We start from the raw sequence: 72,089 nt of genomic DNA, 5'->3' as shown, positions 1-72,089 counted from the left end.
TGTGGAGTGTTAGTTTTATTTGTGTCCTGTACAGTGACTGTTGTAAGCCAGATACATGGAGGTGGCTCCTCATTTTGTTTGGGACCCTGGCCTAAGTGTCTCCTGTCTGATGTTGTGGCATGAGTGAGGTGTCTCTTGAGTGTCTGACTGTCTCTTGTGTCACTGGGAAGTTCTTATGACGTTGGGGAGGAGGTGTGTCGTGACTGTAAGTATGAGCGACTACCTCTGGCTGAGTGTGTGCTTGATTATGTAACTCAGACTGAATCTGAGGTGAGGTTTGTGCTATTTAGTTTTCAGTCTTTGGTCTGATTGCCCTGCTTGTCCTGCTGGCCAATCTGTGTGAGTCTTGGATTGTTTATGTGGAATGATGCATGTGGAATGATGCATGTACATCCCAGAGAATGGTGGGTGAATGTTGAATGAATGTTCCATAGTTATATCAGCTGGGTACTGAGCTGGTGTAAGTGTGGTGGCTGGTGGGTATCACCGCTGTTAAATGTGATTTGGAGCTTTCAGGAAAATCAAATGCTGACACTGAAGAATAAAGCCTAAGCTCATGTCAACCGGCTGCCTCATGGTCTGATCTCTTAGAACCCTGTAGACTTTCTAAGATCCTATGGAGCACATAATATTCCCAACAGATGACCCAGCCATCAACACCAAAAACACAGAATTCTACAGTGTGGCTAGTCTACTCACAATTGTAGGTGTAACTGATGGAACACATGTTGACTTCATAGCTCTCCAAGGCATGTGAATACATACATCAGAATCGTGGAGGTTTCCACAGCATCAACGTGTAGGCACTGTGTGATGCAAGCATGATGTTCCCACACATACATGCCAAGTTTCCTGGAACCACGCATGCCGCCCTGACAATGAAGAACAGTGGTGTCACATGATTGATGCAAAGTATAAGCAGCAAGTGAACATGGATGCTTGGTAACTGTTCAAACATATAGAGGATGGCAGTTGTGCATAGTCAAAGAGAATTTCACTCATTCTTTCCTGAATATCTTAGCACAGAGGAGGAAACAGATATGCTTCTGCGTTCATTCCGTTGTTCAGATACATTTGAACACAAAGTGGACAAGGGACACACTTTCATTAAATGGTTAGTAATTCAGTCCAACACTAGCTATATCTCCCAAGAAAAAGTGAATTGTCCCTATATGTGTTTCATTGTCCTAGTGAGTGCTGGTGTGCAACCTATCTAGGAAAGGGATAGTTAAGAAGAAGCTAAGAAGAAGAAGCAGAGTTGTGGTCATTTCAAGGGTGTCATACAGGGCAGAAGTCGAGGGTACATGCGGGTCGACCCAGTCCACCCACTTTTTCCAGAAGGTGGACTCAGTCCCTCCAGCTAAAATGAAAAACATTGAAAGTCTTCTTTGAATTTATGAATTAAAGCGACCCCAGGGATCGCAGTCGTCAGGTTTGCAGGTCGCACTCTTTGCCACTGCCCTATATAACCTGATGAAAAATCACAAACAACTAAAGGTGAAATGTCCCATTTCGGTACTGCAAGTCCCAGGGAAAACATTTGAATTGGTTCTTGGACTTTAGAACATGCACATATTTAAACGTTTTTTAAAAATACGATTAGAAGAAAATATCCTCTCTTGATTTTGTATGTGTGTTTACTTTGTGAAAGGAAAATGCCATTCGCCCTGTGCAAATTGGGTGGTTATGCAAGGCCAATTTAATTAAATGTGCATATTTCACCTTAATATACTATTTTCTGGCGACAACACATCCCATTGCGTTTGTTGATGAGTTCCCCCACTTTTATTTTTAGGACTTGACCCCTGGTGTGATACTGTACTCATACAGAGAGGAGAAGGGAATACATAGACAAGACAGACAGTCTTAGTCTAATACTTAAGAAGGAGCATTATGGAGAAAAACTATAGAGAACAGATTTAAAAAATGGAAGTAAACTCTAACTTTATTGACACCTCAATTCTGACCCTAGTGAAGGAATTATTCTTCAGTTTAAAAACAAGAAGACCACTAGTCTTCTGAAGGGATTTGGGTATCTAAACAAATAACAATATCCCTTATTAGGGTCAACCGGTTCAGTGATAACCAAAACAGTTTTTTAAAATCACATTCATCAGGACCAAAATTATAGTGTTGCATTTATTGTTAATCTATACTGGCTTGATTTGGTCATACAACTGAGGATGATCATTTCATTTTGCTCAAGAGGTTTTTCTTTTTCTTCAACTTGTTCTCAGGTTGATATATGTCTGTATGGGAGACACACAAAGTATTTAGCATTTGTTGTTTCTCTTTTGTCTTGTCTAAGTGTTATTTCTCTAGGTATGTTCCTAGCTCTCTAACACGCTTGACAAATAATTTGTGTGGGGTATCCGCGTGATCACAGGTGACTAGTATGGTTTTGTTCCTGTTTGCCAAATTCCTGTATATTTGAGCAATTTCTCCTGTATCTCAAAAACTAACCAAAAGGTATGTTGCCCCTCAAATTATTTGGACGGAAGCTCCTAAAAGGAGTAAACAGTACCTATCAGCAGACTTATAATGAATCGATGTAGACAAACCCTCTTCTTTGGGAGTTATCGTCAAACCAAGAAAGTTCATTTCCTTCTTGCTTTTAGTACACGTACAGTTTTTTGTCTGTTAATCCATGCACAGAATTCAATGCGCTTTTCATCACCCCCCTCAAAAATCATTAGCACATATATATATTTTTTTTTTAACTGAGCCACATACAGATTTCCTAAACTCAGGGAAATATTAGCACCTATGGCGGTTCCTGAAATTGTTTCATAAAAATAGTTTTCATACATAAAGAAATGTTTAGTAAGGGCTATCTATGCTAGTTTCAGGATCAACACCCATGGTATTTCCAATGGAGTAGCTTTTAATCCTAGAATGTTTTCAACCACAATTAGCACCCACGGTGGGGAGCCAACCAATCATATTGCTTTGATCCCCGGCTGAAACCCCTGATCTTAGTCCCGTTCCAAATAGGCTGAGGGTTACTTCTGACCCCACCCTCCCCGTCCTCCTGGTCATCGATTCTTACCCTCCCCACCAACTACCCCACTCACCTTATTGTTTTGGTGGTGGAAACTGCGGAGCCATTCCAGTCTCCATCCCGGCCCGTCGTCCACGGTGGAAATGGAAGAGGGGCTCTGCATGAAGCCTTCCTTCCATCTCCAAAGCAGCCATCTCAAATCAGTATTTTCTTTGAATGAACAGGTCTTCACAAGGCGGCCCGTTCATTCAAAGAAAATACATTGCTGTCAGCACCACAAGTTTATGGATTGAAAATCCAGGGTGCTAATGACAGTAATATTGGTTTTGGTGGGCTTCACCAGTCCGTAATGGCCCATAGGCCAGGTGTTAAAGCCCTCACTTTGCTTGGGCCTATAAACTGGAGCCCAGGCCGTTAGCAGCCAGTGAGGCCTACCAAACCCGTTATTATTTCCATAGTAGTGTCTCTTGTTGTGGCATTTGTCTATACAGTGACTCAATGTCAAGTGTTACTAATAATTGAGATCCTGTGTCGAATGGCATATGCTTGACTGCATTGAAATCTTTCACATATGATGGCATCTTCGGTACTGCCACTTTAAGAAAGCAGTCAACGAATTGAGAAAGTGGTTCCAAGATGGACCCCATTCCTGCTACTATTGGAGGGCCGGGCGGGGGCAAAATACCTTTATGTGCTTTTGGAAGGGCATAGAAGACCAGGATCCTGGGATATTTAGGCACCAAGAAGTCTTTCTCTTTCTGGCAGATATATCCCTAGCTTAGAGCTTCTTCAATTATTGGATCAATCAAACATTTTATGAAACTAGTGGGGCCACATTATTGATTTTGATAGCTAAACTGGTTGTTAAACTGGGCCATCAATTTGTAATCCCTGGAGTACAGGACTACAACTGCCCCTCCTTTGTCTGCTGGCTTGATAGTGATGTTGGTATTGTTTGTTAATGCATTCAAAGCTGCTTGATCATGTTTAGTAAAGTTCTTAAAGACCTTACACTGTGTGGCTTCCAGTTTGTCTAGTTTTTTTAATAGAGCTTTTTCAAACTCTATGGATTCAGCGCAAATGCCTTAAGGAGGTGGATAAAACTTCGAGTGATTATATAAACCCGTAGTGTTTTTCATGTCATCAAGATCAACGTTTCAAAATAAAGTTTCAATTCTCGTTGGAAATGGATCATATTTCACTGCAGTAGTGGCTGGTGACTTTGTAATGTGGTGGGGTGTAAACGGTTGACCCGAAGTTGCAAGTGATTGAGCACAAGGGACTACGAAAACCCATAGGCTAGGGTGAGTGGGACAATACACTGGGGATCTCCACCCGTGAAATGTTTCCAGTGTGTGCAATTTGCTGAATTATTTCACACAAAAAGTGCCTAAAAAGTGATCAATTGTAGGTACTACTTGAGCCTTATGACATTTCTTGCCCTTAACCCACACACTTGCTGCACCTGCAGCAGGAACACAAGCTTCCGCACACTGTGCCTTTGCCGGTCCTCACACCTCCTCACCTGCTCCACCCAAACAACAGGCACGATGCAGCTCTGTTTCTACACCCTGCGGCTTGCACCTCCTTGTGCTCAACTGCTGCACAGGGCACCGCTGAACGGGTCGAGTCCCTCAGACACCGTGTCTGCAAGGGATGAACTTTTCCTGCACTGTCCGGCCACATAACTCCTAAACGCTTTCTTGACAGTGGGAATGCTGCCTGTTCCAGGGACACTACAAAGACCCACTTAAGGCTGCCTGCTACACCCGGGCTACAGGCTCTTTGCCACTCTCCCCACTCTCCCCACTGTGAGTGACAATACCTCCTTGCACCACCTGGCCTTCAATGTACTGGTGGTATTGTGGATGGGACTCTTCGAGGGCAGTGTCTTCCACGCTCCTGCTCCCCTGCAGAAGCTCCTGGTCCTGGCAAAAGAATCCTCATTGCGAGTGAAATAACGGAGGTGGTGCCCTTGCTATCAAGTACAGCGCAAGACAGGTACGTTGTAGGTAAGATTTATTGTCCAGTTGTACACTTAGCCCAAGTGTAATGTAGGAAGTAACACAGGAAGAAACACTGGCCCATCCGCACAGCTCAGCTCACTCTTTCTCTCTAACCGTCCCATAGAATCCCTAACCACTCAAAGCACAACACTCCACAAGCTCATGGTTCCGCAGGCAACAGCACATTACTACTAACTACTACTCCCTGGCTGTTTTTAGTTGTTGTTTGTGTTAATCAATATTTGTTAAGCTTCCCATTCCTTAAGATGTATGTGCGTTGCTATGTCCATTCCCCCACCCCCACCCCAAAGCCTATCCTCTAGTGCAGTGTAGAGCACTTGCCAGCTACGTTTGCTGACTATGATGAATAACCTGGTATTATCCTATACGTTCATCCTCTTGTTTCAGGCACATTGTATGGGAAACTGTTCTTTTATTTCCCGATGTCCATGTGGATAAGCACTTTCAATTTCATCACATTTGAGAAAACAGCACCTCGTGATTTTACATAGAATTAGATCTGCAATCGATATCCCTGTTTCACAGAGCTGTATTTGGTACTTTTGTTTTTTGCCCTTGGAGATGAAAGGCTGAGCTGGTGTTCGAATTAGCAAAATACAGGTTGCACTCAAATCTCTAAAAAGAGTGTTTCATTTGGTAAGTGCTGTGCTCGACAGGCAGTTGAGCACTCTAAAAATACTCAGAAAAGGAAAAGATGTTTTGCAATATAGCCCATAATCTTGCTAAATAGACATACATGGTGACAGGGTATTTTAATGGAGTACGTTAAGTAAAAAGAAGCACGTTTTCTGCTCCCTGTTCGTCCATTTTTACATCATCAGAAAATAAGTGAAGGAAAATGTGCAATCGGCTATATAAATATGAGTATTTAAATAGCCGAGTTGAAAAGTACAGTAAACCCATTAAATACAATTTGATATCAAATATAGAATGATAATATATATAAGTGGTTCAACCATGCAAAGTGGTACATTTAATGTATTACGTGCTGTAGATGTAATACGCAGCACCCCGTCATCTAGCTCGCCACTTTTCACTAATGCCTCGTTACGTGTTGCACGCACCTTAAAACAGCGGACACTCAGCCAGCAGCAAATTACACCGAGGGGTGCAGGCCCCGAATGCAAACAGCTGGCTGGAAAAGGCTGGGAGAGTTTCCCTTAGTTTCTTTGAACTTCTCCGTCACATCTCAGCAAATGTGTCCTGCTTTTTGGCCCGCAATGTACGTAATTTGGACAGTTCTTCAAGCAATATATATATATCTACATATGTTCGCTTCTGTCACTTCACAGCTCTTTTGTTTTATTGGCGTTTTCAATGTATTTTCGCTTGATTTCCTTTCCCAGCCGTATCATTAGATCCTTTGTGCTTATTTACTCAACCATTTACCCCCAATCACCCACCCCTGTATTATGATATTGCAACATTCTTTTCATGGGTGAACTTACTTACCTCAACTTTGAGCCCTTAAATGAAGCTGTAGAGTTATGTTAACTTTTCAGATGAAGGCAGGGATAGAGCGAGGGGAAGGCTCGGCAGTAGACTGTGAGGGGCCTACGGAGTGACAGAGGGGCATGGATGGACAGTGTGGGCAGGACGAGAAAGAGAGGGCCAGCGAGCCGGGAGACAGCAAAGTGAGGGTTAAAAGGTGACTACAGTAGTCACACTGTGTTTAAAACTTGGTAACGTAAAGTGAACCTCACTCAACGGTGGACACACCGCACCAAGCTGCTCGGATCATGATCACAGGATGTCAGTGGCCCACCCAGCCCAAACAGGATACATTTCATTGGCTGTCAAAGATCCAATGGAATTTAAGGAGGACATGAAGAGACAGAGACTGACAGTAACAGTGTGAAACCAAAGGGCGCTGTTTGAGCTTGAAATCAGGCTGTCAGGTCTACACCCTGGCACCTTGTCAGCCTCCCAATCAGAACACTTAGCTACCTGCGGGGAGACCTACAGGCTCCAAGCAGATAATACAGAACAAATTTGAATAACATGGGATGCGTCCCAATGTCTCAACCAAGGCCGCCACCAAGCGCAAACAAGACCAGTCAAGAATTATATTTTTATTTTATAATAAAATATTTGCATGCAGCACATACTTCTGAATGATTACATTGTGTGCATACTGCGTAACTTGGCTTGGGGAGTGGGGGTGCCCCCTCACCCGAAGCTACCCGCCTCCACGGTTTCACTGTGGGTACAAAGGAAATCCCTTTTGTATTACCCCCAGTTCATGTGCATCAAGAATGGCATCAGAAAGATTCATCACTAGAGGTTCTGACCCCGGCTGCGGGTAATCCAGGGTGAGATCTCCTGCCAGCTGCCTTTCCCCCGGCCCGTTGCGGTAAAAAGGGGCACTGTGATTACTATTCTGGGATCCAGTAATTCTCTCTTGAAAATGTACTTCTCTGTCTCTATACTGTTATATGGGAGCATCGGTCGAGCAACCTGCTCTATTGTCCTCATCTGAGCAGGTGCTCAAAAAGCTCCAGTTGCGGGCTCTAGCTAGGTCTATTTTTGTTATATCTCCACCTATATTTTTTCGGGTTGGACCCGAGTTGGTAAACCTCTTTGTTATTCTGTTCCTCATAGTACTTAATGTAAGGAAACATCTATTCATGGGGGAATGATGCTATGTCCTTCTTAAGTTTGATAATCCTTTTATTCAGATTGAATTGTTTGAACTCCATCGCTAAATTGAGTTCCTCCAATCTCTTTTTAGAGTTCTCTAAAACAGACCTATGCATTAACCAGTCTTGTTTTTGTTGAATTTCTCTCATCATGTTTTCAGACACGTTCTTAACAGTATTAATAATCAGAATTAGTAAATCCCGGTAGTTTGTGATACAGCTCCAGTGTTTCTGAAATTGGATCTAATCAAGGAAATTAGTGCCTTGAGTTTAGGAAATCTATATGTGGCAGAATTCGAAAAACATATTATTTACTTGCCTGGTAATCGTTTCAAAACAATATCAAAATATGTGCACGAAACATTGATGATGTTCTAATGATTTTTGAGGGGGGGTGATGAAAAGCGGATTGAATTCTGTGCATGGATTAACAGACAAAATAGATTACTGAACTGTACGTCTACTAAAAGCAAGAAGGGAATTAACTTTCTTGGTTTGACAAGAAGTGGGTTTGTCTTCATTGGTTCATTATAAGCCTACTGATAGGAACTCTTTACTCCTCTTTAGCAACGTCCATTCAAAAGATGTGAGGGACAACCTACCTTTTGGTCAATATTTGAGGCACAGGGGAAATTGCTCCAATATACAGGAATTTGAGAAACAGTACCAAAACCTTACCAGTCACCTGTGATGCGGATACCCCAAGTCAAATCTGTAACAGGACTCTAAGATAGCTAGGAACATACCTAGAGAAATAACACTAAGACAAGACAAAAGAGAATCAACATTACCCAATCACATCACAGCTGTACTTAGTAACTCACCATTGGTAAATAAAACCAAAAGGGGGGAGATTAAGAAACTGGGGTCCATCTTAAATGTGAGACAAGTGCCCATCCATGCCCCAGATTTCGCATCAAACCTTGTAAGAATGTATGAGATACTCAGTGCATTAATTCCGAGCAGAAGACACGAGTTTGCAGCAACTACTGTACTATTCAAGCAGACATAGCCCTTGTGGTTTATATTCTGTATGTGCCTAGGCCGAACAAAGTAGGACTATCGATATATGTTGGCACACACCCTGGATGAGAAAACAATTTACAAACTGCAACTCAGCAAATGTCATATACCTAATCATGTGTCCCTGCCAGTTAAAATATATCGGCACGACATATGTACCTGTGAAGAAACACCTCATTGAACACAAATCCTGTATTTGTTTTAATATATCATACCATCCTGGAAAAAATAAACAAACCTGCACGAGGAGGAGACATGGGTGCCATCCTGCTGGAACGGGAACAATGGATTTTCAGGCTCAAAACAAGACAACAATGCACGGAGTGAAATGATTTATTGGCAGAATTTTGCCACACCATAAACTGATCAAGGAATATTCATTAATCAAAACTGTTATACTGATGTGAAATTAGAAACTGGTTGCTCCTCTAGGCAAGTGGGCTCATTCCAGAATACCGGCAAACAGATTTACTGATACTGCCACTCAGTCCGTTGGAAGGTCCACCAGATCACAAGTGATGGTATCTGGTGTGACTCCCCATTTCATGGAGTCCCATTGGGCTCCATGTGGAATTTTGTCGGATTTACAGGTGCCTGTAATACTGGCGATGTTTGCCGGTAAGACGGCAAAATGACCTCCAACTCTTAGCTAGAGGTCATTCCGCCACCTCACGGGAAACTCGTAGTTTGCAGGTTCAGTAATGTGCCAGTGTACTATAATACCACGTTATTACTGCCCCGGACAACTTGTAATGAGCCATGTGACATCTATGTTGCAAAAAATCTCTAATTATCTGCATAATTCAATGCATTTGAAAAATGTTATGCAGATTCCACAGACATCCTATGATGTGTTTTGTCATGTTGTATTACACTGTGGCTTTCTGGTACTAGTAGACCGTACCCTATTGGCCAATGGCTCAACACACATACACAAAGGTTGTTCCTTGAGAACGACGTGGTAAGTCACGTGATATGGGTGTAAGTGACGTTGTGATGTAATTGTACTACCTGTGTCAGACTGCATGGCAGAGATAGACAAATAACGAAGGCTGGGAAGCTGCAAGGTAAACGCCTGATTCACACAGACCCTGTTCACGTCCCCACATCTAATAAGGATAGTAGGTAAGAGAGCATCAAGGGGAGTTGATACTGGGAATCTTTTCCCTAAATATTGATGGAAATAACACTGTGGGGTGAAATAGCCCTCAACCCCATAACTGAAGTCCGGAGCCAGTGGGGGGCATGCCCCTAGTAAAAGGGCCTGGGCTGGAGTATTGTGCTAAATGAAGCCCTTGCCAAGTGAAAAGGAGCAAAATTATGTATCAAAACTTGGAGATGCCTAATAATGTTCATTGCCTCCTCGAAGGGGAAGACAAATGGCATAATTTGCTGAAGTATGAGAAAGCTGAAATAATATCCTACAGAACTATATTCCACAGGACAATAATTGGGGTGGCAGAATTGTGACCTACAGTTACTGTGAAGCAGAATGCATTTCGGCAGAAAGATTAAAGGAAATGTGTGAATCTGTTTTTCCCCCCTCGGGTAAAGACGAGTTCCTCAAAAATGTGTTCAAGTATTTCAACATAAGAGTTTGGTTCCTGTCATGTTGGGAGCCTGACCTGGGTTAGACTGCTGCAGTCAAATGAATGTCTTTTCCATGGCTGAGACTACAGAAGACATTTCGATTTTGCCTTGAAGTAACACTTTGTGAAACAAGATGTACATCAAAGCCTTTGAACGTGTAATTAGGTTGCCTTTCTTGTGATCATTGTTTGCAGGAAATTATTGTGCAAAGGTTTTACATGTTAAAGTGTGCATTTGCTATGGTTGGATTAAATATAAATTAATGTTCAGCAGTGGGGATAAATGGCAAGGCTTAAGTTTCAATTTCCCCCACAAATGAAAGTAGCTTTCCCAAGCCTGTTGTCAATGTGATGAGGTAACTTCAGGCATTATGGCCAGAAACCACTTAAGGCCCCATAAACTTGCCTTAGCTGGCAACTGGCCCTTTGAAGCTCATGGAATGTGGGCTAATCTCAACACAGCACCACTCTTGATGTCACAGCCACACATGGAAGAGGGTGGGGGCAGGTTTAAGGAGGGAGCGTATTTCCCTTTGTGTAGATCTGGAGACATATGTTTCACTGTGTAATATCCATACTATTCATCCCAAAATATACATGTGTGGATTTCTGAAAAGCTGTCCGCAAGCCCCATCTTGTGAGACAAAGACTATTTTTGTGACACCTACACAACCTAAGTTATTTAGAAAAATATTCTGGGGCATTCCGGCTGTGAATGAGAAATATGAAAAATTGAGGAAACAAAAAAGGTAATCAATATTCTGCGCCCCAGTTTATTTATGAATATAGTTGTGGAGGAAATGAGGAAAAAAAATAACTTTGCCATATAATAACCTACACACTTCTAGGTAGGATCATTTGATTCACATATGCTGTCATATGTGGCATAATATGATGAGAAAGGGCAGTTGTCATAATGTGAGATTCCAATGTGCAACATCCAGAGCCACCGCCCTGTCCAAGTCATATGATGGATGTGACAACCTCCCCTGGCATCTCAAAACACTCCTCCATTCTCTGGACCTATTGTCCATAGGATGGGAGGGAACCTTTGAAAATTGTCCAATCCATTCTGTGAGCAAGATGACACATCAGTGATGTCATTTGGCTTGTAAATAGGTCACTCTGCCTCAAATGAGGGACTCTCCCTGAAAATCTTGAGCTGTGCAGCTGCCAAAATTTGGAACCATCTTTGCAGAATTGGGCCTAGTCTTGGAGTAAAAGCCAGGGGCTGGAGTAGGACCTTTTTGGAGGACAGAGAGAGGTCTTGACTGACCCCCTTGATGGTCCCTGCAGTGAAGCCCTGGCACCGCTTGAAGTCCATCAGGCCCTTTTCCATGTAAGTATAGACCTCCCCAGCAATAGACACATCAAAAACATATTTGTCATATATATCAACATTGTCATAGAGATTCCCCCATGGTAAACCTCCTATCTTTGTTTGAGTAATGCAGTCATTTTTCCCATTGAAATATTTCATTTGTTTGTGTATTTTAGTGGTTGTTCCAATTGAAAATCCTTTGTTTGCCCATGAAATTATGTCATTTCCCATTGAAGAGCCGTCCGTCATTTGAATAAATCCCTAGTATAGTTTGTTCAGTAAATCAATTAATTTCCCCATTATTTCACAGGATTGACAAAGTTAGCATTCAAAACTAACTCTCTCTCTTCCCTGTGTCTTGCAATACATACTAAGTATAAATTGCTCCCCTAGAAGTCCTTTCATGAAGAGCTGAAAAAACAATTCTTCCATGTGCTCAATTGTGTGATTTAAAACAAGTTCCCATTTTCATTTGTCATATTAAACCGAAACCGTTGTTCCCATTGTGACTAATCCCTTTGCCCAAAGCCTACCTGTTAGTTGCCCCTGTGATTTTCACTGAAGACTATGGTTCCTATGTGCCTTCCTCATTGTTGAAAGCGTGCCTATCATTTTCAGCCCCAGCAAAATTAGCGTGATTTCCATTTTCGTTTTTCTACAATTGTCACTTAACCTTAATCGTTTTTCCTAGAGTATTCACCTTCCCCTAACATATTCAGAGCATGGATTTTGAATTACATTTCCTTCGTTTTTTTCCATTGTTTAGAGCTTGCCTGTCATTTCCAACCCCAGGAAAAACTAGTGTGATTTCCCTTTTCGTTTTCTTTATTTCACTTAACCTGTTTAAACCTGTTTTTCCTAGTTTATATCTCTACCCCTATTGTACCCTGATCACGGATTTTGAATTGCATTCCCTTTTATTTATTTGATTAATTTAATGTTTTGCATATATTAAAATCAAATGTCCTATGTGTGCTAGCTAGTCTGTTCTGAAGCCCTATTTGTCTTCTAGTGTAAGCAGCCTGAAAGTACCCTTGTGTGCTGTCCCATTTCAGTAGTATTAAAACATTGAAAACCCATTTTTTTCATTGTACTCCAAAACGAAATGTCCCCCTTTTTGCTGGTTTCCCATCTTGCGTGTGTGGGCACCACCCCAAAACTGATTTGTCCATTGTATTCCTACCTTTGCCCACTGCATCCGATTAAAAAGGGATTAAATCCAATTGTTGTTTGGGAGTGGAGTGTCGTAGGGGATAGTGCTTAATCTTCCTGCAATCATTTGAGTTGAATTGTTTTGTCATGCTTTTCATAAAACCAAATAGGTGTGGCATCACATTATCTCTTAACCTGGTTACTTTCTAGCAGTCTGTGCATTTGTGTTGCTATATCATTAATGGCTGATGTCATCTCTTTGTTCTGATTTGATATTAAAATAATAATCTAATAAAGTATTCATTGACAACACACCGGCCTGGTTCCAGGTCTATGGTGACAAGGGGTGCTGGTGGAGGTTGGGTGTGAGATGTGTTGGAGGCCTCCTTAAAAAATAATTTTGTTGTAATAATAAAATGCATTATATTGTGTGCCACCTTCCTTTGCAAGGGAAGAGATCCCTGACTTGCAGGTGCTGCTTAATATATCGTGACAGCACCCGGCATTGTTCTAATGTTAGGTCTTTTCTACCTAGGTGAATTAAAGTATCCTCAAGGTGTCTTCAATAGACAAAAAGAAATTACAAGAGTAAAAAACTAGGAAATGACACAAGTAAGCAAATCACAAGATACAGGGCCTCATTACGACTTTTGCGTAATGGGTTAACAGGCTCCGCTAATGGAGGCGGACCCGTTAAACCCATTACGCAAAATTACGAGGTCCCCTCGCGGGACCCGGTAAGGACGCCTGGTTGTAATCGGTCCATTATTAGATCCTTCTCCCATTCCCATTGAGCTCTATGGGGGCTCAGATGGGAATGGGGAAGGTTCGGGCCCAGGTTCCCAGAGGGAGGAATTACCGGGCCCTCCAAACTCGGAATGGCCCTGTAATTCCCCATTCTGGGAACTGGGACCCGGTTTCGCTGGCAGCCATGCCGCCAATAGCAGCAGCAGCCGCCAAAGCTGTAATGAGGCCCACTGAGTACAAATATATATCACTGGTTTCCGCGGGTGACATTGACAATGCGATATATTGTTTATGTCTCCCATACAGAAATATATCAAGCTGAAAGAACAAGAAAAATCTCTGGAGCAAAAAGAAGTGATCAACCTCAGGTGTATCAAAATATCAAGGAAGTATAGGTTAACAATAAATACAACACTATATTTTGGTCTGATGAATGCAAGTTTAAAAATAAATGTGGCTGTAGCTGAAACCGGTCAACCGTAGTAAGGCATATTGTTATTTGCTCAAATGCCCTATTCCCTTCAGAAGATTAGTGATCTTATCATTCCTTCACTAGGGACAGAATTGAGGGGTCAATAAAATTCAAGTTTACCTCATTCATGTTCCCTTTTTAAAATCTTTTCTCTATATTTTTCCTCGATAACGCTCCCTCTTAAATACTAGACTAAGACAGTCTGCCTGGTCTATGTATTCTCTACTCCTCTCTGAATGAGAACTGTATGACACCAACAAAATGACCACAACTGTGTGTTTTATTTGTAGGGTAGGATAGTTAGACTTAGCTTCTTCTTACTATCCCTTTCCTTGATAGGTGGCACAGAACTGCTCATTATTGGAATGCACCACAGAAAAGGACAGTTCCATTTTTCTTCTGAGATATAGCTAGTGTTAGCTTGAATTACTAAACATCTGTGTGTTACTAATTTGTCTTGATCATTGAAATGTGTGTCTCTACATATCCACAGTTGATACTGCCTACAAATGCAGATCATGGCTCCTGAATTCTGAGTGCAATCCTCAAACAGCAGCAGACCCATGCTACAACCATGGGCACGAGGACATGCATTGTGATAGTATGTGCATATACAGTATCGAAAAACCAAAGGTGTTGCCTGCACTGGAGGCATGCTCATGCATGCATCAGGGAAGGGGTGCAGCAACAATCTAGTGTCCGGCATCCTGCTCATCATGCCCATGAGTTTGGGTGTGCTGTTGCCAGAGGGTGAACATAGTAACACTGAGGATGATGTAGACACTGAGAGGACACAACAGAGGAAGATTCACCCTCACACTCAGAAAACTACACAGCCATTAGACCGGCACTTGATTGTGATTAACTCTAGAGGTCTATACAGTGCCATTAAATGTAGGCTGCACCTGGGACTTCACCATCCAACAGTAGTTTACATTCATACATAGCCGCAAAGGCGACAGGGAGATTGTACACAAGCAGGATCTCACAGCAATGGTTTATGAGTAGTCAATCATCATTGCAGTCCCCTCCCAAGATACCTGCGTAGTAGACATATTTGTAAAATATATCATATCATGTGCCCATTGGTAGCCATATGTGGCCATCAGGAGGAAGAAGGATGATGGTCCCAGGTATTTTTACATATGTTTGAAATTTGACAGAACCTGATACACACCCCTTTTGTGGGACCTTGAGTCCCTTTAGTATTTCCCAGCTGGAGCTCTGTTTCCAACCAGGCACACACTTTATCTCACATGTGCAATAGCAATGTCTCTGTAAGGTCCACAAAAGAGCACCCTCATGATGTTTACTTAGATGACCACATTTCTTTCATCTTTCCTTTCAGGTGCTTCCAGGCCCTCTCCCAGACTCTCCAATTGTGGTATGGGAGTGGATCAGCTATATGTGTGTGGTGGACATGTCTCCTCAGAAGTCATGCTGGACACATGATATGTGGATGACTGTGCTTGCTGCATCTGTGCCTGTTGGAGTGATTGGTCCTGTCAGTCAAGAATAGATGACAGATGCTCGTGTACCCTCCAGGTGGACTCCTTAAACCATACCCTGATGTATGCCACACTAGAAGATGCAGCCAGCTGACACAGAACTGACAAATCCTCTGTTTGATGATGCTAGTCCAGCATTGACTCACTGCAGTCTCCTCCTGATTTTAGTGGACTATAAGTGTTACTCCATTGACTGTTCATGAAGGGTCATGAGAAATGCTGTGTGGCTATTTAAGGATTCCTCCAATTATGCGTGAATGACATTCTTGCATGTGAGGAGCTGGTTGTGCTCCTCGAGCTCTTGAAGGATCGTGTATGATGAATCAACTTTCGGGCACCAGTGGTCCAAGGATGATTATCGGTTTCTAAACCATCAATCAGCCTCACAACTCTAGTACACCAGAAGGAATCTGAACAAATTGGAAGCACAAGTCAATTATAAACCTCCTTGTCCAATTTTGGTAACGTGGACAGAACAGCAGGCTTATCTCTGCAAGGTCGTGGATCATTGGCTAGTTGCAACACAGCGAAAATTCAATTATTGCCCAATGATAAAATGGACTGTCCAGTCAAGGTTGTATAAAAATATCTACTTTATTATTATTACAAGAGATGGTTCTAGCACAGTCCAAAAACAGACAGTTTCACGAAGGAAAGGGATGCACTCTGGGTACTGACAGGATGGTAGTTGGTAAAGCAATCAGTCTTAACTGTTCAAGTTTATTTGGTTTTAGCACTGAGGGAGCAAGGAGTCATAATTGTCACTAGGGGCCTTCAGAGGAGGACAAAGGGGACAGAACTACAAAGTACCTGGTGCTTGCGATGATCTTGATGCTCGACAGCGTCAAGTCAGTTCCAGGACTCTTTGCAGTTCCTGCGACAGTGTTCAATATGGGAGACAGCTGCAGGTTTCAGGAGGCAGGCATTTCGGCAAGCAAGGATGGGAGGACACCTGCAGGCTGGCCTACACTGTGGCTACGGGTCAAGAATCATTGTCTCTGCGCTGGTTGGCAGATCTGGAATGCTGGTCAAGGCATCTCAGGTGGCTTTAGTGACTGCTGCGTGACAACAGTCAGTGGTGCAGCCGGTCGTGGATCAAGGGCTCGACTGCCTCACAAATGTCCTTAAAAGATGGAAACTGGTTGATGTGTGTTGTCACACTCTTCTAGCTTCTTAGTAGGACTCATGTCATCCTTTAAGGCAGATGGGCCAAAAGCTGAGGACAGGGTTTGCAGGCAACAGGCTTGTCCTTTGTTCAGAGATTCTCTGGCACTGCCTACCTAGGAAGCTTGCTGGCAGAACCTAGCAGAGCATGCTGTGTGATGGCTGGTTACCGGTTCTGGAGCTGCTAGATGACTTTGCTGATGTCAGTATCTCCTTCTCTTCCCTGGGAAATGTTTAGGGGAGAGATCTTGCTTCCAACTTGGAAATCTTGGCCTTCCTTTCACTGGTTTAAGCTGTAAGTCCGACTGTACCTTCAGCCAGGGTCCAAGTGAGTTCTTCTTACTCCTTTTGAATTTGTCAGATGATCTGCTAAGTGGAGGCTCAGCCCTCTTTATAAGACACTTGGGCACCAGTGATTAGAGCAGGCAAAGCCTACCTTAATGAACCAATCCTCGGTCCCCACCAACAGTCTTCTGTTATGCATGAGGTCATAACCAGAGTGCTTTGTACAGGAAAAGTAAGGGGTGACAACATGTACTACTAGGTCACACCTATATTCCTGTCTGTTGTGGATCAAAGTGTCTCTCTGGTTAATTGAGCTCTCTGTGACTCTTCATCAAAGTGCAGGTCTCCCTTGAAGTTTGTGGAGAGAACAGACTTCTCGACCTCCATCAAATCACATTCTTCTTCCCTCTGAAAGGGGGTACCCTGTAGGGGTTTGTAGATGAGGTGCTAGCTGGGTGGAGATGGAATGGTGGGCTGATCAGTGGTTCCAATATTGCAAAAATCAGAACTATAGTGCTTTTTGAAGATAAAGAGTGCATATAGGGTGACATATATTTTTGGGGTCAGAATGACTGAGGATGTAAAGGGTGTCTCCCGTATTACTCACATGTCATGAAAATGTAAACATGTAGTCTGAAAACTAGATAGAAAAGGAGTTATGCTCAAAACTAAATTGGTTTGCCATTTGGTAGCATGGCCGAGTATCTAAGCTGAACAGACTAAGATGGAGTCTAAGATGGATGCCAGAGACAAAATGGCATCTTGGGTGTAGGTGTCAAAAGCCCTTAGTCATGCAGATAATTAATATTTTATTATTATCTCATGGAAGTTTTCATGGTATTAGCTGCCAAGTAGATTTGGCAGGCCTCGACAAACAGATATGGGCTGGTTCTTGGCAGGATTTGAAGGATAAATAATGATGTTTAACTAAGACTGGAATGGGCTAATCAATCAATGGGCCTCATTACAAGTTTGCCGGTCCGGGACCTGCGGTACAGTTAAGCTTGCCGATATTGTAGTTCCTGTACCGGCAAACTACAATTTGTGTTTGCAGGTGCCTTTCTGCCTGCAGGTCAAATCTGGCAGGCAGAGCAGCACCCGCGAGCACAGCATGTCGGATGCACCGGCACCGTTCTGAATGGTGCCTGTGCATCCAATCTCCCCATTGGGACTCAAATGGGAATAGGGAGCATTCCGTTCCGGCGCCCGTGAAAGGGTAATTACTGGGTCCGGCAGGGCCATAATGACCTGGTAATTGCCCATTCGCAGACACTAGAAATGTTCGGAAGTTTGGCAGCAGCATGCCGGTTTTACCAGCAAGGCTACTGCCAAACCTATAATGGGGCCCAATCTGTCAGTCAGACATAGCATTCCAAAATTAGCTAATGTGGCTTGGTGAGTGACATTTAAGGCAAACAATCAAAGGCAAGTAGGGGTTTATTTTTGACTGAAGTGACCAATCAGATATGTATTCTGAAACTGTATGAAGTATTGCGCCATCCTCAAAAGACTATAAAAGACAAGCTGATTGTAGCAGCTGTGTGTGCTGTTTCCAGTGTCTTCTGAACTGGTAATAAAGATGGCTGTGAAAATGCATCGGGTGTCCGTCTCCCCAATTTATCCTGTCTCCAGTGTCTGTGTCTGCAGATGTCAAAGTTTGGGATGCAGAGGGTCCCCCTTTACAGGTTGCCTACTGTAGACAGGCATGATATTCACTGCCCTTCATAGAGAGGGGTGTGGGCTAGCTTCAAGTTGACACACAGCATATCAAAGAGGTGTCAAATTCCTGTCCTTTATGTTAGTTTTGTGACCAGCCCTCTTTGCAGGCCTGCTTTCATTTAACTCTCATCAGTATGTGCGCCACCCTACAGAACTTTGACAATAGAACACGGCGGATCCATGGAGCCTTTGATATTGAATTAGTCTGGCCATGGCAGCAGGAAGGTGGTGCCTTCACCCTTCCTGAGATGCTTTGATGTACATGTGGCTGTCACATTCCAGATAAATGTGACAGCAGGACTGCTCTAATAGGCTGTGGCCCCCATAGTACATTTGACCATGTGTTTGTTGTGTGGTCAGCACAGGGAATTAGCCCCACACATTTCCCAGAGGATTATCTATCAACATTCCATTTCTTTAAAAATAATATGAAAACAGCCCAGGCGAGTGCACAGTCCCTGTACAGATTGTCAAATTCTTCACAATGTGCACCTGTTGTTAGGCAGCATCTGACTGCATTTAGACCTCTGGACAAGCTTGCGTTGGCAAGCAACTAACAAGGCTGAATGATCCTGCACCTTAACATGTTTGTGTGGAGGTGTTGTGTGTTGGTGTAACGCTCACCTGACTCCCACGGAGGCGCTGGCCTGGTTTGCGCTGCTGTGACCTCTTCTAAGGTGATGCGCAGGGTTCGGAAGACGGACTGGACCGGGCCCCCAAATCTGGCTTGTCTGGCTAGCAGAAGTATCCTTCTGTAGGCGAAAATAGGGGATTAACTGTCTGCGGGGTAATGCAATCAGCCTCCCACTTTCCCCTCTCACCCTCCTCGAAACCCTTCTGTGATTCCTCGTAGCGTCTCACCTTAGGGTCTGGAAGGACGAGCTCTCCATCCTGCTTCTGATGCAGGGGCGCGTTGGTATCCAGTTACTTCACTGGATTTTCAGATTGGTGAGAACCAAACTTGCTTGGCTTCCAGGTAAGTTTTTTGATGAGAGGTTCCCCTTGTGTCCATGCATTAATGTACTAATGCTAGTGTCTTTTTCCCCATAGGGGCCGGGGTACAGAATGCTGGGGAACAGGCACCGACCCGAGATGAGAGGTGAAATCCTTGTAGAAATCAGGTAAGTCTTTAATGAGCGTTTTTTGGTAATGTCTTTTCATTCGCTCATTAACGCTGATGTCTCTTTTTCCCCTTAGGGGCCGGGGTCCGGAAATGCCAGGATACGGAGCGGACCCGAAATGAAGAGGGAATGAATCAACAGGTAAGTCTTAACATGGAGATTTAGCTTTCCTTATTCCCTTCTCTCTCTCACCTTTTGTTCTGGTCTGTTTCTCCCTAGGCGCTGGGGCGTGACTGCGAATCCGGATGATCGCTGCTGAACATGGAGGCGCCCAGTAAAGGTGAGTGGAATGCGGTGCTGCAGCGATCGACGCAATGAGCTTTTAAATAAAAGTCTTCCTTTTCAGGATTGTCGGCAAGATGTCTCCGGGATGCAGATTTAGCAGGTAAGGACTTTTCCTTCTTCTGTTCTCTTCTTCTCTTCCTTTGCAGGTGATCCAGGATGCTGGCAGGCGTGGCAGAAGTCAGGATGCAGGAGCAGACACGGTGAGTGTCCAGCTACTAGATGCCGAACAACGCGAAGCATGTGTGGCTGATCGGGTGGGGTTTAAATAGCCTTGGAAGAAGTTCCAGGTATGTATCCTTCCTCCAATCAGGTATGTATCCTTCCCCGACCACGCCCGGATGGTAAATTAGTCCCACAGGTAAAGTAGTTCCTTTCAGGCCTCCTGGAGGCCGGGATCCTGCAGCATGGTCTGCATCAGGTAAGTGCACCCAAGCACATCCATAATGAGCCTGGCACCTATGGCGCCAGGACTGATGTCTCTTATGAGCCTGGCGCCATAGGCGCCAGGACACTGTCCAAAGGGCCCCTATATGGGGTTGCTGGGTCCTTCCTTGGGGACTGGATGTCCGCTTTCGGGGATGCAGGGCTTGAACCGGCTCCCCGGGAGCGGGCATCATGACAGTTGGTTGGTTGAGGTCTCGAAGGGAATTTTGCATTTCTCCATGTTGGTCTTTAATCTCTATCTCCTGTGTAGACTCCTGACCCATAAAGTCTTCTGTTGACACCTCTTCTTCCTGCACCTCTGTTTTGACCTATGAGATGGGTTTTGATATCTGGGTAAGGGCTATAGACATTGCCCAGGTGTTACCATTACCACTACTAGAACCCACAGTTACTATGGATATCTCAGTGGCGCCTTGGTCTGCACTGCTGTCAGTGACATGTGGTATCTTTGGCAGTGCTGGCAATGTTCCTCCCATTGCAGAATGTTACTTCTTCAAGCTTCTTCTATGCTGTTTAGCATTTGTATGTGCAACATTAGGACCAATGGAATTATGTGATATGTTTCTTAGATGGGTAAAACCAATCATAGAGGGCATCAGCATTTGCACAAGTGGTATGTTGGCATCTTTGTGTTTGCCTACATTCCACATGACATGTATGACGTTTAGGCAGAGATGTAGCCAGGATTGTCTAACAAGTTTGGCCTGAAGCTAATGTCGTTGGGCCCACCTGAGGAGAGCCCACAGAGAGAAGGTGGTTGGTTTGACCCCGGCCGAATGGACCAGAGCTACCAAGCCTGTAGAATGAGTCTAAACAAATGATGTTGGTTCGGGGGAAAGGGGTAATGTTCTCAAAGATATTTTTAAAAATAATATGTCAAAATGGTGCATTTTACTGCACACGATTTCTGTGACAAATTAGGTAAAATTTGCAATAGGTTTTGTTAGGTAAGGCATGAGAAAAATCAATTAGATGCCAAGTTTGCAAAATGCTAAGGGGCATTTACAAACCCATTTTCAAGATATATTTGTCCATTATATATGAGTATTCTGCCAGTCTAAAATTCATTTTCATGCTGATTGTACTCATAAATGTCCATGTTGGTGCACCTATATATTTGCCACTATTCCCACATAGGAACAGACTTACGTTCGCTTTGCCCATAATGATATTATAACAAAACATGATCATGCTTTTATCAATTCCAGTCAAAAAAGCCATGCCACGCTAAGAAAACATGTCCTTTCTGGCTACCCATATGCCCCCCATTTAAGCTCACTCATGTTGTAGTTGCCCTGTAATATTGGTAAAAAAAAGCTATGCCAGAGTAAACAAACATTGTCTTGTGGTCCGAATAAATACCCCCTCCATATAAGAACATTCATGTTGCCTTTGACTTTGAAACCAGCTAAAATGCCATGCCACAATCACAAAACATTTCCTTGCTGGCTGCACAAATGCCCTCCCTCCCCATGTAAGATCACTCATATTGGCATTGCCATTAATGCAAGTAAAAAGCTCCTTTCAACAGTATGAAAAGATCCAGGCTGCCAGTCCCAATGTAGAACCCTCCCCACCACCACCCCATTCTCCACATAGTAATATTCATCAAGTTGGTTTTGCTTTGCCCAAAAATGGCAGTAAAACATGTCATGCCCTTTTAAGAAAATGTCCATGCACCTATGTTCCTCTTCACCCCAGCCTTGCATACACACATACATATGCACATATATTGACCCACCAGTCACACACCCAAACAGCTTCTGTCATTCACACAGGCACCCAGAACATTCAGACTGAATTCTCATTCGTATGCATATGTGTTCATATGCACATCATTCACACTGCTGCAGCACAAAAGTAATGATACAGCAGTTTGCTTTCATTCTCTGTCAGCGGATGGTGAAACATATGGCGGTCTTCACACAACACTCGAAATGAGCTCCACTGTAGTGTAATTAATGTAACTTTGCTAACAGAATACAACTTTTCTCGAATACTTTCAGCAATCATAGTGAAAATTAATTTAGTTCTGGGCTTTCCGGTGTAAACATAGTTGACACACTTGAAGTCTATGCGACTCAAGGATCATTGAGTTATAGATGAGCAACGTAAGACTGACTGTCTAGTTACTTCGTGGGTAGGGTAAGAAGTCTATCATCTGCATACCGATAGCCACAATAAAACAAACACTTATATTAGTGAAGGCTTTTTGGAACTAACACCTGGCCTACCAACCAAAGCAAAAATAATGGATATTACAGATCAACACATTTGATTTCGATGAAGAAGGTTTGTAGCATAAAAGGTTTGGAAGATTTACTGCCACTGACTGCAACCAGGGGAGGACATTTAACTCCAACAAAAGTTGCATTCACATGAAACATAAATATAGAGTTGACCTCTCAAAAGAAAGAAATAATTCACAAATAAGGGAGCAGTGGTAGTCATTCAAACTAGCAATAGAATAATACCTAAACTAGAGGTACTCATTGAGTCAGGTCTTTCATGTAGGTATGCTAGGCAAGGCTGGGAAGAGCTCAACTACAAACACTGTGCAACAGAGGTATTCAGAGAAGAGTCACTATGTCATTGTCTAAAGCATTTTCAAAGTGGTTCTTGTAGGAAAGGTAACAACATCTGAAGCATTAAATGCTGCTGCTTTTCTTCACTGCTCATCAAAGACTCCAGGCAGGTAGAAGATTGCAAAGAGTGCCTTGATGATATGATAGGTTGCATCACAGTGGTAGAACTATGGTTGGGGGGTTACCCTCTGGTATGTGAAAACAAAGGAGGCACTAGCAAGCACTTTCCCTAATATTTCCTCCAAGATGGTAAAACACCCATTTTAGACAAATAGGTGACTGAGATTCTAGAAAAAGGATTGTGGTCTGCACAGAACTGCAGCAGTGTCTACATGAGGTGATTCGAAGCTAGCCCATAGTTAAGAGTGTTCAGATCACACTCTCATAGTCTTACCACTGCTTTCTGGTATTTGGTCAAACAAGTAAGGAGTAGTGGAGCGGAGCTCATCCGTGGGCACAGAACCCAATTCAGTGTACACAAACATGATGACCAGTAGGAAAAGTAGAAGTTTAACTAGTCCCTTTAATGGGGCAGAGCGCAGGCTCCTCCATCAGGCCCACACCCCTGTCTCCTGTCACATAGAATGTCCTTTGGTCTGTTATTCCAGAGTTTAGAGTAGGAGGGATTGACAGGGTGCTCTTCTGACCAAATGCCCAGCCTGGAGTGATCTTTCTTTCATGGAAATCTTTCAGGCCACAAGTCATGGGAAGATTGCTTTTGGGGGTTTGAAGAGGTCAACCATACATCCTCAACCATACATCCCATCAATGTTTCCAGGAATAGTCTTTGTTGAAATCCCACTCCAACTTAAACATAGAATGATTCACGAAAGGAAATAAAGCAAAATTCATTGTAATAAAAGTAAAAAAACGTATGATCGAACAATGCTGTACATCTAATTCAATGTGTGCTTAAATGACAACATATAAAGGACCGCATCTCACAGCATTGCAAAGTCCATTTGTTTGCAAATTGTTTGAATTGTGGCAGCAGCTTTTTTCTCCAGACAGACTATTACTGACATCCTCTTTTCTGTCCCCTCCCAGACCTATGAACTCCCACTTGGTCTCCACTCTCTCCCCTTTCTCCTCTTCATCCATTAATGGTGGCATTAGAGAGGAAGTACACTTGGCACACTTCTCACCCTCCAGGTGCATCATTAATGTATATCACAATGGCACTATCATGACCGAAGATCTCAACCTACTCTTCTCCTTCTTGACCGGTGCCAGCCCTCTCTCATTAACTTCCTCCCTTCTCCTGCTAATCCTCCTTCCTGCTCTCTAACCTCTCCACCAGCATCTGCAGGAGTACTATGCCCCTGTAACCCTCCTCAGAAAAATGTCAAAGGTGGTAATCAGCTTCACTTACCTACTTTGAACGCTAATTCTGCTGTCAAACACTCCTCTGACATCTGTCTCCTTCTTGAGGACTTTGACCATGACGTCCTCGCCCTTACAGAGATGTGGTTCAATAACAGCTCGGTCACTCTCCTTGACACTCTCCTTCCTGAGGGCTACAAACTCCTCTCTAAACCCAGGCAACCGACCCAGAGGTGGAGTGGCCCTGATTTCCCCTGAGTGGGTCCCTGCTTCTATCATACCTACTCAATTCTACACCTTTTTTGAATGCCTTATCTGTATGGTTGTGGTTTCTCCTACTCTCTCACTCACCATCGCTACCATCTACAGGCCTCCTGGCCCTATACCTCTCTTCCTCTCTGAATGGGCCGATCTCACCTCCTCCTTCTTGACCTCTACTTCCAAAGTCCTCCTCCTTAATGACTTAACTCTTCTGAATCAGCCACTTCACGGTTCTGTGACTTCATCTCTCTTACTATTCTTCCTTCCGGTCTGACCCACTCAGCTGGACACACTCTGGATGCCTTCATCTCTGGTGACATCCCTATTTCTTACCCGTTCACCACCACCCTCTCCTGGTCCGTCCACACGCTCCTCTCTTCCCGCTTGGGGCACGTCAGCCCTCAGACCGAGCCAGCTCCCACACTGCCAGGCTCCTTCACAATTATTCAACCGATGAAGCGAGTGTCAGTCACCACTTTTGCCTCAACTTTCATCCCCCCTCGCGCCTCTACTTATGATTCTCCCTCTGAATGTGTCCTCGATAACCTCACCTAGCCATCTCTAACACTCTTGACATCTTTGCCCCTGTCACGAGGATCTGTCCGAAGCTGACTGGCCCTCTGAGGAGAAGAGATGATATACTTTGAAAGAAGCAATTCAAAGGATTAGGGAACATGCTATGAAGGAGGTGGTCCAAGTTGATGAGCCAGGACACATGGGTGTAGTGCCTTGGTCAGTATTAACCAGAAATATGGTTATCAGAACTGCCCCTCCAGCATATAAGAGTGTCATTATGACTTTGTTAGTCGGAATGACAGACATACCCACAGATGAAGTGATGGATGCCATACAGCAATTATCAGATCTGGGTGAATGGGACAAAACTGAAGACGTGCCTCATGAGAGGGAGGGGAGCAGTGACATATGAACAGAGGGCAGGAGAAAAGATAACAGAAATGCCTGTGTGTTTAGAAAGGACATGTTTTTGGCACTATTGAAAGATGGTGTGCCATGGGAAGAAACAAAATGTATTGAACCAGAGAAAGGTATGAGTTGTACAAGAAGAGAGGGCTTGCAGGGAAAAAAAACTACAAGCAAGTCAAAAGACAGGTGGTTTCTAGGCAGAAGGGTGACACTTCGCTTCCTGCACCTCCTGAGTAGGAACAGGGGAAAAGGTCCATGGGAACTCCTTCCTAGTACCAGCCAACATATGCTGAGTTGAGAAAAGCAGTGAGTGCAATGTTAAAAGCTAGGTTTGGGTATGCTTACTCAATTTTAGAATAGGATAATGGTCAAGTCCCGGTGGTGTCAACTTGCATATAAATTGACAGACAATCTCATGTTGATGTAGAGATATTTTGGAAGCCTGAAAATACACAAGAGGGCCGAGATTTGATTGACACCGGAGCATAGGCCTTATTGATTTATGAGAATACTTTGAGATTTAAAGGTAGACACGTTACCATTACTGGACTGGGTGGAAAAGAGACACCTTCAATACAGAAATGGAAATGAAGATTGGCAATTTGAAAAACAGAAATATGACATATTGATTGTCCCGATACCTGAATATATTATTGTATTTGAAATTTTGAAAGGGTTGACTTTAGGGTTAGGAGGTCAAATGTACCAATTTGGAGTAAAAACATTGATTTGTACACCAGTGATTGTAGGCAAATTGAAAATCCCTCAGGTGCATGTGCCATTGGCTACAAAGCATGTGTGAATGAAACAATACTGCATTCCGGGGGGCACAAAGACATTTCAGACACCATCAAAGAATATTTGGAGGCAGACTAGCATGTTATTGGGCTCTTCTTGATACACCTATCACCCTTTTAAGAGGCCAGATTTGATTGTTCCAAGCACTAGAGATTGGCCTCAATACTCCTGCCTCCAAATATGCTTTGATGGTGTCTGAAATGTCTTTGTGCCCCCCGGAATGACTAGACTATAGTTAAATAAGCACACTCCCCTTTTAATTCCTACAGTGCCAGATACAGTTGCTTTGATTTAGAACATACAGGGGCTTGAGGGAACCTGGTACGCTGTGCTAGATTTGGCAAATACATTTTTCACAGTGCCAATAGCCAAAGAGTGCCTATGGGGTACTTGCATAGTCCCACTCCCTGTCACCGGCTGGTGGCAGAACACTTAGGCAAGATACCACGTAAGCCTGACATACAAATCACACATTACATTGATATTTTGATTCAGGGAAAGGATGAGCGCAGTGTACAAAATCAATTGGTAGCCATTATTGAGGGACTGAAAAAGAAAGGCTGGGAAATTAACCCTAACTTGTTTCAAGAGTCAGCTGAGACTGATATTTTTGAGAATTCAATGGCATAATGGCCATTGAGAGATAGTGACAAAAGCCAAGCAAAAGATACTTGAATTTGCTACTTCCATGAACAAGAAGCAAGCTCAGCAGTTCATAGAGCTGTTTGGCTTTTGGAGACAGCACGTACCACATTTTGGGCAAATCTTGGCCCCACTTTACAAGTTACATGAAAGAAATACGAATTGGAACGGGGCGAAGAGTAGCAAATAGCCTTTGAATTGGCAAAGGGCACAGTACAACATGTGCTTGATTTGTTGCCTTTGAAGTCAGGAGAAAGAGTTAAATGTATCTGTACACGAAAATTATGCTCACTGGAGTCTGTGGCAGAAGCAAGAAAACAAGCAAGTTCCTATGGGATTTTGGAGTCACAAATTACCTGAGGCAGGTGATAAATAAACTCCATTTGAGAAGCAATTGCTAGCATGTTATTGGGCTCTTCTTGATACAGAAAAATTGACTGTGGGTCATGATGTACTGATTAGGTCCAAGATCCAAGTTACGCAGTGGGTAGTGAGCTCTCCTAAAAGTCACAGGATAGGTCCTGCCCAAGAGGCTAGCATAATCTAATGGAAAAGGTACATTCAAGACAGAGCCAAATCAGGAAAGGGTGGAGTGGCAGAATTACATGAGCAAGTGGCGAATATACCACCCATGGATTACATACCCCAGGAAGTGACTGAAGCACATGAGTCTCTAATGAAATGTGGAGTAACTTATGGAGATTGGACAGTGGAACAGACAGAGCATATCTGGTTTACTGATGTCTCTCCTCGCTATGTAGGAACTGAACGCTACTGGAAAGCATTGTCATACAATCCCAAGACAAAAAAGGTCTTGACAACATCAGGGAACGGGAAGAGCAGTCCGTTTGCAGAACTCTATGCAGTCTATTAAGCTTTGAAACAAGAGATACCTGGTCAATGTCATTTGTACACAGATTCATGGCCAGTGGCCAATGAGCTAGCTATGTGTCTGCCAACATGGCAAAAGAATGGATGGAAAATACATTCAAAATAATTGTGGGGAAAGGAACTACGGCAGGATACTTGTGAAATTCTATCACAAAGTGAAGTAACGTTTGTATACTAATTGGCCTTTTCACAATTGACCCCGAGAGAATTGACCTTGGGAGAATTGACGTAATTTAGGTCAATTAGGACATGTATGCGGGGGAAACCCCTGCAACCCTTGCACTCAATCCAAAACCCCTTGCAACCCCCCACCCAATCCCCTTGTATTATTTATAATCCAATTCCAACCCAATACATATGTAAAATAATTAAAATAATATAAAGTTCAATTGTGCAGAAGGTCAATCAGGACAACTATAATTAGGTCAATTGTGCAAAAGGTCAATTGTAAAAGGTCAATTTAGGTAATACTGAAGGAACATCGTATCATGTGGATGCACACTGTCCTACTGACTTATTAGAATGTTGGTTTAATTCTGTTGCAGATGAACACACCAATATTTCATTTGTGGACGCAGAGGCTCAGGAGGATGATTTGGAGGGTCTGGCCAATTGAGCTCACCAGAAATATTGGCATTTTGGAGAAAAAGCTACTCACAGGTGGGCACAAGCTTGAGGGATTAACATCCCTTAAGAGGTAATGAAAACAGTTATTTTGCAATGTCTGGCGTGTCAGCATCAACAACTTAGATCCATCCCAACTACTGTCCAGGGCACTTTGCAAAAAGAGGCAAGTTACCAGGTCAAATCTGGCAGATAGATTATATTGGGCCTATGCCAATCAGTAAAGGCTGCCAATCTGCGTGTACTATTGTGGATACTTTTTCAGGGTATCTGATGGTGTTGCCATGCAAGAGGGCCCCACTGATGAACACCTTTAAGCTGCTAGACCAGATTATATTGCATTATGGAGTGCCCTTGCAAATTCAGAGTGACAATGTCACACATTTTAAAGGCAAACTAATTCAGGAGTATTGTCAAGAGACCAATATTGAATGGCTCTACCAAGTCCCTTACCATACTCAAGGGGCAGCTCTAATTGAGAGGATTAATGGTCTGTTGAAGGAGCAATTGCATAAGTCACGGAATGGGAGCCTGGTAGCTGGCGTGAGCGTGTATTTGATGCAGTGAAGATTTTAAATAATCACCTTGTGGTGTAGTGTGAAACTCCCTTGACACGCCTTTTAACGCCTACTGTGCAGATGCAACCCCAGATAGCTAGAGAGACCTTGATTTATTTGGGATTTACACCAGGTGCTTTATCTCTTTACTGAGTAACTCCATAATCTGCAGGAGTCGATCTACATGCACAGAGAAAAATCAGATTAGAACCTAGAAATATAATTTTAATGGCGACAGGGATTGGAGTACAAATTGCCTCAGAACATATGCGGTGGATTACCCCTAGATCTAGATTAGCCTTGAAAGCCATTCAATTGTTGGGAGGAGTGATAGATGCTGATTACTAAGGAGAATTAAAAGTAATGTTAATGAACAGTGGAGATCAGATTGTGCCTATCCATGTAGAACATAGGATAACCCAATTGATTTTCATACCTGTCAAACTGTCTATGATCAAAAAGGGTGAACCCCCTACAGTGTTGACTATTTTGGGGGACCGTGGTTTTGGTTCATCAGACCACATGGTACCAGGTGCAAATGTGTGGGTAAAGAAGCTTAGTGGCCCACCTGTACCCTCAAATGTAATTGCATCAAGTAGTTCTGGCCATGGAGCAGGGCAAAAAAAATTGTAAGTATGTTCCTGCTGGAAAATGTTAATTAAGAAAATAATTATTAACACTGATATACTTGTATCTGGTTTGCTTTACAGATTCTGCACGGGATGTGCCTGACTGGTGTAATTGCAAGTCTCAATGGTCTGCATTTGGAAGGATTGGATCAAAGAATGTAGAAACCAATTCAATATACCACATTTGTACAGATGAGCAATGTGAAAGTGATGAAAATGGAGAATGAGATTTATGGGTCACTTGATGTCAATGCCAAAACACCAGTCCCAGCAGGCACGAAGAAACGGATTTGAAAGGAAATGATAATTACTCAAATGACATTTGCTCAAACACAGAATATTTGGAAATATTTTCACAAAGAAATCCTTAACACGTCTTAGTTTTGTTTATTGAATGTCCACAATGGAATGGACCTACTGACAACATGTCTGGTAGTGCCAGCACCAGTATTAAAAACAAAAAAAAACATTTCAAGTACTACAGAACGATTCATCAGTGGAGAACAACGATCAATTTTGCCAAGAGACACACGACAAATGTACCATCATATCTAAGTTCCATACCTACAATATAGCCAACAGAGTTATTTGTTTTTGGATGACTTGTCAGCTAAAGGAGGTTGGCAAGTGGCAACAACTGACTTTAAACCAAGAAATCAACCGAACTGTGTTCGGAGAGAGACTATGGGCCTCATTCCGACCCAGGCGGTAAGGGGTTTACAGCAGCGTAAACAGCGCCGACCCTTACCGCCTGATTCCGAGGTCCCTTAGCGCCATGGAGGATTTAACACCTGCTTTTAGCAGGTGTTAAAATCCATGGCGCTAAGGGACCTTGTTGTTAATTACGCCACCGTAATTTACGGTGGCGTAATTAACGCCTTCCCCACTCCCATTATGCCCTATGGGGCAAAAATGGGAATGGGGAAAGGTAAATGGGGATTGGGGACTTACCGCCCCGCCAACCTCGGAATGGGGCGGTAAGTCCGCCAACCACCATGGCGTAAACATAGTTTACGCCATGGTGGTAAAGGTATGACCCAGGCGGTAACTTACCGCCTGGGTCGGAATGAGGCCCTATGTGCGCGTGACCCAAGCACATGCACCAACATGACAAATACCATGAAGTGTAATCATACAATTGTAGCGGCCAGCCATATGAGCCATGTTAAACTACCAATTGGGTGGTTATTTTTCGGTGGGAATGTTACTTTCACATATATTGTAAGAGGATTCAATTCAGCACTACAGCCAAGTCAACGCCTAGTCTAGAATACTGAATGAAAACCCTTATTGATATATCTTTATGTCCAGTTAATGCGTTCTGGATGACTACCCCTATATAACACCCCTCTCTTGGAATCCTCCTGACCCCACTGAGCCAAGAAGTAGTTCTGTTTTGCAAGTTAAAAGGTTTAATTGATAATTTAAACAATATATATATATATATCACGCTTTATAATAAATTAATAATTGAATATCACACTTAATCTGATATGATAAAGATTAACAACGGAGAATCTGGCACTAGCACACTTCTTTATAATCACTAAGGAGTTGACATGAAATGGATAAGATAGCAACAATACTTTTATGGTTTCCAATGGATGCAATGTGGAATGAAATGCAGTACAGAAAATAACTTGATAGGATTTCAGCAAAAGACAATGTAATCACTTTCTTGGACAATTTACCCCCCTCTTTTATGCAATGCAAGGAAATGGAAGGAAGGCACACAGTTCTCAGAAATGCAATTAAATGTGATTCAGTTAACCCCAGCAAGCTTAGACTACAGATCGGAGTTTTAAACACAGGCCCAAAATGCTTTTATATGTGCTGGCAATAAAGTGAAAAATATGCTAAAATGCTTTTAATTCCCTCTAGGAGGTTCAGGGTGAGTGAAATCAAGTTAATATTAGCTCAGGCTCACTCTAGCAGTGATGCAGGGATAGTTTTTATGAGGCAAACGATTTTTTTCAGAGGAAAGCAAAAGCAGCTATCTTTTTGCAAGTGGAGAAATTTTCAAATCGCGGCAAATTCGCGAGTGCGTTGTCCGCGATTGCGGCAAAAGTATCGGGGGTGGGAATGCGGTTCGTAGGAAAGCCACGATTCTAAGCTTTCTGAGGAAAGTTACTGCAAGTCTCTAGCACAAACGGTCACGGAGATATGAGCGATTAAATAAAGGTCGTTTTTCAGATTTGAAATTTTAAAGTTCAAAAAGACAAGTGCAGCTTGCAACTAGAAAATGACAAGTGACAGCTTTGCAAATGACAGGTGACAGTTAGGAGACAGTTCTACTTAGATTAAAATAGGATTGAATTATATTATTTTAACTAAGAGATTGGTTCTGCACAGTTTGCTAGGTACTCACACTATATTCTTGAATTAACTGGGCCTCGCCACGGATCTGGTCAGGTTTTAGACTGGACTCTGGTCTCTGCACTTCACAGTGATCTGGGTCAGCTCTCTCTGGTTCTGCTAACAGGTCAGCTCTACTCTGCTGGTCTGGTCTGGGTCTCTGAAGGTTGATGGAGGTAAAGTATGGATTTTCCAGCAGAGCGTCCCGCAGCAAATGGATTTGAAGGCCCCTATCTGTCCTGTCTCTCTGCTTTTATGTGTTTTTAAAATGGGTGTGTGTGAGCAGCATCACTAGCCAGCCCCTCTCCACTTATCATTGGCCAAGCTTTCATTTCTCCCCTGATTGGGGGAGCTAAGTTGTGTCAGAGTGATGTCATTTTACAGCCTGCAGAAAGTCCACTCCTCCTGTCAACTTGCACACAAATCTAGATTTGAACCAAATACATATTTCATAGCTACACAGTGGTTTGAAATTACATGCACCCATCACATATCACAGGAGGTATCCCCTGTTCCAACTCTGCTCTTCCTGGGGGCTTGCATTAAGAAATGGCAATATTTTGCACTTTTTAACTGGTTTGCAATATCGGACATTAACCCAAATTTACACACATGTGCGCAAGGAGTATGGACATTAGTTGATGAAGTGTCAGATTTTTCACATGCACACATTTTGAGTAATATCCTCTTTTCCGCTAAAACTCCCCTGAACATACCACCGGTTCTAAAAACCTCTTAAAATGTGGGCAGAAAAATCACAAGAATTATGGTATCATTTATAAAATTTTCACATGTCCGCTCTATGAGTTATTCATCTTTTTAGAGTTATGTTCTGGCCCCAAAGGGGTGTGGTTTTCCCCCAGCACAAGGTTGAATTTCTGGTTTTTCCAGTTCTGCCAAGCCAGCTTGCTCTCACAGGCAGTGCTCCTCCCCTTTGCTTCAGGAGGAAGCTACTTTTACAGCCCCCGTAATAAAACCTTTGCCTGAGTCAGGGCAGGGCTTTGTTCAGAGCTCCTGTATTCTGTGGGGGCTCCCCTTTATTCAATTATCAGAGAGATGGCATATCCTTAGTGTGGCCAGCAAAAGGCAGATAGGCCTGGGAATACAGCTGTGACTCAAGTTTCACTCCTGATGGGGGTAGTTGTCAGGCAGAATTCAGTTCCTTAAGCCAGGTTTCAGATAAAATGTCACTTTTTGTTCCCCAGTTTAAGTCAAGACAATGTGTACATATGCAGCTAGAATGCTGATTCTAAGTTTAAAACTATGACATTTAAACAATTGAAACCTACGTGACACTCAAAGTAGGTCACTCATTTCTTTTAAACATTTAGATTTTTTTAGTGTCTTTCAGTCCAAATTTACTTAAACTGCTGAAATCCACAGCTCAGCCAGTCTTGTTATAAACCTTCAAGTCACTTCAGAATATAACTTTACATTGGATCCACCTCTTAAAATGTCTTTCTTTGGCATGTTTTGGGTTCATTTATTCAGTTTTCTACAAAAAGTAAAATCTGGTGTTGTTTTAAAACGCCGGCTTTTGGATAGTGGTGAGTACTGGTACTGCACCCCTTTTTGGGATTTAAGAAAATGAATTCCCAACAGTTATGGGTTTGCTTTTGGCAATCAGCATTGCCACTCCCAATGGTTTCAGACTACTGTGTGGGTAGTCCAATGGTGGTTTTAGGCAGCGTCCTTCTGTGCCCATAACATCGGCAAAAATGAGTGGCAGCCTATTCTTCATGCATTTCCCTGTGCATTTTCTGGGAAGCTCTGGCCATCATGATGTTTTCCATGTCAATACTGCACAGTTTTTGAGGTAGGGCTCGGATGCATGGGTAAATACATCCCACAAGCCCCCCTCTTGCGATGGCCATTCTATTTCACTGATGGGACTCGCGAGACCTGGGATGTTTCCTCATCTTCTTCCAATAGATGGCACAGTTCAGCATCTTTTTCTCCATCCGGTCGGATCGATCGGTTCTCCTCGCCGGTCCTGATGGGAATATTGTGCGGTACACTGGGCCCCTTGCGTCTCTGCTCCCGGTCTCCGGATCGTCCTCCTTGTCCCGTCTCCAGGTTTTCTTTCTCCTAGGACGACAAAGGAAGAGCGGCAATACCTATTCATGGACATTTCTTCCACCACTGTTGAGATAGTGGGGCAGCATATGTATTTCATCATAACGAAACATTACATTCTTATTTTAAAAAACAACAGTATAACTAAGAGACAGTTTCATGCAAATCACTATAGGTTAGAGACTAGATGTGGTATGTTTTATGATTGGAACTGAATTAGTCTGAGACAGTACCCGCTAGGATTCCAGAGGATTCCTCCAGTTGTTGCAGAGTGTGCCTGGGATGGCAACATTTCAACTGGTTTATGTGGACCCACTTGTCTTCCCCCGCTGCCAAAGGACCTTTGGGGATGTGGATTTTGTAGGCCACAGGGGAGATCTTGTCGATGATCTCAAAGGGTCCCTTCCACGTAGGCAAACATTTCCGCTGTTTTGCCTGGTTTCTTTGGAAGTTGTATAGATAGACCCGGTCCCCCACCTGATATTCCTTCCTGGAAGTCTTCAGGTCATAGTGGGTCTTCATGCTATCAGCCGATCTTTCTAGATTCCGCTGAGTGTAAGCAAAAGCATGTTGGAGGTGTTTCCTTAAATTCTCCACATACTCATGAGTAGTGGAGGCATTTATTAGTGTCTGCTCTTGGGTCCTGTAGAGCAAATGCTGCGGAAGCACCATCTTGCGCCCAGTCATCAACTCAAATGGTGACATTTTGGTTGCAGATGAAGGGGTAGATCTGATGGCCATTAGGACCAGAGGTAATCGGATATCCCAACTTGGCCCAGAATCTGCCACAAACTTTTTTAAGATGCTCACAATGGTTCGGTTATATCTCTCTACTAACCCAGAAGAAGCTGGCCGGTAAGCAATGTGTAGCTTTCTCTTGACCCCCAGTATCTCCCACATCTTTGTCATTACTTCACTGGTGAAGTGGCTACCTCTGTCTGACTCAATCCTTTGAGGTAGACCGAAACGGGAAAAGATGTGGTTAATCATCAGGGCAGCTGCGGTTTCTGCCTTGCAATTTGGGGCTGGGAGACATTCCACCCACTTGGTAAACAAGCATGTCACAGTCAACATGTACTTATTCCCCCTAGCAGAGCGAATCACAGGGCCTACAAAGTCGATTTGTAAATCTGACCATGGCAGTGTCATCCCCCTCTTTTGGAGAGGCGCACGGTGCGTGAGGGATGATGGCTGAAATTGTGCACACACAAGACACCCCTTCAAGTATTGGTCAAGGTCCTGCCCCATGTGTGGCCAGTATGCAACCTCTCTTAAGATTTCCAATGTTGTGTGAAACCCCCTATGACCGGCGGTGGCCGCATCATGGGCGTGACTTAACATCAGGCTTTGGAATGAGGTAGGAACCACCCACTGATCGTGGCCAGCTTTGGATTTCCTTACCAACAAACCGTCTTGGATCCGGAACATTTTGGACATTTTATCAACACTCTTAGGTCCTCTTTCCCAATGTAATCGGTATCCGTCAGGGGAAAGTTCTCAGGGTCCTCAAGGTGCTGGTAAAACTTACCAATAATTGGATCCCCCTTCTGAGCGGTAATCAAATCAGCATCAGGGGTCTCCTTACTCCATTGTGCAATTGAAAGGTCATTGTGAGCATTTGTCTGGGACCTAGTGATAGCAGTGACCTGGATTTCCCCCAACAGGGACTCAATCTCAATTAGATCCCCTTGGATGGCCCCGGTTTTGGCCAGCTGATCAGCTAAGTCATTTCCAGTTTTGTCTGGTCCCTCTACTTTGGAATGACCCTTGATCTTTTTCCATTAGATGGTCATCTCATTCGAGGTGACCAGATCATCAATGTTTTGGATCAACTTCCCATGTTTCAAGGGTTTGTTGTTAGCACATAACATGCCTCTGGTTTTCCAATTAACCAGGTGCTCCACGAACTCGTTCCGTACATAATCCGAATCTGTGATTATGACCAGTTCGTGGAGTTGATGCTGGACAGCAGTGAGGATGGCCTGATGCACAGCCATCAATTCTGCCACCTGACTACTTCGGGGACCAATTTTGTATCCAGCGGAGGATTCTGGGGACTCATTCACCCATGCGTTCCCTACGCCGGCCACCAGTTCTTTCTCCCCGTTGTTGTCAACATGGTAAGAGCATCCATCCACATAGACAGTGGGCATTCCCTCACACTTGTCCTCTTCAAAGACTTTGTGTGGGGAATTAAGGTATGCCTCCATGTTGTCCTTGATTTTTAGACTTTCGTCCTCGAGACAGTTTTCTCTGGCACAATCATGCAAGTCAGCCAGACCTTGCGCGAGGGGACTCTTCTTGTTTTGGCCATATCTGACCTCCACAGGAAAGCCTTGCCTTGAATCCAGGAAGTAATTCGGGAATTACTCACATTTCCGGCCCGGATTCTGTCACTTTGGAGATATTGCAGAGGCTGGTGTGGAGTCTCCACTATGATGTGTTCCCCCTGGATAAACGGGCGGTAATTCTTCAATGCCCACACCGTTGCCAGGAGTGCCTTCTCACAGTCGTTGAATTTTTCCTCCACAGAGGATAAAGTTTTGCTCGCATAGGAGATTACTTTATTGACCTTGTCATGCTTTTGGTATAATACTGCCGTCAGGCACGTATTAGAGAACCCTGTCTCCAGGAAGAACTCCTTGTTTCTGACAGGGTAAGCTAGGCAGGGCGCTTGTGAGAGGCTTCTTTTGAGTTGTCTTACTGCCTCGGCTTGTTCTGGACCCCATTCCCACTTGACCCCCCCCTTCAGGAGATGAATCAGGGGTCTGGTGATCTCTGCGTAGCCCTCAATGAACTTTCTGCTGTAATTAGTCAGTCCAAGGAGGCTCCTTAGTTCCCGCAGAGTTGTGGGGTCTTTCAGTTTCTGAAGTGCTTCCACTTTCTTTTCCTGGGGACAGAGACCCTGAGGAGTAATCTCATGCCCCAAGAAATTAACACGGGTTCTACACCACTGTGCTTTCTGAAAGGAAAGTTTTGCTCCGGCGGCCCTCAACTGGGTCAGAACATAACGGATCTCCGCTATGTGTTCCTCCACAGATGAACTTTTGATGAGGACATCATCTACATAAGCCAGGTTACCCCTCGCACCCAGGTCTGGCATGGCCTTATGTAGGAAAATATTGAACTCATTACCGGAGTTAAGGTATCCGAAGGGAGTCCGGGTCCATGTGTACTGCTGGCCCCCAAAGGTAAAAGCCAGTTTGTATTGGTCCTCCCTGCTGACAGGCACAGTCCAGTATCCATTGGTCAGGTCTATTGCAGTGAATACCTGTGACCCCTGGATCTGGGCCAGCCCTTGGTCAATGTAGGGCAGAGGCCATCGGGAAGTATGGACCCGTTTGTTGAGCTCCCTAAGGTCAGCACAGAGTCTCCACTGGCCGTTCGGCTTCAATATTCCCAGCACCGGGTTATTGAAGGTGCTGTGGACTGGACGGATTATTCCCCTGGACTCAAGGTTCTTAATTATTTCAGTAAGGGACTCCATTGATGCGAGAGGCAAGCGATATTGCTTCACAAACACAGGAGTCATGCCAGGGTCCGTGGGGATTGTGGTTGTGTGGATGTCGGTGCGACCACAGTCATATGAGTCTACCGCAAAGAGATCTTGGAAATCCAAGAAAACTTGTTTCAACTTTTGCTTTAGTTCCAGAGTCACACAGGCATCAGCTAGGTTGACTCTCTCTTCCACCATCTGCCTGAAGCCTGGAAAGACTTCTGGTTTGGCTATTTCAGCGGCCTCCTCCAGCTGGGCGGAGAAGTCCCTGGTCAGAGTGCTGATTTCGACTGGAGGCTTCAGGTGGGAAAGGCAGCCCTCATGGACTTGGAAAATCACCTCATCCATCCTGAAGTCACAAGTCACATCTTCCTTACCATAAGGGCAAGAAGTGTACACCAGGAAGTTCCCCCCAGGCCGGGTAAAAATCCTGTCTGGTGTTGTATTGTCGTCACTGTCACTGTCAAAGCAGTCCTTGGGGATTGGCCCTAACAGTTCATTTCCAAGATCAATGGAGAAATGTCGGTCATCAACCGCCATTCCAATAATGGTGCCTGCGGCTAGAGTAATACTCTTTAAGTCGCTGTTATCCACCTCTATTGGAATGGTGTCATGTTCTATGTTGACTAATGGAGTTGGGTTTACCCCCAACCCTTGCTGTTGGAGAGAAGCATTTAGATGTATGTAAGCATCAGGGTTTTGCAAATATTGTCCTCTTTTAACTTTCACTTCCAGGGAGAATTGTCGGGTCCTTTCTGGGATGGTGACTTCCTCTTTGATCTGAATTTCAACTGCATAAGGTAGCAATTGAGCTGACCTAAATGCTTTTTCTGGATCATCAAAGCCCATGGGATTATCCGCTAATCGGGACCAAGCTTTGAAGTTTATTAGGTCCAAACTAATGGCAAAGCGATTGAGAATGTCACTGCCTAAGTAAAAGGCGGCAGTGACGTCTCGCACGACCCAACAATTATGGACTATGCTCTTGTTGCCAATGGAGATTTTGAGCATACACCTGCTTGGCAGGAGATGTTTGGAATTAGGCGCTTCCAGGTCCATTTCCCATTTGTCTATCAGTTTGAATGTGGGAATGGCTGGATCTTTTGGGAGTTGGCGGAACATGGCTTCGCTGATGAAGCTCTTACCGTTGTTCACACACACTCGAGCGAGAACAGAGTCCTTCCCATCATTTAACTGAACAGGGATGAACAACTGCTCTCCAATTTGCTGAATATCAGCCAGGCTCTGAGCTGATTTCACATCTTTCTGGACTATAGGAGTGGGAGTTTCTGATTGTGGATTAGTATAGAATTTCAGAGTGTTTCCTTCCAGCGTGGAGTACCACTTTAGGCTGGAAGGAAGGTTGATTTTCAGAAATAGAGAGGACCCCCCATCACCAGTCTGTTGTCCTACTGCTATTACTGTCACTTCTGGAATTTGGCTATTCTGGAAGTGAAATTTTACTTGGTCAGATTTTTGTTCAACCATGTGGCAGGTGCCGTTTAAACTAACATGGTTGACACTCTGTTTTAATTTGATGGGTCGGCTAGTCTGGGTCCAGAGGACCTTGTTTACGCAATCTATTAGGGGTGACAACCTTCTCAGGAGGTCATTCCCTAGTAAACAAGGGGTGCCCTCTGGAGTCACAACTATGACCGGGTGTTTCACCTTGTGTCGCCCAATTTTAATGTCCAAGTCTGCAGTCCCCTCAACGGGAATTTCCTTCCCGTCAAAGTTCTGCAGTTGTCCAGGAAGAGAGGTGAGAGGAATTTGGTAATTCTCTCCCCTTCCTGCATTCAGTTCGTCAAAGGCCCTTCTGGACAGAAGGGTAGCTTGAGATCCAGTGTCCACCAGTGCCAAAATTGTACCCTGCCCCTGTACTTGTACCGGGGCATAGTATCTTCCCTCCTTCTCCTCAAGGGGGCACAGATAATGCACATTTTTGGACAACTGGTGGGCTAACTTTCTGGTTTTGGACATCGCTAGCGAAGAGATTTGGGCGGAATTCTGTGGAGAGCCTTGGGAATCTGAAAGAAAAATTTGGCAACTGGAGATCAGAGCCATTGTGGGTTCCCCTGGCTCCGGTTCCGGGCCGCCCCCCCCCTTTTTGGAGGCAGTCACCAGGATGGGTTTGAACCAGGGGATTTTCTTGCTGTTGGTTCTGGGATGAGATGGTGGGCGGCGGTAGCTCAGTCTCCACATCTCCCCAGTCTGGATTTGCATCCCTAGGGACCCATTTTTCTTTGGGAGGAGTTCCCCCCTCTCTGAAGGAGAAGATCCTTTTCCCAGGATCCTCTGAGGATCCCTCTCCCTCAAATTGGAAGATCTGTACCTCCTCCTCAAACTGAGTCTGTTTGGGTCTTTTGTTTCTCCTACCCCCCCTCTGCTCCTTAGGAGGCAGACTTTCAGGGGCAAGAGATTTTGTTTCCGGTTCCTGGGTTTCCAGGGGCTGTTTACAAGTGAGGAAGGAAGCTTCCTCCAAGGCTTTACACCCCCCTTCCCTTTGTGCCTCCTCCCTGGGAACCGGTGAGTTATCGGGGTGCTGCCCCCGTCATTGTTCTGGAGCACCAGGTCCAGAGTTGGGTGCGTTCTGCGCCGGCACGCCCATCTGAGGGTTCTGCTGAGCCCTCAGTATGTGACCCAGATCCCGCGCCATGTTTTGAACCTGGCGCTCTAACTGGGAAACCCGCTCAGGCTGATACGGGGCCCTGTTTTCTCCCCTGCGCTGATCCCGGGAAGGCTAGCTGTCCCTTCTCTGGTAATACCCCGGATGGGGAAATTTGGGTACCCCTCCACCCTTGGCCTCCCCTCTCCCGGATTAGGTTGTCTGGGCTCAGGGAATTGGGGAAAGAAGGATGGATGATTTTGGGGTTGGAAATTGGGTGGATACCTGGGGAAAAAGTTCTGCCCAGGATTTGGAGAATTTCTGCCCTCCTGTGGGAAGTTGGGAGGGAAGTTCCCTGGGTTAGGTGCTTGGCTGGATCCCCCCCCTTGGGCTGGAGGAGTCCACACATAACCCGGGATGGGTCGATTTCCCTTGTAACGGGGACTTACATAATCAGGAGAGCGAGGGACCCCATTTGTGGGGCTGCTTCCCTGGCTCCCTGTCTGTGACTGGCCCGAGGACCTTCTGGGCCTAGCATTATTAGGTGCAGGTAGGTTTTTAGGCCCCCCCATCTCCAAATCCAAAACGGCGGTGACCTTTACCTCTGCCACCTTGGCAGCAGCAGGGGTGCTGTTGGCTTTGGGGTTTTTCTGGGCATTACTTTTGCTATCTACCGGTTTCTGCACCTCATAGATCCGGGTAGCCTGTTCAATGACCCAGTCTAAAGATCTTTTCTCGTGAAAATCCCTCACGAGCTGGGTCATTATGTATTTGGGCAAGGCATGAAAAAATGTATTAATGAATTCTCTACTGTCTGTGCGCACCCTTCTGGTGGTCTGCGCAAAAGCACGTTTCAGTTCTTGCACAAATTCTTGTGGGGCCTGATCCTCCCCACATTGCAAATTGTAGGCTGCCTTGCGAGCCTCTTGAGGATTTCTATGAATGGAAAAATGTTTCAAGATGGCCGCCTTATAGGTGGACCATCTTAAATGATTTTGGTCCTCCAGCCCCGCAAAGAAACTGGAGTATTCCGGGGAGAAGGTCCACTTTACATATTGAATACAGCTTTGGCTGTCCTTCAAATGGAAAGTCTCCATCATTTGCTCAAACAACTCTAAGTGCTCCCAAACAGAATACTTAGCGTTCTTATGGTAAGGCGTGATGACGCTCCTGATCGCCTTAATCTGCTTTAAGGGGTCCTTAAGCAAGGCCCTTTTTACCTTATTGGCCTTTTTGGTTCGGGTAACCCTTGTCCATTCATCCTCTGACTCAGAGGCACTGCTCCCAGAGGTTCCCGTCAGATCTTCCAGGTTTTCCCGGATTCTGCGAGCCTGGGAATGGCTGGCAGAATGTGGGGACCTGGTCTCCTGTTTCCTGTGGTGCTCAGAGGAGTCCTCAGATCCCTCCTTGCTGCCAGGATTTGCTGGGTACCCCCCCCACTGACCTAACTGGGCAGAGGTTTTCAGGATGCCCTTAAGGGGCCTACTCTCCTGGGGTTCCCCACTGAACTGTACTGTACTTGGGTGCCCATACCCGGATGCCCACCCCTCCATTCCTGAGTGGTACTGGCCTATGAGCCCCATACTTTTAGCTGGATAGTAATCTGCCATCCCTGTGGCCCTGTGCTCATGTGCGCCAGGGGACATGGGGGTGGTAGAGTCCAGGGACTGGGAGAGATGAAGGCCCCTGGTGTTAGGGCTCCTGAGGTTATGGTCAGGAGTCTCTCTTTCCCAGCGGACCTCATCTCTATCCGCCCCTGCTCCCTGTTGCAATGCAAGAGCCTGCATTTGTGCTTTCAGTTCCTCAGTCAAGGCCTTACTAGACTCTATCAGTCTCTCCTGCATCGCTACCTGTTGTTGGAGCCTATCATTGTGTTGACAGAGGGCCTCATTTTCCCTCTGTGCTTCCTGGTTGGTCCTGGAGAACTGGGCCAGTCTTTGCTGCAGGAGGTTTACCTCCTGAGTCCCATCCCTACTGGCCTGCTCCTTTCTTGCCAGAGCATCTTCCACCCTTCTGGTGTGCTCTACCAAGTTCTGGTTTTCTTTTTGGAGGTCACCCAGCCCCTGGAGGGCCAGGTGATTTTCTTCAATTTCCTTTTTTAAGTGGCAGACTTCCTGGCCTAAAGTGTCTCTTTCCTGACTGAGAGCCTGCATCTGTGCTGCCAGGTCGTCCCTCTGTCGTTGAAAGGCACCACCTTTTTGGCGCTCCTCATCAAACTCTGCCTGGGTATCCAGGTCTTTCAGAATCAGTTTATTGCTCTCCTCTTTCTCTCTATCTAGCTGGCTTTGCAGGGTGACTACCTGCTCCGCGCATGCCCTGTTGAAATTGATCTGTTGCTCCAACTTTTTCTGGTTCTGCAGTAAGGAGTCCAAACTGTCTTGGTGCTCCTTCTGCAGGGCCAGAAATCTGGTATCCTGGTCTGTCTTTTCCTGTTGTAGGATGCCCATATCCTCTTTTATTTTAATGATATATTGCCTACTATCATTTTCTGACTCCTGGCTCCTCTGCAGCCTCTGCTCAGAAGAGGCCAGATCAGATCGGGCCTTCTCTACTGCCATCTGTTGCCTATTTGCCAGATCTTGGCTTTCAGTGCATTTATCCTGCATGTCTCCCATATGTAGGTACAGGTATGCTGCTATCCTGGCAATCTTATTGTGTTCATCTTTGGCTTTAGGAGCCATATATAGTTCACTCAGGGCCACATGTAATGGACCCTGATCTCTCCATAGGTCTGACCCTGTTTCAGTGACCTGTCGCGTGATGGCCTGCAACCAGGCATCCTGGCCCTGTTCAGTCCATTCACCTCTCACAAATAGTTTATGTAAGAGGTGCTCTCTGGCTATTTTCATGTCTACTAAGGTCGTCATTCTAGAGATTGGTCTCTGTCCTGACTTACAGAAGTTTGTATTTTATTTTTGCAAAACAGACCTTTTCCTAAGAGCGTTCCTTTGAGGAGTGCTTTACAGCGTAACACAGCGTGGTGATCCGACCGGATATGTGTATCTGGTCAGCTGGCACGCTGTATTAATCTGCACAAATGGTAGATCTAACCCAAACGTCCGGCACGAGCCCCCAATTTGTAAGAGGATTCAATTCAGCACTACAGCCAAGTCAACGCCTAGTCTAGATTACTGAATGAAAACCCTTATTGATATATCTTTATGTCCAGTTCATGCGTTCTGGATGACTACCCCTATATAACACCCCTCTCTTGGAATCCTCCTGACCCCACTGAGCCAAGAAGTAGTTCTGTTTTGCAAGTTAAAAGGTTTAATTGATAATTTAAACAATATATATATATATATCACGCTTTATAATAAATTAATAATTGAATATCACACTTAATCTGATATGATAAAGATTAACAACGGAGAATCTGGCACTAGCACACTTCTTTATAATCACTAAGGAGTTGACATGAAATGGATAAGATAGCAACAATACTTTTATGGTTTCCAATGGATGCAATGTGGAATGAAATGCAGTACAGAAAATAACTTGATAGGATTTCAGCAAAAGACAATGTAATCACTTTCTTGGACAATTTACCCCCCCCCCCCTTTTATGCAATGCAAGGAAATGGAAGGAAGGCACACAGTTCTCAGAAATGCAATTAAATGTGATTCAGTTAACCCCAGCAAGCTTAGACTACAGATCGGAGTTTTAAACACAGGCCCAAAATGCTTTTATATGTGCTGGCAATAAAGTGAAAAATATGCTAAAATGCTTTTTTAATTCCCTCTAGGAGGTTCAGGGTGAGTGAAATCAAGTTAATATTAGCTCAGGCTCACTCTAGCAGTGATGCAGGGATAGTTTTTTTGAGGCAAACGATTTTTTTCAGAGGAAAGCAAAAGCAGCTATCTTTTTGCAAGTGGAGAAATGTTCAAATCGCGGCAAATTCGCGAGTGCGTTTTCCGCGATTGCGGCAAAAGTATCCGGGGTGGGAATGCGGTTCTAGGTTCGTAGGAAAGCCACGATTCTAAGATTTCTGAGGAAAGTTACTGCAAGTCTCTAGCACAAACGGTCACGGAGATATGAGCGATTAAATAAAGGTCGTTTTTCAGATTTGAAATTTTAAAGTTCAAAAAGACAAGTGCAGCTTGCAACTAGAAAATGACAAGTGACAGCTTTGCAAATGACAGGTGACAGTTAGGAGACAGTTCTACTTAGATTAAAATAGGATTGAATTATATTATTTTAACTAAGAGATTGGTTCTGCACAGTTTGCTAGGTACTCACACTATATTCTTGAATTAACTGGGCCTCGCCACGGATCTGGTCAGGTTTTAGACTGGACTCTGGTCTCTGCACTTCACAGTGATCTGGGTCAGCTCTCTCTGGTTCTGCTAACAGGTCAGCTCTACTCTGCTGGTCTGGTCTGGGTCTCTGAAGGTTGATGGAGGTAAAGTATGGATTTTCCAGCAGAGCGTCCCGCAGCAAATGGATTTGAAGGCCCCTATCTGTCCTGTCTCTCTGCTTTTATGTGTTTTTAAAATGGGTGTGTGTGAGCAGCATCACTAGCCAGCCCCTCTCCACTTATCATTGGCCAAGCTTTCATTTCTCCCCTGATTGGGGGAGCTAAGTTGTGTCAGAGTGATGTCATTTTACAGCCTGCAGAAAGTCCACTCCTCCTGTCAACTTGCACACAAATCTAGATTTGAACCAAATACATATTTCATAGCTACACAGTGGTTTGAAATTACATGCACCCATCACATATCACAGGAGGTATCCCCTGTTCCAACTCTGCTCTTCCTGGGGGCTTGCATTAAGAAATGGCAATATTTTGCACTTTTTAACTGGTTTGCAATATCGGACATTAACCCAAATTTACACACATGTGCGCAAGGAGTATGGACATTAGTTGATGAAGTGTCAGATTTTTCACATGCACACATTTTGAGTAATATCCTCTTTTCCGCTAAAACTCCCCTGAACATACCACTGGTTCTAAAAACCTCTTAAAATGTGGGCAGAAAAATCACAAGAATTATGGTATCATTTATAAAATTTTCACATGTCCGCTCTATGAGTTATTCATCTTTTTAGAGTTATGTTCTGGCCCCAAAGGGGTGTGGTTTTCCCCCAGCACAAGGTCGAATTTCTGGTTTTTCCAGTTCTGCCAAGCCAGCTTGCTCTCACAGGCAGTGCTCCTCCCCTTTGCTTCAGGAGGAAGCTACTTTTACAGCCCCCGTAATAAAACCTTTGCCTGAGTCAGGACAGGGCTTTGTTCAGAGCTCCTGTATTCTGTGGGGGCTCCCCTTTATTCAATTATCAGAGAGATGGCATATCCTTAGTGTGGCCAGCAAAAGGCAGATAGGCCTGGGAATACAGCTGTGACTCAAGTTTCACTCCTGATGGGGGTAGTTGTCAGGCAGAATTCAGTTCCTTAAGCCAGGTTTCAGATAAAATGTCACTTTTTGTTCCCCAGTTTAAGTCAAGACAATGTGTACATATGCAGCTAGAATGCTGATTCTAAGTTTAAAACTATGACATTTAAACAATTGAAACCTATGTGACACTCAAAGTAGGTCACTCATTTCTTTTAAACATTTAGATTTTTTTAGTGTCTTTCAGTCCAAATTTACTTAAACTGCTGAAATCCACAGCTCAGCCAGTCTTGTTATAAACCTTCAAGTCACTTCAGAATATAACTTTACATTGGATCCACCTCTTAAAATGTCTTTCTTTGGCATGTTTTGGGTTCATTTATTCAGTTTTCTACAAAAAGTAAAATCTGGTGTTGTTTTAAAACGCCGGCTTTTGGATAGTGGTGAGTACTGGTACTGCACCCCTTTTTGGGATTTAAGAAAATGAATTCCCAACAGTTATGGGTTTGCTTTTGGCAATCAGCATTGCCACTCCCAATGGTTTCAGACTACTGTGTGGGTAGTCCAATGGCGGTTTTAGGCAGCGTCCTTCTGTGCCCATAACATCGGCAAAAATGAGTGGCAGCCTATTCTTCATGCATTTCCCTGTGCATTTTCTGGGAAGCTCTGGCCATCATGATGTTTTCCATGTCAGTACTGCACAGTTTTTGAGGTAGGGCTCGGATGCATGGGTAAATACATCCCACAATATGCCTGGTAACATTTCTGGAGGTCCATGTGCCATTGCACGTTTAGCACTAACCATATTTTTTTGCAGCCAAGAAATTGGTGGGATTGACTATTTCCATGCATCCCAAATATTGGTGAGACCCTATGTTATGCCCTTGCTTGCATTTTTATTATTCTGATTATTTTGATTGTATTGTATTGCTTTTTGCAATGTGTTTCTAGCTCAGTTATAATGCTGCATAGATTTCAAAAACCTAATTTAGTGCCATTGAGGTATGGAAGTCAAATGACCAAGGGTGGATGTAATGCATTTAAAAAATGTCACTTCTTTGATTCGAACATGGAGTCTAGGTGAAATGCATTCAGGGAATACAACTGAACATTTTACTCCAAGCTGAAATAAAAGCCTGTTGCTGAGTATCGTGTGCATTTGTTGGAGCCGTGCAAAGACAGCGTGTTTGTGTGTGCAGTCTACGTTTGTTGTGCATTCCACAAGAAGCTGAAAGCAAAGCATGGTCGGTTTTCATGAGAAAATAAGGGGTTGTTTACAAAGCAGTAAGGTTTGATGGCTGCAACGTGCGAGCAGCTGTGGGACTGTTACTGACAGTGAACTTCTCTGGAAAAATATTAAGTGCACATTAGAGAGAAAAGACAGCCTGTTGCCTTTGGCGAGTGACTCTCTTCCAACCTGGAGTTTCCAGTGAGCTGTGTGTTAGAGATGAGGTGTTTCAAAAGAACGCTAACTGTGATGTATTATATTTCTGCTTTCTTTTCATGTGTATTTTGCTTTTGTTTTTCTTAAATCTGTAATCTTAATTGAGATAATAAAGAGAATTGAGAAGGGTCTATTTCAAAATCTAAATGAAGTGTAAATGAATTTGTGTGTTCCAAAAAAGCATATTGCCTTCAAGCCATTTTTAAGTGCACAGGGGACCCCCTTAAGTAAACAAGATATCTAAATTACTGACATTTGGGAAGGCAAAACACTGTTATAGGTTAGCACTTAAAATACATGTGTTTGGGCATGGTATTGCACTTTCCAGGTCATTTCTTTTCCCTAGGAATATTTGCTAATGAGATTTAATTTTGTAATTTTTGATACTTATCTGAAAGTATTTTCATGTGCATTAACCTTATAAAATATACATACACATGACAAAGATATGAGATTTTCATTAGATAACAGGACATCAGTAGCAACAATAAGGGCACCTACAATTTGAGATAACCCACTCTTCGGGGGAAGCTTTTACGATAACAGCCCACTAGCATCAGCCTAGGCTTGGCCAATCAAATCGTGGGCCTCAGCAAGGGCTAATGGTGCTTAATGCGTTTTATGAACCTAATTCATCAAAGGGAGAATAGACTGTTCCAAGATGGCCACCATGGAGAAGCGAGATGGGCTTCAGAATGAGTCCCTTCTTCTTTTCCTGAAGGCATCATGAGGTGAGCAGCGGAGGGTGACAGTGGGGATCCAGAGGGCTTGGATAGCAGATAAGTGGCAACACAGGTGTCAAGGGGTGAGGGGTGGGCAAGGGGCCAATGGGATGGGTAAGCAGCCTGTGGGTAAAAGTAAGCCCAGAGCTCAGAGGAGCAGCAATCACCTGTCCTGGAACATGGGATTATACCATCAATTTCAGCCCTGTGTTCCAGGACACTGAGTGGTTTCACAGTTGCATTGGGTGCTTACATATAATCACTTATTTTGAAGAAAAAACACTTCTGATAGCTGTATCAATGTCAAAGGCTACAGTAATCATTGTATCACATGAGTTGGACTTAATTAGTTTATCATGTAGTACGAGAGGAATTTCGGCACTGGGAATGAACAATGACATAGGCAGCTTTTTCATTCAAACATATTTTATCATTTGTTTGCTTTTTTATTTCATTCCACCTTTTCTTTGACTACAAAATGATCCCGCTGACTAAACATATGCTTTTACTTCCAATTGGCTTTGCTCCTAAGTCCTGTTTTTTGCTTGAAGGGTCAGCTTCTGTGATGTTACTCCAAAACACTTTTCTAAATGAAACTCCATATGTTCTAAAGCATTTCAAAAAAGTTGTCTGACACTTTCTGTCATCTTCATTGTTCACTGGTATATTTGTGATATTGGCTCATGACATCTTTTGCCTTTTTTGTTTATGCACATATATCTACATACTGGTTGCAAATGGTCCTCTTGGTGCTGCCAGGTGACACGAGAGGTGACATGTGATCATTGTTCATCCTACTGGTGGCCATAGGTTGACACAGGTGTTCCTATAGGTAGTCGCAGGCAGTCATAGGTAGACACAGCATATTATATTAGTGGTCACATGTGGGTATTGTTGTTTCTGTTGGTGGTCAATTAAATACACTTTGTCACAGGTGGACAGAGGTTATCATATTGGTGGACCCACGTGTCTACTGGTCGACATATTCATTGTTAACATTCGTCCTCGGTAGACAGTGAGCAAATGTGGTCCTATGTGAAGTCATATGTGAAAACAAGTTGTTCCTTTAGTGGTCATAGAGTGCTCTAATTGGTCACAGTGTGCCCTATTTGTGGCCAAGAGTAGATACAGATGGTCCTGTTGTTTATGACAGATGGTAAGATGGGTTCATAGGTGGATACAGGTGATTCCTATTAGTGGTCACATGTAGACCCTGGTAATCCTACTAGTTGTCAAAAGTGGTCACTGGTGGTCACAAGTGTCCCTATTCTGCACACAATATTACATTGAGTCAAAGTTTGTACTACTGCTCTTTTCGCATGTACCTTTAGCTCCAGTGACAAGCTCACCTTCCTATAATCTCATTTGTGTCTGAACACAACCGTATAGATATTCCATTCGTTCATGCAACATTGCCAACGTTGAATAATGTGTGTGCAAAATACGCATGCATTAGATCTATGTGTCAATGGCATTTGTGGTCTCTAGACTGCACCCGCTGAAGTCCTATGTATAAAAAGTCACATACAGAAAGCCACCTCCCAATTTATATTTGCAGGGGGCGTGGCCTAGAAGCAAGTTGGAAGAGTGCGCCGGAGTGCAGGAGGTAAGTGGGGGACAGGAGTGGTCAGGCGAGGGGCAGCACAATGGGGATAAGGTGCGAGGGGGGGGCGCCAGAAAAGGACCGAGAGAATGGCAGGAACTAAAGGCCTACCTCACGGAAGCAGCCTTCTCTGCCTGGAATCTGCAAGGTTGGGCTTTTGTTCCCACCCTTGAAATCCCAGACAGCCAATTGTGGGGCAAAACACCCCTGTGGTGTGATGCTATACCACAACAAATGTTGTATGCCACAGTGTTAACTGTTTGCCACAACACAACGCAATGATTCTGTGCTGCACAACTATTACCCCTGTCTTTATAAATCTGGACCAGTAAGTTTGATTTCTAAGTGCTCAACAAATCAAAATCTCTCTTGCTAAAGGTTTCAGGCGTTAAATAAATCCCTGGCTTACAGGATTTTTATGGGATTGTTTGTGTTGTTGGGGAGACATGGCTCTTAAGTTAAGCCTGGCTAGCAATGCTTTTCAATGTTTGGCCCTTGGACAGGGAATCCATGGGCGTGGAATGCAAGAATAGACCAATGTGCTTGAAGTCCTTTCTGCTTCACAAGATGTACTTTGTATGCATGAGCCTCTGTTAATTGGGTTGTCTCTTTATCTGTGTACTCCTGCAATGCAATTCCTACCACAATTTTAGAATGTCAAGATTATACAATATTAAAAAATAAAAATAATTAAAGAATACATTCATAGCTCATTGAATACTGACTGTCATGCTATCATCATGAGCATCACAACGGCTTTCTCTTTGTCATGTGATGGCTGGCCTATGTACTATTTTAACTACCCTTTCAGTTTTTTAAATCACCACCACACCCTAAGCATTGTGCATTGCTATTGTGGTAAGACATATGCAATGATAGAATGCTCTAAAATGTTTTAAAACATTGAATGTGGGCTCTCTTGGGCACTTGCACCCTTTAAAAATGTGTTTTACATTTACATGTGCTGACAGCATTAGTGAGGGCCAAAACCAAGAGTCATTTTGAAATCACACTGCCCCACTCCTCAGAGATGTCTGTGTGCTCAGTAACAGAATATATTTTCAATAATAGTGCCTAAAGCCTTGTGCTCGGCCTGGTGATGCATATGTGGTCAAAGCAAGTTGCAGTGTAGGGCTTGGATAATCCAACCCCTGCAGTCTTGGGTAAATTGCAAGAATTGGCCCATGCACTTGGCCAAGGTGGACCCACATGTTTTTGACTGAACCCCATCAATTAGGGTGTAGGCCCCTTGACCTCACACCAACTGCTAATACATCTGCTTCAGTAACTTGTAACCATATGGGAAAAGATGCATAACTCGAAGAAGGGGTGAAGAATCCTGCAACAAAACTCTCCCTCCCACCATGGGGAGGCAGACATCCTTCTAACAGAGGGAGAACAGAACTGATGGCTCCTTCCCTTGTCTCAGCAGGATCATCCGGGATGAAACATTCAAGCAACAAGCCCTGCAGGACTTGCCAACTTTTATTTCCTGTGGGGTAAATTAATGACTGACGAATATAAGTAAAGTGTGAGCAAATGTTACATCCTGAAGTTGATAAGTTGCTAGGTTAGCTTTCTGACTTAGTTTTGAGAATTAAGACTTCATAACACAGCGTGTATTAGTTAGTCAACAATTGACCTTAATAGTTTGTTGTAGGCTGAACTCAATATCCCAACATGTAGTAGTTCAGTAATGGTCTTTCTCAATGTGTGCTGACATCTGGGCTTAAAGGTCCAGAATGCATTAGTTGTTCAACATTAATATTTCATAGTTCATACTGGGAATCCTGACTCAATGCCCCATATTGTAAGAAACTCATGGTAGTAACCGTAAAGACAGACACACGTGATCACAGTTCAAGGGTGTTTATTAAACTTCAAAGGTAGGTTGGGAAATGCCTAGTATAAACCTAAATCTAAGATGGGAGCATGCTTTGACCATCAACCTAAAATAAGGCAGTCCTTGTGGCATCTTGTCAAATAAAAAGGGTCTATACAAAGAAAGTATTGCCAATCCTTACGCTAAATACATAAGAAGTGTGGGATAATGTTCATCAGAAAGAAGGAGGTGTTCATAAATAATAAGTCAGGATGCGGTAGTCGGGTCTCCCTTCCCCACGTTTTAAGCACGGGACAAGGTAGGATTCTGGAGCACAGCACACGCTCGAGCTTTCCCAGCATGAGCTAACAGTTCCATTCTCAGCAATCAGGGCCTTCAGTGGTTAAGTCTATTTTCTCCAAAAAGTCTCTTGCTGCCGTGGACCTGATATATTCAACAAAACAATTATAAACCAAAAGTTCCTTTCTACTTGCACGTTAGGTGATATCTTTTCACCCTTGGATCCCCCTCTTCCTGGTGCAGATCCCTTCCCGAATGTTAGCTTCCCTCAGCTGGGTTCACTGTGGTTTCCTCAAACCAATCTCTTCTGAGACATTCCCAAATCTTAATGTCCTTTATACACAGTCCACTGGTCCACTGTGGACTGTATATATATATATATATATATATATATATGGAAAGAGGGGAGGAGAAGGCGAATCGCACTCCCGCAGGCACAAACATGAATGCCAGGTTCAAAAGGTTCGGAAAAAACAAACAGACACAGTGTAAGAATTACTGATGTCTTTAATGTTTTCATAAAGTAAAAACAAAACGCATCGTGCAAAAAGCAAGTACACGATACATAGCAGCACATAGAAGACAGAACAACAACAGGACGCCTAGGGGCAGCAGCCTGCAAACAACGCGTTTCGCGCTATACTAAGCGCTTGATCATTATCAATAGTGGTCCTTCAACTATGTCAATGGCAATGGCTATTACCAATTTCAAAGGGACAGGGGCGGCCATGTTGGAAGGGAGTGTGCATATATGCTAAAACATAAAAGATTAGAGCACAGTGCTTTGCAGATGCTTTTATCCAGCAAGAAGGACCTCAAACATGTGAAAATACATATGAGGGGACTTGACAACATATCAATACACAGTGTATAAAATATTAGTGTGATAATCGCATAGCATAAAAGATGTAATAAGCCACACTCGAAGTATTAAAAGGTCTCCCATATAAATGCATAGTTAGTCCAGTGACAAAGGTCATTCCCAACACTAAAAATAGACAATGCAATACAATGACAAATGAAACTAGTCAACCACAATTAGATGTAAAATCAGGTTAAAAGCAGTAGGACTGGACCTAAATGTTAAAAATTAGCAGCAGAATAATATAGCCGGCAAGATATTTTGTGGTGCAAACAGCAGAGATAGTAGCTAAAACATCAAATGTCAATTATAAAGTGCAAAAGAGCAACATAAAGCAGCAAGGCACCAATATGCCTATCCAGCCTCCAAATGGTGGATATAATAAAGTGCTGGTGCATCAATCTGATGAACTGTGCAAAAATTGCAAAAATTAGCAGCTAAATCATCAAAGTGCAAGTGCAAAACTTGATGTCAAAATATCTAAAACTGAAGGCACAAAGGTAATATAACAGATCCAGAACATACAGTGGACTAGAACAAAAATTTCGAAGCATTGAAGGATAATAAAAAGCAATGTCAGAAAATGAAGGGAATGAAAAATATAACTAAAACAAAGGACCACATGTAAATCCCCAAAATAAGCAAAGCATAGTTGAGACAACACTCCCCCAGTTGCAAAATAATCAGCTAAAACAGACAGGTGAAACAAAATAATGAGCATAAGTGCAAAGACAGAAAAATATCAGTCAATACCTGCGACTGAACCAACAGAAATAGAGCAGGAATACAAAAATACAGAAGCAATAAACCAGAAGGACAAGATAACCCCAACCATGGAAAACATAGCATAAATGGCAAAGAACAAGAAATAATGAAAATACAAATTATGTATAGAAACAAAATTAGGTTCCCAGAAAGGTATGCAATTCCTCATCAACATTGTGACCTCTGGGAAATTTTGTGTCAAGATCCAAAATGAATCTGGTTTCGAGTTGTCTCAGCCTCAAAGTACGATCACCACCCCTCGGATGAGGGGGTACATGTGCCACAGCGAAAAATGTTAGTAAGTTAGCATCATTGTTGTGTGCAGATTTAAAATGCTTGGCCATAGGATATGTCGGATCAGAGTTCTTGATGGCCCTCAAATGTTGAAGAATTCTGAGTTTGAGTTTACAAGTAGTACTGCCCACATACCAGCGCCCACAAGGGCACGAAAGCACATAAACAACAAAATTTGTATCACAGTTAATAGAATGACATATCATCTGCTGAACCTGTGTAATGGGATGCAGGAAGGATTTCTTAACAATAGCATGGGCACATGCTTTACATTTCATACATTTGGTGAATCCAGTATCAGAGGCTGGAAGCCATGTGTTAGATCGCTGGATCTTGCCCATAGGAGGTAGAAAACTAGACACAAGTTTGTCCCTTAGAGAAGGAGCACGTTTGTAGGTCACAGTTGGACGCTTGCCCAAAATGGGCTTCAAGTCAGCATCAAGGGTAAGAACATGCCAATGTCTTGATACGATTTTGCGAATGTCATTGGACGAAGTATCAAATGTAATGATGAGTCTAGGATCATCATTTGAAGCAGTTTTGGAACCAGTATCATAAATCAAGGTATCTCTAGACATGCCACAAGCTCGGAGATATGCCATTTCTATTGTTCGTTTTTGGTAACCTTGCTTCAAAAAGTCCATAGCTGCTTGTGCACAATAATGATCAAAACATGCGATGTTAGAGCAATTGCGACGATATCGAATAAATTCCCCATAAGGGATTGATTTTTTGCAAGGTGTCGGATGACAGCTATTGGCATGAAGTGGCAAGCCAGTGTTGCTGGATTTCTTGTGTAATGCCGTACTGATACCTGAGTCATCCATCATGACAGTTACATCCAGATAAACAATTTTGGAACGGCTGTGGCATTCAGTAAAACTGAGATTGACCTGGTTATTATTGATGCTTTTAACAAATGAGAGCCAGTCAGTTTCGGTGCCCTTCCAAATGACAAAAACATCGTCAATAAACCGCCACCAAGAGATAATCTGTGTCGGAAAGAAGGATAGTAATAGGTCAGAAAGGAAAGTAGCCTCCCACCACCCCATTGTGAGATTAGCATAGGATGGTGCGAAGGTACTGCCCATCGCAGTCCCCCTTACTTGCCGATAAAAATGGCCTTCAAAAAGAAAAACATTGTTGTGTAAACAGAATGAAAGCATATCCAAAATCATAGTGCTATGTCCAAGGTAATTTAAAGAACGAGTGTCCAAGAAGTATTTACATGCAGATATACCAACAGTGTGGCTGATAGATGTGTACAGCGAAACTACATCTAAGGTGGCTAAAAGTAAGTCTTCCTCCCAAGGTATATTAGTAACGTGTTGCAAAAAATCCTTAGTATCCCTCAGGTAGGAAGGTAATCCCGTGACAAATTGGATCAGTGTTTCATCAATGAATTGGGCTAGATGTTCCAATAATGAGCCGCAAAGAGTCACAATAGGTCTACCTGGGGGATTAATAAGGGATTTGTGCGTTTTAGGGAGGAAATAAATGGTAGCAATAGTGTACCATGTAGGAGTAAGAAAATTAACCAAATCATCTTCAAGTAGACCTTCATTCATCCACCTGGTACAAAGGGCAATCAATTCTGTCCTGATTTCTTCTGAGGGATCTTTCAACAATTTAGTATAGCATTGGCGGTCATGTAATTGTCGGTTGGCTTCAATGACATATTTAGTTCTGTCCTGGATGACCACATTTGAGCCCTTGTCGGCTGGCTTGATGACAATATTGGATAGCCGCTGGAGTTCATTCAGGGCCTGGCGTTGAACAATAGTGAGATTCTGTTTACTAGTACCAGCCTTGTGACGGAGTTTTCTGAAATCCTCGATGCATAAGTCATGGGAAGCCTCAATACATCCGCCCACAGAAAATTGAGGATTGAATCTGGATTTACTTTTTAGCTTGGTACGTATATCCCAATTGGGATTAATGTCGAAATAAGAAAAATCAATGTTAGATGGATCAAATTGATCATCATCAAGACAAGCCAAATCCATAAGTGAAGGAATGTCTGAAATTAAAAGATCAGTGCCACCCGTACGAGGAATTGGACGTTTCATCGGGGTATCCAAGTTGGCAAAGAATTTTTTTAGCTTGATTTTGCGCAAAAACGTATCAAAGTCTATGCATACTTGGGCGTAATCATAGTTCGCAGTGGGACAAAAATTAAGACCCAATGATAATAACGAGGTCTGAGATTTTGTGAGAACATGAGACGACAAGTTGGTAATTTGATGAATCTTCATATTATCTATGGTTGGTTTCTGGCCCCAGAGCGTGTTGCTCTGCCTTGTAGCTGCGCCTTTTGACCGGTTCCCACGTCGGCCTCGGCGAATGACTTTTTTGCCTGCGATTTTTGTCCTCTTCCTCGTCCTTTAGACTTGCCTCGACCTCTACCTCTTTTTTGATTTTTCCCATCTTGACATAAAAGTCTCATTTCATCTAGAAAATTCATTTTGGGAATAGGTTCGTCAGTCTCAGAAGCAGAGATATCTGATTCAGAGGTGGTCGCGGCCAGGTCAACTGATGGGACAGACATCGACTGTATAGCATTGGTTTTACGAAGAGAATCAAAACGTTTAGCAAAAGTAAAAACACGGCCCATCTCATAGTCTGTTTTATCTCGTAGAAATTTCCTATGTTTGCGCTGTTTGATTTCATCTTCATATGCAATTAAACCTTCATCAATTTTTTTGCGTAAAGATTTGCCTTCCTCTGTTATGTGGACTTTGGTAAGATCAAGCTCTACAATATCCAATTCTTTCAGTGCTTGTTCACGATCCAATTTGGCATACTTTACTAAGATTGTCAAAAACTTGCCAGAACAACCTTTGCTTGCTTCACCCCATTCCTCAAGCATTAATGGATTTTGGTCCTCAAAGGACGGAGTAGTCATAATGCGTAGGCCTCGTGGTATTCTCTCAACATCTAAATAATTCTGAAGAGAGTGCCCTTCCCACCATTTAGAAATTTCTCTTAGTCGGAGTCTCTCATATTCCCTAAGCAGGATCCCTTCCTTGCTGGCATTACTGCTGGTTTTTCTGTTTATCCCACTGGCTGATGGTATGGGGATAGATTCCTGCTCTTCACAGAATAGATCCTTGGCTTGGAGTAGCCGGGCTGCTACCCAGGCGTCCTGTGTGCTCGTCATACTATGGCTGCAAAAATCATAAATGTATTCAAAAATAACTCGTATCCAAACACGAACCCAAAAAAAGGCGGAGTACCGTCTAATAGTGATAAGAAACGGTAACCAAAAAGACCTAATAACTGGAGTGAGCAAGGAGCCAACTTACATAAATGTGTAAACAGCAACGGGGAAATAAAAACAAACTGAAAACACACGCTTACCTTGCAGCGATCTCCTGTGCGTCCTCCGGCGCACGTGAAAGCGCCAGCCGGCAAGGTGGTCTCAGTTGTAGTTTTCCCGTTTGTGTATTGGCTCCCAGTCTTGACGGCAGTATCATCTGCCTCCAGTGGCAGCAATCCTCTTCAGAACACGAAGCATGAAAGTAGGACGCGCACAATATAACGGCCCTGGTGCTGATTCAAACACGGAACGCTCCGTGTTGGACAAAATGGAAAGAGGGGAGGAGAAGGCGAATCGCACTCCCGCAGGCACAAACATGAATGCCAGGTTCAAAAGGTTCGGAAAAAACAAACAGACACAGTGTAAGAATTACTGATGTCTTTAATGTTTTCATAAAGTAAAAACAAAACGCATCGTGCAAAAAGCAAGTACACGATACATAGCAGCACATAGAAGACAGAACAACAACAGGACGCCTAGGGGCAGCAGCCTGCAAACAACGCGTTTCGCGCTATACTAAGCGCTTGATCACGTACGGGGAGAAGGTTGGACAGTGTAAATACATTATCAATAGTGGTCCTTCAACTATGTCAACTATGTCAATGGCAATGGCTATTACCAATTTCAAAGGGACAGGGGCGGCCATGTTGGAAGGGAGTGTGCATATATGCTAAAACATAAAAGATTAGATATATATATATACGCTTGCCGCAATCTATTCACTATAAAGCCAGCCTTAAGATTACTTTGTCTGCTTGCGTTTCTTTTGCATCTGTACACGTGTAAAATGACTTGATAAATTCATCTGTTTCTGTGGTATAAGCTTATTCACCTTGAACCCAAGATGTCACTTATCCTTGATACTTTCTTGATGCCTTATACAATGTATGCATTCTCTGGTTTATGCATCTCTACTATGTTCGTCATCTCAGCTCTGCATGATGTGTACTGGTGATGGATGGCATCTTTACCATTTGTCCTTGCCGTTTATTGGCTCTGCTTCTTCAGGGATTCCATTCAAATGGTCATCATATTTTCTTTTATGTAGGTATGGCTTTCTCAATGGGTACCTTGCCTCCCAGATTATCTTAGGTATTGGTAGTTTCACTGGTACTGGACAGAATCCATATTCTGCTCTTTGTTGGTTCAACTGTTCTGTATATGTCACATATTCTGGTTTCCAACACACAGGTAAAAGGGGTTAGATGGTTGAGGTGGGGGTACTTAGCTCCTCCTCTACACTCTCCCCTGTGGCCAATTTATTGACCACTCTCGCATCATCCGTCACATCCAGGCATTTAGGTCTGAAGAAAAGCTTCTTTGGGACCCATATCTTTATGACTCCCTTGAAGCATCCTGCTGATTTAACATGCTCATCTTTGTTCCATGTCATGAGACTACATTGTCCACTTGGACTGCTGTAGATCTCTTTTCCCACATACTTCTTGTGATTCTTTGGATACAGGAACTTCATCCCCTCAGGTGCATGGATAATGGCTTTCAAAAAGTCTCTGATTTCTTTATCTGTCAGGTCTCTGGTGTTCCATCCTGATTCAATATTGATCATGATATTCATCCCTATGGCTTTCTTTGCTGTATTCTTGCATTGTGAGATTATTATCTTGATCACACAGAATCCAAGCAACACCAACATGATCAGGGCTCCAAGAAACTTGAACATGTCTGCCATCCATTGTGGAACTCAAGAGAAGAGTTTTCCAACCCAGCTGTCATCATCAATGTCTTCTACTTCGTCTGTCATCTGACCATGGAGATTCGTCAGCATGTCTATGGCCTCTGTCAAGTTTCCATTCTCATCATCATGAGAAGGTATAAATGTGCAACATGATTCTCCAATTTTTGCACTAACACCTCCATCCATTGCTGTAAGCATGTCCAGGATGTATCTGTTCCGAAGAGTCATCAGTCTTATCGCTCTCATCTCTTCTCTGATAGCATTGAATCCCTTTATAGTTGTGTTAATTGTCTGCCGCAATTCCCATCTGGTGATTTGAAGCCATCTTGTATTTGCTCCAACCTGGATTCTCGGCATGAAGATCAACGTGAATACTGACGAGGTCTGGCTGAACAGCCTGCGTTCATAAGCAATAGAGTCAAAAGCTTCTATTGATTTGGCTGAGAAATAGTTCTCTCTCTTCATCCTCTTTATCAGCTCCACAGATCTCTTCTTCCTCAGGTGAGCATCTGCTTTTGGAAAACTGTTGAGACTCAGATCACTCTTTGGAATCACTAATGCTGGAACATGGACCTTCACCAATATGCATATTCCTCCCCAATCTTTGGGTAACAACATGTATGTCTTGGAACCACACGCCCAATAATGATCCCTGATCACTACTGTCCCAAATTTCATTCCTGGAGCTTCAAATAGTCTCCCACAGTTCTGGTTATCTCCAAATTTTCTTGTGCCATTGTTTCTGAAACACATCTTTGCACTCTCCAAAGGCACTATCTGCAGGGGTCATCCTCTGTCTTCGACCCATGTCAGTAGCTTAGCAAGTTTCGATCATAAAGGCTTACACAACATTTGTGCATTCTCAATAGTTGGTTGGTAGTGACCCATCATCACCCCGTCTCTGAAGATCACTACACCCTCTTCCCAGCCATCTGGTGATAGCACAGTTCGCCAGATCTGCATCTGGCCTCTCTTCTTCCATCGACAAATATCTTCTGCAGTTTTTCCTTGAACTTCCAATTTTTTATTTACTTCCCATCTGATTCCAGCTCCTTTTACCCCAGGTTTTTCATATCTGATCACATGATTCTAATTAGACTAATAAGTGTGGTTGCTGAAACGTGTACATCAGTCATTAGTTCTCTTAGTTAGATGTCGGTAGGAGCTTATCGTCACTCAGTGTCGGTGAGGCATCCTCAGGAACTGCAATTATTCTCTGAGTGGCAGTTCAAAACATCCCTGTGGACATACAAAGTAACAGGACACTCAGCCCTATACGCCACTGTGATGGAGAAAGCTAAACAACAAATGGCATTATACATTGGCTGGAGTAATGGGAAACAAGTGGTAATAATAACTACTGTTAGGGAGGAGACGACTTACATAAATCATGTCTCTAGGTTAGGAAAGCCTCTCGTTGTGTACGCAATGTTGTTGTTGCATAGGAGACTTCAAGTCGGTAAATCTGGAAATTTACCTGTAAATAGATCAAAACTACATCAGCGACCAGATGGTATAAAATATCCAACTGGTCGAGCACAAGATCTAATCCAGGGAGTGTAAATTATGTAATAAAAAAAACTAACTCGGTCATACGGCAGTCATCATGGGGCATAAAATTGCGAAGCATCAAAGAATGAGAACGGAGATCCGTACAAAGCCTCTGTGGGACAGGGATAACCCACAAGGTGTGTAGCAAGGGGTGCAGCTGGAAGGACAATTGCAAATTACCTTATGAGGTTCCGGCTGTACAAACGCTCGAAAAGTAGTGCTGTCTCGCGGCTCTCCCCGTTTTGTCTGGAAAACCGTGACACCTGCAGTCTGGTACACTATATTAGGTCAGTACGCCCGAGTAGTGCATGTGCCTGAGAAGGTACACTAATCCCTAATAGTGGCGATATTATGCGCATGCGCCAAGTCGTGAATACTTGAACACTTCGTTCGAAGTGTGGAAAAAGTAACACAGTCTTGGACTGATGTTGTTCTGCGTTTGTGAGTAGAGGGGGGACGCTACTCATTTCAAGTATCGAGCGTTGTACAGTGGATAAATGAAAAAATCAATGTCTGATCAGATCAGGTGATGCCGTTAAGGTCGAATATATAAATAAATGTAATGAGATGTAATGCTATATATATATTGATTACTGGCTTTCCATATTTAATCATACTAGAGGTGCTATGTATAACTTGATGGAGTAAAACGGTGTGGTTATTCACAGGGTAAGATAACTTGTTTGCTCCCTAATATGGGAGGCGTGCAGAAATAAACCTGTGATGTAATGGCAACGAGTCACTTGGTAAGTACAACTCGAACGAGTGCTTGTAGCTCCTTGTTCTCCACGCTGGGTGAGCTAAAGGGGGATCCTTGTTGGTGTCGGAGCCTGCTTGCAGATGGACAAATATGACTTCTTAATGCAATTCCGAGGTGAAGGCACTAGATGACGTCAGAAAGTGGCAAGGATTTAGACAAGCATGCATTAATTAGGAAAACCAATGTGGTTGATATTATTATTAATATTAAATCCCAATGAAGGTGTCAGGAGCAAATTATAGATGGATAAGTCACACTGGCCCTCATTACGACCCTGGCAGATTTTTTCCGCCATCGACGGACTTTTCCGCCATGGCGTAAAGTCCGTTTACGCCATGGCGGATGGCGGACTTACCGCCCCATTCCGAGGTTGGCGGGGCGGTAAGTCCCCATTGACCCATTTACCCTTCCCCATTCCCATTTCGGCCCCATAGGGCTCAATGGGAGTGGGGAAGGCGTTAATTACGCCACCGTACATTACGGTGGCGTAATTAACACCAAGGTCCCATAGCGCCATGGATTTTTACGCCCGCAAAAAGCGGGCGTAGAAGTGACCATGGCGCTTTGGGAACTCGTAGTTGGCGGTAAGGGGTCGGCGCAGCTAACGCTGGCGTAAACCCCTTACCGCCAGGGTCCTAATGAGGGCCACTGACTACAGTATAGTGCGAAGAATAAGGCATGGGAAAGTGTCTGGGAGCGAAAGAATTAATACAAATATGCATTAATTAATAAAGACATTCCAGTCGATATTTTCGTTGAGCCCCAATGGGTAACATTTAGTCAGAAAGATCATTTTTTGTTCTTGTATACTTAGAGTACGTTTGTCCACACTTAGATCTTGAGTTTGTCCAATTTTTATGATCACGGTCCATCTAAGGTCTTCTGGTTTGTGTCCTAAGCTCCTGAAGTGTTCCACTAGTGGTGCATTCGCTGTGTTGTTCCTTATTGAGCTTTTATGCTCTCCAATCCTGATTTTGATTTTCCGTTCAGTTTTGCCGATGGAAAGTCTATCACAAGGGCACCAAATGGCATATACTACCATCGTGGAATTACAGTTTGTTAGGACTCTTTGTTCCCATCTTTTATGCAAGCCTAAGTCGATATCTTTGGTTCTACTGGTTTGCGCACAACAGTTACAATGGCCGTATGGGCTGTGGCCTGTGATTCTGGGGAGACCCCAGCTTTCTGTTAATGTGGATTGTACATTGGATTTTACAGATACATCGTTTCTGGTTGTCAGTTCTTTCAAGTTCCTACTTCTTCGTAACGCACATTTTGGTGTAGATAATGAACATTCACCCTTTTCCAACACATGCCAATTGCGTCTCACAATTTTGGTTATTTCATTTGACAATGGGTTATATGTACTAACAAATACAATCCTGTCATCACTGATTTTTTTCTCCCTATATTCCAAAATGGCATCTCTATTATTGTTAGAGGCTCTTTTGTATGCATTTTTCACCACCTTTTTCAGGAAACCCCTCTGTAACAGGTTTTGTTTCAAATCACCAGCTTCTTCCACAAAATCTTTTTTTGCACTGATGTTTCTCTTCATACGTAAAAATTGACCAAAGGGCACATTTTGTTGCATATGTTGTGTATGAAAACTAGAATATAGTGACATGGAATTCTTGTCAGTGCTCTTATGGAATGGTCTGACTTGAAGTATAGATTGTTCTTTGCTCACAAAGAAGGTCAAGTCCAAAAGTTAATAGCATCGTAGCTTGTATTTTTAGTGAATTGCAAGAAAAGATTTTGTGTATTCAGCCACAGTACAAAGGCTTCAAAATTCAACAAATCACCGGTCCATATTATCAAAATATCATTGATAAACCTTTTACAAAGTTTGATATATTTCTTGTAGGGATTACAGTCAGTTATAATAACATGCATCTCTATTGTTTCTGCATATAGATTAGCCAGGGTCAGTGCTACAGCAGACTCCAAGGCGGTGCATTGTATTTGTTTGTAAAATCGACCACTGAAGGCAAAATAATTTTCACACAGAGCCTTCTCGGTGCATCAAAGGATGAAGGAGTTAGGGGTTTTCCCTGTTGTTCTAGTCGTTAATAGTTTTTCTTCTACCATACTTAGTGTAGCTGCCTGTGGAATGTTCGTATACAATGATATCACATCTAGTGTTACTAACAGATCATCATTGTCTACCTTCATCCCTTCCACTAATCTGATTGCTTCCGTTGTGTCTTGGATATAAGATGCCATTTGTTTAACATATGGACTTAGGAAATGGTCTGCAAATTTAGAGAGCGGTTCTAAAAGTGAATCACATCCTAACACTATCAGTCTGCCTGGGGGGTTTTCAAGAGTTTTGTGGATTTTTGGTAAGGTGTAGAAGTCAGGTACACTCGGATATGGAGGCATCAAGTATTCGGCTTCTTGCTTAGAAATCCAGCCTCTTTCTGCTGCTTTGGTCACTTTATTATTGATCAGTCCTTGTAGTCTCTTGGTAGGGTCTGTTGTCAAGGGTTCATAGAAGGAGTTATCGCTCAATTGGCGATCACATTCTTCGATGTAATTTTGTCTGTTAAGGATAACGATAGCTCCCCCTTTGTCAGCTTTCATAATCACTATGTTCTGGTTTGATTTCAGAGTGCGGATGGGCCCTCTTCCTCTTTTATTCGTGTTCTGGAATTTAGGTAGATTATTCTTCTTCTCCAGTTTCTGAAGGCCACTCATCACTCTCTTTTCAAATACTACAGACTCAGGAGTGTGACTGGTCAGAGGGGGGTTGAAGTTGGAGGGACGGCGCAGTCCTTTTTCATTGTTCTCACCAGTGTAATGATTCACAGAGAAATATTGTTTGAGATGAATTTTTCTGAACAACGTTTCCAATTCTGTTCTGTTCCTAAAGGTATCGAACCGTTCAGTGGGTACAAAGCTGAAACCCTTTTCTAAAATGGATCTTTCTGCCTCGTTTGGTTCATAGTCGGACAAATTAACTAATAGGGTCTCTTGCTCCTTCTGTGGCGAGGTTCGAAGTCCAAATTCCTTTGGTCCTGATCTAAAAAAACAGAATATGCTCTTGAGTTGCCTCTCCCTCTGCCTTTCTGGGATCTCTGTGGTTGACCATGCCTCATCCTGTTAGGTCTTCTTTCTCTTCTTGTACCTCTGTTGTTAAGGTAATTGTCATCTCCATCCTCTGCAGTCTCATCGCTTGAACCATGGGAGCTGAATGATGTATTATCAAACCAAACTCGGCGTCCTCTTTGTTGAGATTGGTCTTGTGATTGACTTGGTTTATAGTTTTCTTGGGAATAGATGAAGGATTTTTTGTGGGAGAAGTTAATCAAATCTTTCTTCATCTTTCTAACTCTATCTCGAGTAGTGTTATCCTTAAAGTCATCTATTTCCTTATTTAATTCATCAAGTCTTGTTTTATAGATATCCATTGAGACCAGTTTCTTAATTTCGTCCTCTAGTGTCAATAGTTCTGCTTCAAGCTTGCTTGTCATTTCTTTTGCTGTGTCGATAATTAAAATTATCCAATCTCTGCCGCATTTGTTTGCAATATAGCTCCATTGTTGTACACATTGTTTGTTGTCTAGAAATAACCTTGGTTTATTTCGAACTACAAGCCCTTGAGGTAACACCCTCCTTCTTCTCAGGAAGATTCATAGGAGTCTAGCTCCATGTACATCAAGGTAGTGCATCAAGGTAGCACGATGTCCGTACTGTCAGTGAAAGCAGTATGATTTTGAACACAATGCAAGCGTAAATAACACAAAGGTATGCCAATTTACAGCATCTACTTCGTGGACAACGTGGACGTCTCTCTGCATCTGGCATTATTATATCACTGCTGATAGTACCCGTTTGTATTGCTTAAGGAAGGAAAAAGTAATCTTTAATGCATCAGCATTATGTACTGCTTCTGGAAGCTGCTGTCTTGATTCAGCAATTTCGCCCTCGATCTGCTGTCTGCTTACTGGATGATAAGAACAAACTCTCGATGTCTCCCTGGAACCATTCTTTAACTAGACGAAATGTGGATGCATTCTCAGCAAGAAGAGAACAGACCTCAGTATTTCTAGACAAGTTCAACGACATACACTAGCTCCCTGTGATTCCTCGAGTCTGCCTCAGACCAGACGACATGATGAACTCCTTTCAGCATGAAACAAAAAGTTCTGTTTTAACCAGCAACTTCTCGATATGTCCCTCGAAGGAAAGTTTCACTCAGATCTCAGATGTCTCGCAGAATAGGCATTCACTTGCAATATGATGCCTCTCAGGATTTCATTTAGCACTCCACTGTTCCTCGGATCACTTAGGAATGTGTGCACATCAGTGTGTCTTCCAACAAGATGCAGGTACTCTTCAATCAGATGATAGAAAACCCTACTGACATGTCTGTGAGCATCATCAGTGGATAGGGGCATTTGTCCTTTCCCCACTATACTCTGGCAGCTGCAAAACTTGCTTGATGATTGCTGCGAGTAGTCTTCTTACAATGGGACCATTTTTAGAACCTTGCAGGAAACCACAAACATTAGAAGGTCTCCCAACAATAGCCGGGTAAGAGCACAGAACAAAGAGGAGAACTACAAATATGATCCTTAAAACGTTGTCATTGGGAATCACCATGGGCAAATCCAAACAGGAATTTAGTAAGGGACGAATCGTTGTACTACACCCTCTTCCAATTGTCGAAAATGAACTCGCAATTTGACATATTTCTCTTCTTATCAAGGCTTAAAGCATGCCTCAGTTCAAAGTTAATAATGCTACTGTGGCTTTAAGAACAAAAGATTTTGCTTTCACCCTGAATTAACAGCACAGAGTGTTTGCATCAGCTTCCCTTAACCCTTTCAGAGATGGCTAAAAGAGTGTCCCGAACCAAGCCACAGTCGAATGAAATCTTTTCTTTTAATCAACAGCCTGTGTGTCTTTCTTCCTCGTCATAGACCTTGTCTGCATTTGCTGAGGTTCTTCCCCGAGGCTTGCTTCTGTTGTGGGTGTGGGCAGAGGGGTCTCTCCAGTGTAAAGTTTGACATCACCTAAAAAAGTCCAAGCACATCTGCCTTGCACTCAGACTGCAGACAGCGTGACGTCTTCCACAATGAAAGGGCCGTTAAATCTCGGCTCGTGCCACTTCCTCATAAAATTACAGATTAGGACTGCATCTCCAGGGAATAGTTGGGGAAGACATAATTCTTCAAGACAACTTGAAGCATCTCCTTCTGTGTGCTGTACTGCCCCACACCCTTTTCGCCATAGCTGACCTGAAATGACAGAGATACTTGAAGTCATACATGTAAGATAATTATGTAACTCCATTCCTAAGAAACCTGCAGTAGGCTGAGCATCACTTCTAACTCTGGATAGAGGCATGAGGTGTGCCCTCATCCGTCTCCCTGTCACTTTCTCATGGGGGTGAGATGGTGGTTCAAACCTGGTTGGTCCCGCACTGCATATGATGCCAGTGGTAGACAATGCTTCCACTCATTCTTCAAAGTAAGCTTCAACTTGGATATCCTTTCGTTAAGAGCCATTCACATATCCCATTTCCTTGTGGATGATAGGCCGAAGAATACTTGTGCTTTATACCAAGCAACAAGCTGATCTGCTCAAATTTTTCATTCACAAATGTGGGCCATTATCTGATCTCATTACTTCACATACCCCCCATCTGGGAAATACTTCCTGCACTTAGAATTTGGCTGCACTGGTAGAGTCTTGGCGCATACACGGACCGGCCACAATCAATCTTGAAAAATGACTACAACAATCATGCATCGATAGTCATTACATACTTGCAGTATGTCGACATAGTCGATATGCAAGTGCTGAAAGGGGCCAGTAGGTCTCGGAATAACTCCCCTAACTATGTGCAGTGTATGCCCAGATGTATATTTTTGACACACAATGCAGTTCACTACATAGAACACAACATGCTATAACAAATTTGGTACAAACCCATCCTCTGCAATAGTTGCAGCAAGGTTCTCTAGTTGGGTGCGCAGGGTCGTGTAGCTGTTCCAACGCCACCCTTAATAAGACAACAGGCATTAACGGTTTACCAGTGCTGTCTTGTTACCACAATGCTTCAGAGGGTTTTAAAGACTACCCTTTTCGTATCCACAAACCCTTCTCATATAGGTGTGCTTCCCACTGAATTTCCATTAGTGGCGCTTTTGACAAATCATGATATCTTTCAGACACGTTCATCATTACAACCATTTTCTCATTTACATCAAGCATTTCAAAAGTCATTACATTTTCTGAACATGCAGCGAGTTTCACTTCATCGTCTGCTACTTGGTTTCCATGTGAGATAAAATCTAACAACCGCGATGGCCACTGGGAGCTTCAGTGCCTTGATAAGCCTGTCCAATAAAGCGGCATGTTGCACTGGCGTGTCATCCACTCAGAGGTAGCCCCTACTTTTCCAACGTGCTAACCCTGCATGCACCATTGATGTCACATAGGCAGAGTCACTGCACACTGTTACTTCCTAGTCTTCATGATTCTCGAGCGAACAATCAGCGCAACTAACTCTGCAGCCTGTGCTGAATAATGAGAAGAGAGTCATGCACTTACCAAAGTCTGAAACTCCCCAATGGATGTGTATTTTATCACAGCTGCACCCGTAAATCTCTGTCCATCATTTTGATCGATTATTGAGGAACCGTCAATAAAAACAATATCGCCACCTGTCAAGACATTTTCTTTTACCCTTGGAATTTGGTTCATTATCCTGCTTTGAACTATTTTGATCGCCGGATTTGATATGACTACCTCGTAGGCAGAAGCTCTTTGAGAAGTCAATGTGCCTTTTGGTTTCTCTACAATGGAAAATAGTGTGGGCTCAACAAATAACGTCATAGAGCATCCCATCACTATGCTTGCAGCTTTCTCTATAGCGAACGTGGTGGCTGCCAGTGTTGTTCGCACAGAAAGTGACCTCTCATTACTGGGTCTAAAATTCTGCTGTAATATGGAAGGGGTTTGTACCCCAATGTGGATCTCTGTGTAAAGACTGCTGTCATAACAGTACCATCTGTATGCGAGAATAAAAAGAATTCCTCAGCATAATTAGGAATCCCTAAAATTGGAGCTGTGCAAATAGCTTTTTTCAACTCGTCAAACGCTCCTTGCATTTCCTCAGTCCACACGATTTTTTCTTGGGTTGCCTGTGCTTTCTTCAAAGCCTGCAATAAAGGCCTTATATATGAGCTGTAGTCAAAGACCCATGACATAGTTACACAATCCGAGAAATCTCTGCATGTGCTTTATCGTGTGTGGCTTTGTGGTTTTCAAAATAGCCTCAGCTCTCTCAGGAGTGACCTTTCCTTCATGTGAAATCAATTGGCCAATGTACAACACTTCTTGTTGGCAATACTGTAGCTTCTCCTTTTCAACCTTATACCCTTTGTCAGCACGTGTAATCATCAGCTGAACAGAATCGCGTCTGCACTCTTCCTCTGAAGTGCTGCATACTAAAATGTCATCTACGTATTGCAGTAAACACTTTCTAAAGCAATATTGCTCAAGTCCATCTGCAATCTTGTGCTTTTTAACTTAGTCTGTATGAACGTGAATGACATCAGATCCTGAGAGTCTTTGTGCAATAGGATTGAGAAAAACGCATTTTTCAAATCAATCACAGTGAAATATTGTGCTTCAACGGGTATATTACATGAGATTGTAGCAGGATTAGGAACTAGAGGGTACTCGCCCTCTACAATCTGGTTTATCAGGCGTAAATCTTGAATTAGTCTCCAAGACCCCACCTTAGATTTTTTGATAGGTTACACTGCGGTATAACACAGTGACTCTGACGTCACTAAAATACCTTGTTCCATCATGGCGGAAATCATCTTAAAAATACCCTCATCTGTCTCTCAAGACATGGGATACTGTCGTGCTGAGGTAAAATTTCTCCTAGTTTCAATTTAATCTTCACGTCTCTGACCCCCTCCAATAGGCCTACGTCATAGGGAAATGTAGTTCATAATGAGTTTAGTACTTTTGCCATGTCTTCATCAAAATACTCAGGACAGTTTTGTGCTAAAATCATTTTCTGAGGCGCCTCTCGTTTGATTGCTCTCACCCAATAAGTAATACTCATGTCAAATATCACTTCGTCATCAGATGGAGGATATCCAAATAGATCATCATCAGTGATGTCAGTCAATCTGTAACCTTCCCCGATGGCAATCACTGTACACCATGATCTGCCTCTATCATCATTTCCATCAAGCAATGCCATTTCACCTCACACTCTGGCTGCTTGCCTTAATGTCCCCTATAGCTAATGTGTTTCCTCCCATAATTTTTTCTAACTCATGTATCCACTTCCCAGCACCAGAAGTTAAACTTGGGAGCTTACACTTTAAATTATCCTTATACATCTGGGGCCACAGTATGAACTGCAGTCTGGCCCCTCCTTTTCCAATGAGGGAAACTGCGACACCCCAAACTCATTCTCATCGCTCATCATTTGTCTGTCCACCGCAGGGACAGTAGTCCCACATCGCCTTCTTCCTGGTAGAGATCTTACTCTGCTCACATAAGGCGGTGACTCCCCCCTCTCACCATGGAGTTGTCCTTTAGGTCAGTCTGACTGTATCAATGGTTCTGACATCCTAGACATAGGTGTGTTTAAATCTGACCATCTGACTTCTTTCTCCATTGAAAAACATCCCTCAGGACCACATATGTTCCCTCTCTCTTCCCCATGGAAGGTATCCCTGTCTTCGTCTGACATTTCTTGTGCCCAACTCGTACAACTCCTCTCCTCCTCATCTCTATTCAGAATCGGTCAATCTAGAGCCAGCCGCTTATGCTTCATACTACATCATTAGGTTCCCTCTGTGTCATACAGCTGAGTGCTCTCAAGTCGATAATTTCTTCCCTTCCCCTTTAATTCTTATTGAGCTTTCATATCATGATATACTTTATGGATCGCTTCCCCAATGCTCCTAGAGTCAAACTCGTCTTCTAGATTTACTCTTGACTGGCCTGGTAATGAATCGTGTTCTGGGAAGAATTCCTCTATATCCTCCCATGCTACTTGTGGTTCAGGATCCCTTATCTCTTTTTCCAGGCGATCGAGATTACGTGCTCTCTGCCTTCTTTTATGTTCCATATCATCATCAAATTCTCTTTGTTTCCTTGCTTCCTCTCTGACTCTGTCTTCTTCTTTTTTTTCATATCCCTTCTCTCATTTGTCCTGCGTATCTCCTCGTCCTTACGTCTCTGTATTCTCTTATCCCTTAACTTCTGTTCCTCCTCTTCTATTATTTTCCGTTCTAGCCTTTCCTGCTCATCAATCGCTCTCTGTCTGTTATCTCGTTTTCTTTGCTCTTCTGCTCTCTCTTGTTTTCCTGACTGCTCCTCTTGATATAACTGCTCTCGCGTTTGCCTATCCTACCTTTTCGCTCCTTCGTCTTTCGATCATTCCTCTCATTCCCTATCCTTTTTGTCTTGCTCCTCTTGATCTTCCCTTTGTCTTACATCCTCAATGCCTTTACCATCGAGTTTAAGCAAAATCTGGCCACCCATTCATTTGTTCTGTAGAAGTGCTATCTCATCAACTTTACCTCTTTCTCCTTTCCATCTCTTTATTTCTCTTCCTACGTCTAGAGATGTGCTTGCTCAATCACTTCTCTCTTTATCGCGTCTCTCCCTATCTCTTGGGAGTTTAGAGATTACATCTCTCTCAGTATCTTTGTCTAGACCCTCGTCACTACTTTGCGTAGGTAACTCATATGCTCGGTTGCTATATCCTGTTGCAGCGTTAAGCTCCCTCAATGGGTATAACCCATCGTCTTTCTTGTCTTCGCCTTCTATTTCAGGTGGGGTGGGGTGGGGGGAGCAGAGGGCAACTTTGCATACATTAAGTATCCAATCTACAGGAGGCGGTTCATCTTGCTCCTCCTAGTACATCTTCCAGAGCTCTAAGCTTGCTAGGCGCTTGTCTAGATTTATTCCTGTGTAAATTGCATGCAAATATGTCATCATACGCTGTAGGACTGCCTTTGATAGTGACCCTCCTTGCGGCCAAGACATAAACATTTTGTCTGCAGTTCCTTTAACCCATTCTGCACTGTACTGTCTAAGCTTGGGTGCATGTTTCAGCAACTGCTTGAGCAGATGCACAAGTGGAGTAATAGCCTCCATTCTTGACTCGTTTTATTCTTAACCTGTTTAACACTCGCTTATTTTTAATCACAGATGTAAAAGGTACATTTCATAAAAATAATACAATATGAGCGAGCACCAATCGTCACAAGCTCCAATCCCGTTAATCACAATTTTTACTTTAATCTTGCTAAAAAACAACCATCAAATTCTATTTAAAACAATCAATTATTTTTTTCCGTTTATGATGTCATCATCTTTAAAACCACATAAAACAAACAGACAAACTCAACCGGTCACATAAATCTTCTACAATCTTCTCTTTAAGACTTGTCTTGCCCTCTAAAATACTTCATATGGAGAGTAAATTAACCTCTTTAGATTCACCTTTAATCAAATCTGTTTTCTACGTGTTCCGCTACGGGATTCTAGGTTCAAATTTCTTCTGTTACGTTTGTAAAAAAATACAGGCCAGGGATTATTCTCTTATTGTGGCCTCTCTCACGATTTTATATTGCTTGGCCACACTCAAGTAAATATCTCATTCCCCATATATATATTACACTCTCTCCGTTACCCACTTTGTTTCTTCACTCATCGCCCATATTTTTGCCTACTCACTCAGTTTTTACTCATCGCTATCATTTTTGTCTTCCGAGTCTCAGGATCGTCCACCTTTTTTACTGCCTTTTCAACCTTACGATCGATCCACTTCTTGTAGACTTGGGAGGGGAGTCTATGGAATCTAGAGGACCCGTCACACCCAGCTTGCAAGGCTTTTTCAAACTACACTAACCACTACCTTCGGGGAGCTTCACATCCTTTCAGCCGAAAGGGAAAGGTGATCTGATATTGCCGGGACTCTAAAGTTTACTCTTGTCGATGGCTCTGAACCATCCTCTCAGCTATCAAGTGAACTGGATAGTTCCAGCCCCTTTGATGAGTAGCAAATACCCTGGAGATGGATGGGGATGCAGACTTTATTCATACACCAATAATAGAGACGACGCAGGTAGTTGGCAAAAGGAAGACTGTTTTAATGTCAATTATCTCAAACGAGGAGCATAAGAAACATCAACAAAATCGCTTGATCCTCTTACTCAAAATTCTTAGTAAAAACTGAAATTTTATGAGCAAACTCATCATCAAATGAGGTTAACCTACGTATGAACCAACATCATCGTACGTGGCAAACTACAAAAAGCTACGGGTATGGGTGATTGGCTCTGAGTGAACATCTAAGTATAC

This window comes from Ambystoma mexicanum, chromosome 6p (genome assembly GCF_040938575.1).
Source record: "Ambystoma mexicanum isolate Mex_15411 chromosome 6p, UKY_AmexF1_1, whole genome shotgun sequence".
NCBI lineage: Eukaryota > Metazoa > Chordata > Amphibia > Caudata > Ambystomatidae > Ambystoma > Ambystoma mexicanum.
Note: the sequence above shows the minus strand (reverse complement) of the source record.